At 40.6% G+C, this 69,713-nt stretch overlaps 1 protein-coding gene and 1 non-coding gene across 3 annotated transcripts in view; both read left to right on the plus strand.

Annotated features, from left to right (window-relative positions):
* Nucleotides 1–27,102, plus strand: part of MOSPD2 (motile sperm domain containing 2) — a 54,537-nt gene extending 27,435 nt beyond the window's left edge. Inside the window, exons 8-15 of one of the 2 annotated variants that reach the window (XM_049643467.1) lie at nt 7,192–7,316; nt 10,595–10,771; nt 11,405–11,517; nt 13,988–14,084; nt 14,947–15,043; nt 15,409–15,538; nt 23,294–23,396; nt 23,969–27,102. In XM_049643467.1, coding sequence (XP_049499424.1) covers nt 7,192–7,316; nt 10,595–10,771; nt 11,405–11,517; nt 13,988–14,084; nt 14,947–15,043; nt 15,409–15,538; nt 23,294–23,396; nt 23,969–24,106 — 980 coding nt within the window. In that variant the 3' untranslated portion in view covers nt 24,107–27,102. The remainder of the gene's footprint in view (nt 1–7,191; nt 7,317–10,594; nt 10,772–11,404; nt 11,518–13,987; nt 14,085–14,946; nt 15,044–15,408; nt 15,539–23,293; nt 23,397–23,968) is intronic. The other variant, XM_049643468.1, reaches the window with a different exon arrangement.
* Nucleotides 27,103–53,505: 26,403 nt separating this feature from the next.
* Nucleotides 53,506–53,612, plus strand: LOC125932510 (U6 spliceosomal RNA). Its single transcript, XR_007460654.1, has one exon. It is a non-coding gene; the product is annotated as a U6 spliceosomal RNA (small nuclear RNA).
* The last annotated feature ends 16,101 nt before the right edge of the window (nt 53,613–69,713 follow it).

Below are 69,713 nucleotides of genomic sequence, written 5' to 3' on the forward strand. Positions count from 1 at the left end.
ATGGAATTTCTTTCCATTTCTTTGTGTCATCTTTAATTTCTTTAATCAGTGTTTTATAGTTTTCAGAATACAGGTCTTTGACCTCTTTGGTTAAGTTTATTCCTAAGTATCTTAATATCTTTGATGCAGTTGTAAGTGGGATTGTTTTCTTAATTTCTCTTTCTGCTGCTTCTTTATTGGTGTATAGAAATGCAACAGAATTCTCTACATTGGTTTTGTATCCTGTGACTTTAATGAATTCGTTTATCAATTCTAGCAGTTTTTTCGTGGAGTCTTTTAGGTTTTCTATATATAGTATCATGTCATATGCAAATAGTGAGGGTTTTACTTCTCCCTTGCCAGTTTGGATGCCCTTTATTTCTTTTTGTGGTCTGATTGCTGTGGTTAGGACTTCCAGTACTATGTTGAATAAAAGTGGCTAGAGTGGACATCCTTATCTTGCTCCTAACCTTAAGGGAAAGGCTCTGAGTTTTTCACCGTTGAGTATGATGTTAGCTGTGGGTTTTTATATATGGTCTTCGTTATGTTAAGGTATGTTCGTTCCCTCTAAACTAACTTTGTTGAGGATTTTTAGCAATGAATGGATGTTGTACCTTGTCAAATGCTTTTTCTATCCTCTTGAAATGATCATATGGCTCTTTTATTGATATGATGTATCACGTTGATTGATTTGTGAATATAGAGCCATCCTTGCAACCCAGGAATGAATCCCACTTGATTGTGGTGAATGATTTTTTTTAAATGTATTGTTGAATTTGGTTTGCTAGTTTTTTATTGAGGATTTTTGCATCTGTGTTCATCAGTGATATTGGCCTGTAGCTCTTTTTTAGTGGTATCTTTATCTGGTTTTGGTATCAGGGTAATACTGGCCTCATTGGGTTAATTTGGAAATTTTCCTTCTTATGTTTTTTTGGAGAAGTTTAAGAATAATTATTAACTCTTCTTTAAATGTTTGGTAGAATTCACCAGTGAAGCCATCTGGTCCTGAACTTTTGTTTACTGGGAAGTTTTTGATTACTGATTCAATTTCTTTGGTGATAATCTGTCTATTCAAATTTTCTATTCCTGTTTCAGTTTTGGTAGGTTATATGTTTCTAGGAATGTTCTTCTAGGTCATCCAATTTGCTGGCATATAGTTTTTCCTAATGTTCTCTTATAATTGTTTGTATTTTTTTGGTGTTTATTGTTATTTATCCTCTTTTGTTTGTGATTTTTATGTATTTGGATGCTTTCTCTTTTTTTCTTGTTAAGTCTGGCTAGAGGTTTATCAGTTTCACTGGATTCTTCAAAGAACCAGCTTCTGGTTTCATTGATCTGTTATATTATTTTTTTGGTTTTGTTTTTTAGGTTCGTTTTCATTTCTATATCATTTGTTTCTGCTCTGATCTTTGTTCTTTCTTTCCTTCTATTGGTTTTAGGTTCTCTTTGTTATTTTTCCAGCTCCTTTAGGTGTAAGGTCAGGTTTTTTATTTGTAAATTTTCTTGCCTTGAGGTAGACTTGTATTGCTATAAACTTCCCTCTTAGAACCATTTTTGCTGTGTCCCAAAGGTTTTGAATCCTTGTGTTTTCATTTTCATTTGTTTCCATGTACTTTTGTATTTCTTTGATTTTCTGGTTGACCCATTCATTGTTGAGTAACATGTTATTTAACCTGAATGTATTTGTGGTCTTTCCAAATTTTTTCTTATGGTTGACTTATGATTTCATAGCACTGTGGTCAGAAAAGATGCATGATAGGACTTCAATCTTCTTGAATTTGTTGAGTCTTGTTTTCTGGCCTAATATGTGATCTCTTCTGAAGAATTTTACATATGCACTCGAAAAGAATGTGTATTCTGCTGTTGTAGTATGGAATGTTCTGAATATGTCTGTTAAATCCATTTGGTCCAGTGTATTACTCAAAGCCATTGTTTCTGTGTTCATTTTCTGTTTACATGATTTGCCCATTAATATAAGTGGGATGTTAAAATCCTCTACTATTATATTATTATGTTAGTTCCATTATGTTTCTTATTAACTGTTTTATGTACTTGGGAGCTTCATGCTGGGTGCATAAATATTTACAATTGTTATTTCTTCTTCTTGGGTTATCCTCTTTATGATTATATAATGCCCTTCTTCATCTCTTGTTACAGTCTTTGTTTTAAAGTCTAGTTTGTCCAATATAAGTATTGCTACTCCAGATTTCTTTTGACATCCACTTGCATGACAAATGTGTTTCTCCATCCCCTCACTTTGAATCTGCAGGGGTCTTTAGGTCTAAAACGAGTCTCTTGTAGGCAGCGTATAGATGGGTCTTGTTTATTCATTGTCACCCTGTGTCTTTTGATTGGAGCATTTAGTCCATTTACATTCAATGAAATTATTCATAGTCATGTATTTATTGCCGTTTTATTACTTGTTTCGTGGTTGTTCTTGCAGATTTTCTCTGATCCTTTCTTGTCTTTCTTTCATGATTTGCTGGTTTTCTTTAGTGGTATATATGGATTTCTTTCTCTTTATTGTTTCCATATTTATTAGTGGTTTTTGATTTGTAGTTCCCATTATGTTTATATATAACCTCTTCTGCATATAGCAGCCTTTATTCAGTTGATGGTCATTTAGGTTTGAACCCATTCTTTCCTCCTCTACTCCCCCTCTTTTGGGTATATGTTGCCATATTTTACATCCTTTTATTTTATGAGCTCATTGACTGATTTCCTACAGAAATACTCATTTTTACTGTTTTCGTGTTTCCTACCTTTATACTGTCACTTTCGATCTTTCCTTTCCACTTGGAGTCCCCTTAATATTTCTTGCAGGGCTCGCTCGGTTAGTGGTCATGAACTCCTTTAGATTTTGTTTGTGTGGGAAACTCTTTATTTCTCCTTCTATTCTGAATGATAACCTTGCTGGATAGATTATTCTTGGCTGCAGGTTTTTCTCATTCAGCACTTTGAATGTCTCATATCACCCGTTTCTGGCTTAGAAAGTTTCTGCCGAAAAAGCCACTGATACCTTTATGGGGTTTTCTTTGTATGTAACTATATTCTTTTGTCTTGCTGCTTTTAATATTCTTTCTTTATCAGCATATTTTGCCATTTTAATTACAATATGTCTTGGTGTGGGTCTGCTTTTGTTAATTTTTTTTGGGGGGGGTGGTTCTCTGTGCCACCTGGATCTGGGTATCTGTTTCCCTCCCCAGATTAGGGAAGTTTTCAGCTATTATTTCTTCACATAAATTCTCTGCCCCCTTTCCTCTTTTTTCTTCCGGGATTCCTATAATATAAGTATTATTATATTTGATGGAGTCACTGAGTTCCCTAAGTCTATTCTCATTTTGTGTAGTTCTTTTTTTTTCTCTTTTGTTCATCTTGATTATTTTCCATTACTCCATCTTCTAGGTCACGAATTGGTTCCTCTGCTTCCTCCAGCCTGCTGCTGTTCATTTCCATCAAGTGTGTTTCTCACTTCATTTATTGAGCCCTTTATCTCTGCTTTGTTATTCCTTATCTCTGTGTTAATGGTCTCACTGATGCCTTCCACTCTTTTCTCAAGTCCAGTGAGTATCCTTGCGATCAGTGCTTTAAATTCTCCATCAGGCACGTTACTTATATCTGTCTCACTTAGATCTCTGGCCATAGCCGTGGCCTTGTCCTGTTCTCTGTCTTCTTATTTTGGCCAAGTCTCGGTGCCTGTTTCTGTGTGTTAGGAAAGGCAGCTCCATCTCCTGTCCTTGAGGGTGATGGCTTTATGAAGAAGAGGCCCCGTGGTGCCCTGCTGTCTAAGTGTCCCGGGCCTGGTGCTCCTGGGACTGTCTCCAGTGTGTGCTCTGTGTGCTCTGCTGTTGTGTCCTGGCTGCTTTATCCTCGGGCCAGTCATTTGCAGAGACTCTCTTTGCCTGCTTTGGGCAGTTTTTGGTGTCTGGCCTGAATGTGGCACATTTAAACTAGGTATGCTCTGGTCTGCTTGTGAAATGAGACCTGTTGCTGCCACTACCAGATCCGAGGCCTCACAAAACTCCTGGGTCAGGAGACACCATGTTGGCAGGGCTTTGGGCCTGTCCTCTAGGGAAAGGGTCCTGCTGACCCGGGACTTAGGCAAGCGTGACCGGGAAGGATGGTTCTTCTAGAGCGCAGCGATGTGGAGGAGGTTGGTGTAAGCAAATTAAGTAGCAAGTGTCAGCACTGCACTGCTTCCTACAGGTGGCCCTGGGCTTCCGCTGGGGCGGGGCAATGAAATGATACTTGGCAGTTTCTTTGTTCCAGAAGGGATCTCTTCATGAATGCTGCCCCTCGGAAACCTGCTCCGAGATGAGCGAATAACCTTTGCACTCTGTGCCCCAGGCGCTCTTCAGATCACTTTTTCCTCGCTGTATGTCCACGGCCTGTTTGCCCTGCCTTCTCTCCACGAAGAGCCCCAGTGTCCTCCGAGCTCTCCCAGAGCCAAGCATGCTGACCTTTAAAACTCCAGGCTTTGAGCCCCACTTGTTGTGAGAACTCACAAAATTCAGGCCCTCTCACTTTCCAAGCCATTTGCTGTACATGTTTGTTTTCCCCATGTGCTCCCCTGTGTGCTGGTCTGTCTGCCTCTCTGTCGCGCACACGCACTCTCTCTCTCTAACCTGCCCTTCTCCGTGACTGAGGTTCTCTTCCCACTGAAGCAGCCGTGATCCATGTCTCTCCCAAGCCAGGTCTCCTTACATTCTACCTTCTTCGATGTGGCTTCTTCTCTACCTTTAGTTGCAGTTTGTTCTGCCAGTCTTCAGATCGACTGATGGGGCATTTAGGATGATTTGGTAGTTATCTAGTTGTGTTTGTGGGACGAGGCGAGCCTACGGTGCTCCTAGTCTGCCACTGTCTCCCAAGATCTCTCTCAAGAAAGAATAGTCTTTGTAATAAATGATACTGGGACAACTGACTATCCACATTCAGAAGAATGAAGTTGGACCTCTACCTCCCTTCACATACAAAAATTAGTTCAAAATGGATGATCAGAGACCTAAATATAAGAATTAGAACTGTAAACCTTGGAACCATAGGAATACATCTTTGTGGCCTTGCATTAGGCAGTGGTTGCTTAGATATGACACCAAAAAAAGCACAAGCAACAAAAGAAAAGAATAGATACATTGGACTTCATTAAAATTTCAAATTTTGTGCTTCAAACGACACCAGCCAGAACGTGAAAAGACAGCTCTCAGAATGGAAGAAAATATTTACAAATCGTGCATCTGATAAGGGACTTATGTCTAGAATATATAAATAGCTTTTACAACACCACAATAAAAAGACAAATGGCCCAATTAAAAAGGGCAAAAGATTTAAATAGACATTTCTCCAAAGATAGGCAAATGGGCAATAAACACATAAAAAGATGCTCAACATCATTAGTCATGAGAGAACTACAAGTCAAAACCAAATGAGATACTAATTCACACCAGCTCAGATGGCTGTGATCGAAAAGACGTGTTGAGGATGTGGAGACATTGGAACCCTCATACATTACTGGTGAGAATGTAAAATGATGGGGCCACTCTGGAAAGCAGTTTGGCGGCTCCTCAAAAAGTTAAACATAGAAGTACCATATAATTCAGCAGTTCCATCCCTAGGTACGTTCCCAAAAGAATTGAAAGCACGTGTCTACACAAAAGCTTGCACACAGGTCTTCATAGCACTATTCTTCATGATAGTCAAGTGGAAAGTACTCAAATGTTTATCTGTTGATGAATGGATAAACAAATGTTGTAGATCCATAAAACGGAAAATTACTCGGCCATAAAAAGGAATTACGTACTGATACATGCTACATCACAGAGGAACCTTGAACACATTCTGCGTGAACAAAGCCAGTTAGAAAAACCACGTGTTGTATGATTCCATTTATGTGCAATATCCACAACAGGCCAATCCAGGAAGTAGATCAGTGGTTGCCCAGGAATGGGAGAGGGAGGGTAAAGAGAGATTGTTTATAGATAGGGGTTTCTTTTTGGTGTTACAAACACATTCTAAAATTAGATAGTGGGGGGTGTGTGCCTGGCTGGCTCAGTCGTTTGAGCATCTTACTCTCTTTCGGGTCAGGTCATGATCCCAGGATCATGGGATCCAGCCCCACGGCGGGCTCTGCGCTGAGTGCAGAGCCTGCTTAAGACTCTCTCTCTCTGTCTCCCCCTCTGTTCCTCTCTCCCATTCATGTGCGTGCGCTCTCTCTCTCTCTCTCTCTGTCTAAAATAAATAAAATTAGGTAGTGGGGATGGTTATAAAACTATCTAAATACACCAAAAACCATCGATGTGCATACTTGAAAGGGGTGAATTTTATGGTATGCGAATTATTATCTCAATAAAGCTATTATAAAAAAATCAGATTTAGCATTTTAGTTAATTCAAGTAACCTAGCTTCAAATACGTCATCTCACAGACTTTTTAAATCGAAATTAAGGAAAATATAAATATTACATAAAATTTAAGCATAATTAGCCAAACTAAAAATGCAGTTTCCTGAACCTGGATTTAATTTTTATCATACTGTTTGATTTCCTGATGTTTTTTCATTGATGCTTTTGCAAACTTAATGCAGGATTCCTCTTTTAATTTGTTTAAAATGTGTTTAGAATGTCAGAATGGAAACAAGGTTTAAAAAAACTAACTAAATTAGAATGGCATGAAAGAACAAGATTGTAATTACTAAACAGTTGTGTTTGATAACGGTTTATTCTTGCAGATTCCATGAGTTCCTCACAATTAAATAAGCTGCAGGGCTTGGGAGAAAGGCAGAGATGTTTAGGGTTGGGATGGAAGTCTGAGTGTAGCTCAAACCCATAAATAAGGAGAGCCACTGCTTTCTCTTCTTGACTTCCCATTTGAGGAGGTCTTTCAGGTTGGGTGTTTATCAGAAGTGTAAGGAAAAATGACTCTTTCCATACTCTTGCATAGTTATCCCTCAAATCACAGTACTATTTGATTCCGTGTCTGGGAGTCTTAGCGGTTGGGATCATTGACAGATTTGTAGAGAGGCCAAAACTCTGTTAAGTTTCTTGGTGCACATCAAGGTGATTCAGTCTTCCTGACTCTTCCTGGAACATTTGGAACCCACAAAGATACCTGTTGACAGAGTTTAGCCCAAACTGATATCAGAAGACTTGCATTAGCACACACAATAAATTAATTGAGAAAGACAATGGATTTAATGAAGTGACTGTTTTTTCCTCAGCTGCTTTCAAAATTGTGAAATCCTGGCTTGGACCAGAAGCAGTGAGTTTGTTGAAGTTTGCAAGTAAAAATGAAGTCCAAGACTACGTCAGTGTAGAATACCTGCCTCCCCACATGGGTGGAACTGTAAGTATAGTGCTTGAAGTATGTTTCTAAAATAAGACTGGATCGGGGCACATGAAGCCGTGTTCTTGCCTTAAGGGACAAGAAGCAGCAGTATCTTAACGTGCAAAGAAAGATCATAGATACTCCAGAATAGCACCATGATAGACATGTTTATGTAAGTTTTTGAGTTGTTAAATTTTAATTCTGAGTAGGTTATATATTTACATGGTTCTAGACTGAAAAGTATTCAGTATTCAATACAAATATTCAGACACAGGTATTCAGTAAAAAGTCTTTCTACTGCTATCCCAATCACTCTCTTCTCCCCAGTTCCATCTCTTATATTTATTTCCAGGAACCCGTATTGCCTACATAAGCAATACAGTATATATGTAACACACACAAGCAAATAGAGATGTAATTCTTCCTCCCTCTCATCGCTTTTAAACAAGTAGTGTATTTTTACGCCCTTATGCCTCCTACTTTTTTCTCTACAACATGTTTTAGAGATCATTCCACATCAATATGAAAAGCTGTTTTACTCTTATTTATGGCTACATAGTATTCCTGTGTCTAGATATGAACCGTGAGTTACTGAATTTTTTTTTCACGTGTCTCAGTTTGCTTCCAGTTGTTTACTGTTTAACAGTCTTTTTAATTTCAAAGATAATATATATTATCACCTTTCTTTGAAATGGTATTAGTACTTAAAAATAAGAGACTGGGGATAACTAGGTATGTGTTAAATTTTTACCACTACACGATAATGAAACGTACTGTGTATTGTGTATTTATAAACTATGGAACCTATGGATTTGGTATGCTTTGGGTTAACCTGATTGATAAAATTTCTTTTGTTTGATTTTTCCAATCTACTTCAGATACTGCCTACTTGGCAAAACTGGATTCAACCAGAATCAAGTGACCGGGAAGATGAAAAGTTTTGCTGTGTCCTTTAGATTTCTTTGGTTAGAAAAACTTGAACCAGTATTTTTAATTTGAAATTTGCTGCTTTCCTATTTTGAAGCTTTATATTTTACATTTTAACCTAGAAAAACACAGTATGGTTCATTTCACATACTACCTTTAGTTAAACTAGATATTTGATTTGTTTTTAATAATCTGTCCCTAGAATTGTTATATCTTAAAATTAATAGCATCTAGGGGCGACTGGGTGGCTTAGTCGGTTAGGCGTCTGACTCTTGATTTCGGCTCAGGTCATGATCTCATGGGTTCGTGAGTTCGAGCCCCGCGTCGGGCTCTGGGCTGACAGTGAGGAGCCTGCTTGGGATTCATATTCCCTCCCTCCCTCTCTGTCTCTCTCTCTCTCAAAATAAATAAACTTTAAAATTTATAGCCTCTAGCAAAAATTACTTTTTTTTACATTTATTTATTTTTGATAGAGACAAAGCACAAGTGAGCGAGGGACAGAGAGAGAGGGAGACACAGAATCCGAAGCAGGCTCCAGGCTCTGAGCTGTCAGCACAGAGCCCGACGCGGGGCTCGAACCCACAAACCGCAAGATCATGACCTGAACCGAAGTCCAACGCTCAACCGACTGAGCCACCCAGGCGCCCCTACTAAAAATTATTTTTACTTTTAGGAGTAGAAAAGGTTATCTCCCTTCTCTGTTGTTAATGGTATATTTTTTTAGGACTGCTCAGAATTATAGTAGGACTAATATTCTTTCACATAATTTTTTCCCCAAAAGTAATACTTATACATGATTTTTTTAAAAGCAAACAATACTGAAGATTGAAAACTACAGCAGTATAGTGCCAAGCATGTGTCCCTCCCCCGGTGACTGCCCACTGCCACTCTCCAGAGGCCACCATTGTGTCCACATTTTCTCTCCTGGAAATATTCTGTCCATTTTATTTTTTTACGTAACAGTCACATACAGTATGTTGTTTCACTGGTTTTCCCACTTCATCTCTTGTTAGTTTATGCCATATTGATTCATAGAGGTCTACCTGATTTTTTCAACCATTGCAGAATATTCCATTGTGTAGATTTAACATAATGTAGTTAATCAGTTCTCTTTGGAAGGACTGTTAGTTGTTTTCTAATCTTGCCATTATTAGGAGTGCTACAGTGAATATCCTTGTAAATATCTTGGTACATGGATTCAACAGTGTAAGTAGAAGGTGAGCTCCAGTTTCCCTCTAAAGAGATTGTGCTCATCTCCCAGTAACATGTGGCAATGCTTGAACCACACCCTTGCCAGTAGCACAAACTCTCATTTTTGTAACCTTTGACAGTCTCAGGTGAAAAATATTCTAGTGTGGTTTGAATTTGCATTTCTATTATTGTAAGTGATGTCAAGCATTTTTTTATGATTTAAAAGGTAGTCTGTTCTTTATGAATTCTGTATCATTCCTTTTTTTAAAATTCTGTTATCACTCTTCTTGATTTGTATATATGAACAAAAGCTGTCTTGTTTCTGATACATGTGATACATATTTTTCTCGTTGTGGCTTTAAAAAAAACTTTTTTGCGGGTTTTTTTTTCGGGAGGGGGAGTTGAGTGTTGGGTTTTGTTTTCTGTCATTCAGAAATGTTTCATGTTAGTGTGCTCATTTTTTATCAGCATTTTTATGCCTGCTGGGTTCTGTGTTTTTGCTATGATTAGAAAGGTCTTCACTACTTAGGTTTTGTGTTTTGTTTCCTGTTGTTTTTTTTTAATGTATTTGTTTTAAGTAGGCTCCATACCCAATGTGGGGCTTGAACTCACAACCCTGAGATCAAGAGTTACAGGCTCTACTGACTGAGCGAGCCAGGTGCCCCTGTTTTTTGTTTTTTTTTTTAATCCTTCTTTGTGTTTTTCTGGAGCTTATGTTGTTGTTGTTGTTGTTGTTGTTGTTGTTGTTTTAAGCTTATATGGTTTTTTAAAATTACACTTCCAGAGCACCTGGCTGACTCCGTTGGAAGAGTAGGTGACTCTTGACCTCAACATCATGGTTTCGAGCCCCATGTTGGGTGTAGAGCTTACTAAAAAAATAATAAACATTAAAAAAATACATACTTTCAAGTTTTTATTCCTCTGAAATTCTTTTTGGTGCAAAGAATGAGCTCACGATCCAACTTGGTTTTTTTACAGATGGCTAATCAGTTGCCCACACCACGTGTTGCCCTTTCCCTTGTGTTTTGAAATGCTTCCTTTAAAAAAAAAAAATTCACTAATTAAGTCTGTTTTTTTGTGTTGGTTTGCTTGTTGGCCCGGAGAGTGGATTTTTAACTTGAGAGAATTATTTGTCTGCCCACCTCTCAGCAGGCTGTTATACAATTCCTTTCTCTTAGGATCCTTTCAAGTATAGCTACCCACCGCTAGTAGATGATGATTTCCAGACACCATTGTGTGAAAATGGACCTATTGCCAGTGAAGATGAAGCTTCAAGTAAAGAAGATCTAGAGAGTGATGGCAAAGAAACCTTGGAAACAATTTCCAGCGAAGAACAAACAGCTCTTCTAAAAAAGGTAATCTTAACAATAGAATGAATTTGAGTCAAAAGCTGTGGCCTGTCCGCCGTTCTGCAGCTAGCTAGCTATGTGATTTTGGGTAATTCATTTAACTTCCTGTCCTTCAACATTTTGTCTGTGGAAAGAAAGAGGAAGGAGGTCACTGGCTAACCAGAAGTGTCATTATGGTGTATGACAAGGCCGATTTCATGCATTGGTATAAAAATTGGCAAAATGCACTTAGGAATTGTGTTATCAAAACTATTTTTTATCGGATAAAAGTAGTCAGTTTAAAACCTTTTATCTACTTCCTCTATTTCAGTTTTGGAAGGAGCACTTAGTTATCTTTTTATGAGTCATCAGGGGCTTGATAGAGGGATAAATGTTATAATTTAGAACAGATTTAAAGACCCTAAGGGAAAGCCCATGTTACATTTTCTGTAGTGACTTACCTGTCGTAGGCATCCAAGTATATGTTAATGGTCATGTTAATATATGTCAAATACGTAATTTAGGTGTAATAAGCTTATGTTAAAGATTGTAATTTGGATTGAATCACTGTGTTTACTTTTTCACCTAATGAACTGCCCAGCTGTCAGTATGAAACTAAATTTCTTTATCTTTCTCTCTTCATATTTTTTTGGTCTTTAGATTAACGTTACCGAACATACTTCCAAAGCAGAGGAAAATGAAAAGGTTGATTCTAAAATGAAAGCTTTCAAAAAACCATTGAGTGTGTTTAAAGGGCCCTTACTACACATCAGGTAATCATAGTTGAGGATTTTATTAGCTATGCTTTTTTTAATAATCTGTCTTGATCATCTTGAGGGAAAATGTATTTATTTCCACATTTTGAAAAACAGTATACAAGTTTTCTAATTAAAGGTTATCCAAAGACTCACCTTGGTTTCCAGACAGAGTAGACATTGTTAGCTACCTTTTTGTTATTCCATTAAGTGTGTTTAAAGGGCCCTCATTTCACATCAGGTAATAAAAGTGAATATTCATATATTAACAGTTAATCTGAATGACATATATTTTCTCATTTTACTGATAGTGTTTGACTTGGACAACTTTGAGGATGCCAGAGATGACAGTGAACTAAGCACTTATCAGTTTGACCTTCTAAAAGCTAAAGCTGGACTAGAAAAATAGGGGGGGGGGTTGTTTTGTTTTTGTCTTTTACCAAAGCCTGATTTCAGCACATCTCTATTTTTGTTTCTAGGTTACTCAGCCTGAGATTCAGGATTGTTTGTAATTATCATTACGTAAAGATCTCTTTCTCACTAATGATGCTTTTAGTTGATAAATTTATATGGCCTTATGTTAATACTGCCATGCCAACTTTGGTGATGACCTGATGTATCATTTTCTGTCCCATAGTTGAAATTTTTCTGTGTAACTGTTTTAGGTATGACTCTTATGACCAGTATGGTCAGACTTTTAAAAAAGACTGATATTCTAATTGAGAAGACTGGTTTGTTTATATACATTGGGATTACTATTATATTTGGATTATCTCAACCATCTGTGTATTTCTGGGTGGGGGGGTCCCACATGTATATTCTGCTGGTCATGGGTTTTCTTTGCCATTTCCCCCCTGTGGAGTTTGTTTCTCCTCTTTCCCTATAATGGTTTAGAAGTTTCACACTTTTCACTGGAGGCTTGTGGACACCCTAGATCTTGGCTCATGAATGTCGAGGGTCAGCTTCAAGAGCTGGCCAGGGAAGGATAGGGCAGGGCAGCTTCCAAGGCTGTGGTCTGGGCTCAGCATCCCCTGCCTCTGCCCCCAGGAAAGTCACAGCACCTCTCTCTCCTCCAGGCACAGGTGCCCCAATAGCGGCTGTCTCCCATCAGTCTCGTGGTTATTGAGAGTACTTCTGAGATTCATAACCTTCTGGTCTTTTCTGTGTTATATTTCAGATGGGCTCTAAAAGTAAGCCAGCAGCTGTGCTAATCTGTCTTGTCCAAAGATGAGCAGAGCCCTCCTAGGAGAGCATGTCCTTAAAAATATGTGTTCTCCAAATGTATCTCTGATATGCCGACATTCCTGATATAAAATGAATCTACTTACGTATATGGTCAAGGACAGTCTGAACAATTCACCTTTTTATCTAAAACAAAAACACTCCTCTACCCAGTGTTTGGAGGCACCTGATACAGTTTGACTCATGTAACAAAACTACACAATTGGAGGGGCTGCTGGGTGGCTCCATTGGTTGACCGTCCGACTTTGGCTCAGGTCATGATCTCACGGTTCATGAGTTCGAGCCCTGCATCGGGTTCTGTGCTGAAAGATTGGAGCCTGCTTCAGATTCTGTGACTCCCTCTCTGTCTGCCCCTCCCCCGCTCGCACCCTCTCTCAAAAATAAAACATTAAAAAAATTTAACTACACAATGGGGCACCTGGGTGGCTCAGTCGGTTAAGCGTCCCAACTTCTCAGGTCAGGATCTCACAGCTCGTGAATTCGAGCCCCACTTGGGGCTCTGTGCTAACAGCTCAGAGCCTGGACCCTGCTTCCAATTCTGTGTCTCCCTCTCTCTCTGCCCCTCCCCCATTCACACTCTGTCTCTCTCAAAAATAAACATTAAAAAAATAAAAACTACATAAAACGTTGCTTTAGTCTTTTAGTTCACATGCTCTACAGTGACAATAGTAAAATTTGTATTTTGAGGCTCACTGCTTTTACTGTTTGACAAATATTTCCCACCCCAAATTTTGTTTTTTGTATTCCATATTACTTAGAAAAAGCCTTTACATAGTAAGACCTTAGTCTGTTACTTCAAGACATCCCTGATGATCATTCATTTTACGTTAGACTTTTCTCTGTTGGTGTATAAAATTATGCCCCATTCTATTCTGTTTGTAATTAAAGTTGAAGTGCCAGCTTCTTCTCTGTTTTTATTATGTGTAACCTTCCAAAGAGTTTAAATGCACCTTTAGATGGTGCTGATTATAGGCTAATCCAGAATCATCCTATTCTTTCTTCTGTCCTTTTCTATTTAGCTTTTGATCTTGGGGAAGCCAACCATAGGACTTTTAAGTAGCATGCAATCAATTAGTAAGATGAAAACACAAACTATATTAGGTAATTGTTTTGTAGGGTTTTTTTTTTTGATGAAATCTCTTTATACAAATGAGCATATAATATTAAATGCTTTTCTTCCAGCTAATGATTAGATTATCATTTATTCTGAATAACACAAACGCCTTATGTTTCTGTCACCACCTAGCCCAGCAGAAGAACTGTATTTTGGAAGTACAGAATCTGGAGAGAAGAAAACTTTAATAGTGTTGACAAATGTAACTAAAAACATCGTGGCGTTTAAGGTAAGTATCTGAAAGATCTAATAGATTATATGTGGAAATTGGATATGGGAAGTGATTTCAGACATTTTAATCGAAAGACTGAGGATTTGTAACTTGTGCAGTGTTTTTATATATGATATTTTTAGGCATGTTACGCTGCCTTCTAGTTTTAACCACATGGCATAGCTTATCTAAAATTTTCCCTGGGATCTGTATCTCAATCTTTAATGAGCCGTAATAGGCTAATGTCCAAATTAATCTCAGGCTTTAATGTCTGTTGTAAATAAAAACTCAAGGAAAATCACTCTTCATCATATAAATAATTCATAATAATAGCAAAAAAAATAAAACTATAAAATCAAGAGTGCATTTTCCCCCAAGTGTGATATAGTTTGGGATGTAGTTTATGCTGGATACTAACCTAATGACCGAGTCTGCCACTGCCCCATATTGTAGAAATTATTTCCTTAAATCATCTATTTAATTTAGATTGAACCACTAGGATATTTTCTTTGATTTTCTAGTGTTTTTAATTGGACAACGCTATTATAACAAGTCCTAATACGGTTTTTTAGAATTTGTGTTATTAAATTTAGGCAATTGCCAGATAGGATACTGCACAGATTGTTTTGTTGAAAAGGAAGGCTGAGTGACAGTTGGACTTCCAAGATTAGCAGAGATTTTAAAAAATAAAGATACTGTTTTCCTGTTGATGGGGAAAGATACATTCTATGCCTGACCACCGTGGGTGTTTTGTAGACTTTATTATTAACTGCTAGTTTTCTAAAAATCACTTTCAAGCTGTTTACCCCCCCCCCCGCCCCCAAGATCAGTTTTATCATTATGTTGTTAGTGATTACGTGATTACTCTATTCATAAATAGGTGAGAACGACTGCTCCAGAAAAATACAGAGTCAAGCCAAGCAACAGCAGTTGTGACCCTGGAGCTTCAGTTGACATAGTTGTGTCTCCCCACGGGGGTGAGTTGTCACGTGATGGCCTCAGAGGGTGTGCTGGGGTACCTGGGGCTGGTTGGTGAGTCCGTAGAGCTGGACTAGAAGCCGGAAATCCGAGTGTCAACACGTCACGTCGCTGCATTCTTAGGCATCCATTTTCTCGTGTGCAAAATGAAATGGGTAAATGGGTCTCACTAGAATGGTTTTTTAATGCATAAAATTGTTTAAACTGACGCCTGTTGAAATTGAATTTTTAGAAAACCGTTTTCCTTTTTAGGGTGGTTCCATATTGTCCTTTTTCCATTGTTTTCTAGAATAATGCCTTAAACCAACATGTCCAACTTTTGTAAAGGCTTGTTTATATAACAAGTTACTCTTTTGGAATGCAGGTTTAACAGTCTCTGCCCAAGACCGTTTTCTGATAATGGCTGCAGAAATGGAACAGTCATCTGGCACGGGCCCAGCAGAATTGACTCAGTTCTGGAAAGAGGTTCCCAGAAACAAAGTGATGGAGCATAGGTATGCTTCTTACAGATTCTCAAATGTGATGGGAAGAATCAGAGAGCTATGCCTGCATGGACTAGGCAGGTGTCTCTTCCTTCGAGCATTTGGCAGACACTTAGGCTTCTAGTGTGGGCCCTGAGCTGTGTGGGGCTCTGGGGTACCCAGGAATGAGATCTGGAGTTTCTCAAGGAGGTTGCAAGCAGGGACTTGCTTACAGGACTGTGCAAGAACCTGGATGTGTCCAAAATTACAAACCTAGATCTCTCTGTCCCGGCCGTTCCCTTTATAGGAGCACTCACTTTGTGTCCTAGAATGTGTGTGTTGCAGCATGATTTGTACTAGGAAAAAGTGGGAAAGAACAAACCTAAATGGTCACCAGTGAAGCAACGGTCAGACGCACTTGAATGTATGCAGGAGTACTCTGCAGCTATTCAAAAGAGTGTGGGAAGTCTCTTGTTCTGATACACAAAGGTACCTATGATGTATTAGGGGGAAAACCTGGGACTGCATGGGCATATACAAGTATGTATGTGCATGCAAAGATACACAGAAAAGGAGAACAGAGAGGAGTGTTGTGGTTTTCTTTTGGAGTGTGCCAGTTCTGCCTCCCAGGGACACTCGTCAGTGTCGGGAAACATTGTTCATTGTCACAAGTGGGCATTGGGGTACTGTGGCATCTAGCAGGTAGAGACCAGGGATGCTGCCGTACACCCCACAATGCAAAGGACAGCCCCCCAAAACAAAGACTGGTGGGTAAAGAATGGCCACTCCGATGGCACTTTTGTAGGCCCTGAAGGAAAAGAGTGCGTAAGCCATATAGATAGAACTAGAAAAAGTGCTTTCCAGGAAGAGGGAACCGCAAGTGAAAAAGGAGTGTGCTGGGCCTGTGTAAGGAACAGCGAGAAGGTTAAGGGCAGCTTGGTGGGAGATGAGGTCAGAGAGATAGTAGGAATGCAAATGATTGCCATAGCGAGGACTTCTGATATTAAGAGGAGAAACTACCCTTGGTGCTCAGCAGATCCAGGAAGCGATCTGGCTTATTTTTTTTTAAAGGATTATTCTGGGGGCTGTGTGGAAAACAGTGTAGACCAGACCCAAGTGAAAGACTGATACTGAGTTAACACTTAAAACAGGACTGGCTGGCAGCGGGCTCTTATTTAAGTGCTTTACTCTTATTTATTCACTTAGTCATTCAAATGACCCTAGGAGGTAAGTAGTTCTTTATCCCATTTGATAAATGAGAAGCTGGAAAACCTAGTAACGGTCATGGTTGAGTTAACTGTTCAAAAGCAATTGAAAGAACACACATGTGGCTGGACCGCATAGGTAAGAGTGACAGGACTCAGGGTGGGAAGAAGGCTGGACAGAGGCAGATAGGAGAGCAGTCCACCTGACCTGATCTACCTTTGTGAACAAGCCTGCAAAAAGTGATCTTGTCAGAGGGGAGGAGGACAGGAGAGGGCCTACGAAGACAAGCTTTATTTCAGCTGTCCCAGCAAGAGAGGGGTAAGACCCAGCCTAGAGAATTATTTCGTGGCCAGAGGAGGACAATCCAGCAGGGACTCAGGAGGGAAAGCAGTAGGTGAGCTGTGTCATCAAATGTCCAAGGAAGAGCATTTGACGAAAGAGGAAGGGACCAGTGCTAGAGGAAGTGTTTCCATGCCAATCAGGAAGGATGAGGTGTTGGCAGTGAAGTCATCACTGCCCACCCTGGTTGGGGGGGGGGGTAGTTTCAGTTGGCAGGAGCCAGGTGCCAAAGAAATGGAGGTAGTATGACTGTTCTAGAGAGTAGTCTTGCTGGAGGAAGGAATAATGTAGTGTTGATGAAGCAGTTGTCTGGCATGGGTTTTTCAATGGGAGAGGCCACCTGGACAGGGTAAATCACCAGTAGTGAAATTTCTGACAAGGCTGAAGGGACAAGACTTACATCCAAGGTAAGGGTCAGCTTTCTTCGGGAAGGAGGAAGGAACCCAGATACAGGTTAAGGCTCGGGATGGGGTTGACTTGTTTTGGTATGGAGTAAATTCCCAAGTTGTGACACCCTCCGCTTTGTGTTTTTAGCCAAGTTTATTTTTGTCAAAGGCATGGCTCTGAAAACAAATGGAAAGGTTATGTAACACTGCTATAAAAGATGGAGATTAATTTGAAGTTCTTTGCAAACAGGCCCTCAAAAGCAGGGTTTTTTCTTTTAATTAATTGCTCATAGTTTGGTTTTCTATAAGTCAAGAGAGGATCACTTACCTCCCAGAAAGAGGGAGACTTGGTGGTTTGGTACTGAAGGCCCGAGTAAAGCACTGACTCCCACCTAGAAAGGGTGGTTTCCTTCAAATAAGTAGGAAGATCGGGTAGGTTGAACTGATTACCCTATAAAATAAACTTCCCGTAGGTTATTGAGCAGTATCTGTAATTGCTTGTGTTATTACACATGTACTAAGAAGTAGGAAGTGGGGCGCCCGGGTGGCTCTGGTGGTAAAACGCCCAACGCTTGATTTCAACTCCAGTCATGATCTCACCGGGGTTCGAGGGCTCTGCGCAGAACCTGCTGGGGATTCTCTTTCTCTCCCGCTCTCTACCCCTCCCCCATTTGCTCTCATGCTCTCTCAACATAAACATGGAAAAATAAAGTAGGAAGAGGCAGGGAAGGAAAAATAATTTTCCCTCTCCCCACCTTCAATACCATCTCCAGTGAAAGAAGAAAGACTGGGGGGAGTGGGTGTGGGAGCAGAGGAGCCAGTAATGAGAGGTTATCAGGAAAAGCACAGTAAACAAGGGTAAGGTTATTATGCAGATTTAGATGAATTCTTCTCTTCTTGAAGCCCCTGAGCCTGCCAAGGTAAGGGACCTTCCTTACCTGGTAAGGCCATCCAGAAGCCTGTAAGCAAGGTTACAGGTCCATTTTTTGCAAGGGGCTTTATTGGGTCCCTAAAGTCAGTCTTAGGCCCTTAAAACTCTCTGTTCATACCTGATTTTTATGCATACCATTTTCAAATAAGACATTCAAGTCAGAGCCTTAGTAATATAACCATGCTTCCAATTGTGTCCTCTTCCAAGGAGAAGAGATTCTTACTGAATTGATGTAAAACAAAACAAAACAAAACAAAACAAAACAAAAAACCGTATTTCCATGAAAGAATACTTTGAGTTTCTGAATGCTGGAGGGACCACAGAGGGAGAAAACTTGTTTCAATTCTGCTTACAAAGGTATAGTTCTGTCAATCATAGCTTATGAGAAAAGAGTAGAGTATTTCCTTAAACCTCGGAAAACAAAACATTAAAGTCCTAAACAGTAGAATTATCAGTTCATTCACTCCCATGTTATTAATTCTTGGTCTGCTTGAAACCAGCTTTTTTATTCTGGAAATTCTTACCAGTTCAGTTTTATGATCTTAAAGTCATCAGAAACCTGTTTTCTGGAGTACCTGTCAGAGTCCTTGCCATGAATCTCTGAAGATGAAGCACATTTGCGAAAGGATCCGAGTAAAACAATAGCTTCTATAAATGACAGACTTAAAAATGGCCATGGTTGCAGACCTGATGAGAGTTCATTATAAGGCTTTTGACAAGGAAATTTGGTTATTTCTGTGGCATACAACATTGTAAGATAATAACTAGAATTAAAACAATAACGTTATACTAGAACATAGCCGATTTCTAGGAATTTTATACGATTTCTGGAACACTTATGTTAATAACATATCCATACAAATACAACCTGAAGAAGGTTTAGGATTACTTATTTGACAGTGCTTCCCATGTAACTTAACATAGTAAATAAGCCTAATTTGTTCTCTCTTATAAAAAGAGCTATAAAACTAATCTTTCCATACATTCCAGAGGCCCTCTGAAAAATTCCAGAGATAGTTCAAGGTCAAAAAGACTTCAGTTAGAATTTGAGTTGGAGTTTGTCAAAAATGTCAGAAGGTTTTAGACACTTGACTGAATAGAATCCTAGATCATCATGAAATAATACTTAATTATCCATTTAACCATAGTAACAATAAAATGTCAAAGGCAAATGCAGAAAGTTACATCATTGTGAGTAAAACTTAGCTCTTTTGATCTTTAGAAGACTATTTTCCTAAGCAATCAAATACCTGATGATAAAGATAACATGAAGCACAGGAAATTATTGATAAAACACACAATTTTTGCTTTCTAGGCACATTACTTAAAAGCTAAAGAAAAACCTTTCACCGTCTCTTATCAGTAGCTGACTGATAGTCCAAGAAAATGTTGTCCTTTTAGCAGATGTTAACTTTTAGTTTCACATAAGTACACTATTGGTATGAAAGCTTATTTTTATAACCCTCGTAACAAATTCCATCTTGGCCAGCTTGACTACACAAAGAGAAGTTTTCTTTGCTTTCTTCCCTACTCAGAAATAACCAGCTTTAATTCAGCATAAAATTACTTTTATTCCCCTTAAGAAAAATACGTGCCCATACCTTTCCTCAGCTAAAAACACATCCTACTTTCCTTGCACGTGGAGTTAGTCGTCTCCATTATTTCTAGTAAATTACATATATGAATCAGAATTCTTAGAAACAATAATTTTTAGTGAAAATTAAGTAGTAAACAATTGTGGTCATTTAACACCAGCATTCTGTAGATTGGCAAATTCAGGGATACATAATTTCTAGAAGCATATGCTTCCTCATGGTACAGTTTTTCAGTGTGGCACGAGATAGGTTTACTAACAGACTAAATATTTTTAGTTCATCTGTAATAAGAAGCCAAAAGTAGATAAACCTGTGCTCAGTAATGTTTCAATATTTTATCTTATTTGGAAATGATTTCCTATTTTACTTAGCAAAACTCAAGTTACCAGAGTTGAAAAGCTGTTTTTAAGTACACAAATTCACCTAAAAACTCTTACCCAACTTACCTAAAAACGTGAACCTATTTGAATAGTAAACTCAAGTAGAAAAAAGTTGCATATCTGCATTATATCTAATATCGATAACTTTGAAGACGTGCCTATTTTAATTAAACCAACACACTTGACCACCTTTTATTTTACCTAAGATTACTCCACATCACAGGAACTTTAAAGACACTTGGGTTAGTTTCTATATTTCTAAGAGTTTTAGGAATACTTAATTTGATAAGTGCTTATTTTTCTTTAAGCCAGTCAGATAGAGCTTTTACAAATTAATTTTGGCAATACCGTCCAGAAGTAGAAAAATATTATGCATCCATAACATATATAGACACACAGAAACATATAGACTCAGAGACTTTTGAGGTATCTAGCTCTAGAATTTTAGCCATGAATCAGGTACAATAACACAAAACTCACTAGTTTGTAAAAGAACATTTAGGTCCAAATTGCGTTTCTGGCAGTTGGAATAAGTTTACCCTAAAGTTGTATTTCGAAGAGCTAGCTGTCAGGTCCTAGAGGATAGAAAATTTTTACCCGAAAGGCACAAAGTATCAAGGTTTGTTATTTCTTTTTTTTAAGCCGTTTTGGGGTACATTTGCCTATTATCAGAGGTCTTCAGTAATTACTGTTTCTATTTTCCTTCTTTGTCTTGAGCCCAGGACATTTCTGTTTCCAATGTCCTGATCTTTCACAATACTGACATGTATTTGCAGATGAGCTTGGGGGGGGGGGGGGGTTGGGGGAGAGGGTGCGGGCAGGGTAGGTTTTAGGATGGTAAGTTTAGACAAACTTTGAACTGCTTCCAGTGTTGCACTAGTGGTTTTGTAAAGATTTGCAAATCAAAGATGGTTGCTTTTAATTCCTCAAATAATTGTGTTGCAGCCTGAATGGGATCAGGGGACTGACCCACCCATCCAGCTACATTTTCTTCAGTCTGCTCTGTATCAGGAAGATGATTTCCAACTAAGATGGAAAGAAAGTGATTTCTATGTTCTGGAGCTTTAGGGTTTAATGCGGCATGCCTTTAAAAAGTTTATAGAAAGTATTCAACAAAGGCCTTTGAATGCCGTCCTTTTTCTAAGTGTTTACTTCATCCTTGAACCAATTTAATTCAGGGGGAAAAACAACCTGTTCTATTGCTTCTATCAGCCCCCAGACATCAGCCTGCAGCTGATCCATTTCCTGAACGTTTGTAGGAGGGCCTGGGAGAAATTCTGGTCATGTTCCTGGTGAGGAGAGTTTTCCCCAGGAGACCATGTGGCTTATCTGATAACTACAGTATAATCATGGATAAGAAGAACAACCCTTAGCAGCCAGTCACAGTCCCTGTGAATGGGGACTGATCTTTTCACCTCTTCTCTAAATTTGGTAGGTGGTTATCTTCTGAAACTAGAGATTGAAAACTTCATAATCTCTTCTTTCTAAGGAAGTTCCTCAGGCCAGCTGCCATACTGGGTCATGTTCTCCTTTCAGTTTGGTCTTTCCAGAGCTACCAAGACCACCATTGTTTAGGATGAGAGCTCTCTAACAGTATTTTCAGCATAGAAGCTTTAAAAATGTAAAAGATCCACCATCTGGCATTGACAAGTTGGATCTTATATTAATCTCAATAGCGACTCAAGCCAACAGGCCTTTTGATGGCTTAACCATGGACCCAAGAGGCTTCCCAAAAGAGGGTGCCAACACTGAAGCCCTCAGAGAGGGAGCGTAAGAAAACAAAGACTTTCTTCGCCACAAGTGGGGAGAACGGTGTCGTGAAAATGGCAGCTCCGGTGTCCCCACAACAATGTGCGAGGCCTCCAGTCACAGACCCTGCGCTCTGTGACACCAGGGAAGTGCTCCTGGATTGGACTTTGACAGCACAAAGTCCCCTCACGGACTGGGGACCCAAATGACAACTGCCCTGCGAGCTGGCACGGCCGGCAGAGAGAATGCTGCCTGTCACCTTGTGTGTTGTGCATCCACCAGCCGGCAGAGACCAAAAAGAATATTCTTGCTGGTTACAAACCCAAGCTCTCAATACATAGAACGAGAGGAAAGGAAAACCCCATTTGACCGATTTTTCTTCTGCTAACCTAAATTTGGAAAGGTAGGGACAAGGTGAAATTTTTACCTCTCTCGACCTGGCACTAGTGTGAGATCTAGAAGAACTGACTTTGGTAGGTAAGAATTTTTACCCTTCACTGGCTTCTGCCAGTTTTCCAGGATCCCATCTGTAGGTGCCTAAGTGAGTACGGTGTCCCAGCAGGGCCCATCGTAGGTTGCCAAAACGTAGGACAGGAAAAGTAATTTTCCCTCTACCTTGCTAGGTTCTTGGCTGAGACCTCCACCCCCTGGAATAAAAGACAGATTAATAGGAGAAAACAGAAGTTGAATAACACGTATACCTCCTGTATACACGGGACATACCCAGGGAAACAGTAAAACTCCCCCAGATGGCCCAAGACAAGATGTTGGGGCATCAGCGAGTCAGTTAGGGAAGACGGTCAGGAAAATCACAGTAAACGAGGGTAAGGTCCTTAAGCAGATTTAGATGGGTCCCTTCTAGAGATTTTGTCACCCCCTCTGGTACACAGAGGAAAACACCCTTCCAAGTGTAGATTACCTTTAAAAATGTCAATGTCCCTGACAAAAGATTTTCAAAGCTTTTCTTATGTCTGCTGTTTCTCAAAAAATAGCGAGCCCAAGATAATCCTTCTGCCAGAGAGGCGTATCTTGGGGTGGCAAATTCTGCTCCCCTTCCAAGATGAATACATGCTGTGCTGCTACCTTACGTGTAACTGGGAGAAGAATGAGTGCTTTCATGTCTGTTATGTAGATTTCTGTGTTTAACTCTTTTTCATTTTATAGTTTACTTTTACGATCCTGTTTCCTTTGCATTTCCACAGGTTAAGATGCCATATTGTTGAGAGCAGTAAACCAACCACCCTTACATTAAAAGACAATGCTTTTAACATGTCAGATAAAACCAGTGAAGATCTTTATCTACAAGTAAGTGTTCTTTCTCCCTAAAACAAAGTTGTAAATGCTAACCAACATTAGAAATCCACTTTTTCCCCCACTGACGTAGAGAGAACCTTTGGCATAGACGCGACAGAAATGCTCTTTTCTTTGTGAAGGGCAGCCAAATCGGAAATGGTGAGCGGTGAGTTACTTTTGGAGATGTGTTAACTTTTTAAAAGCTCTGGCCATTCTAATTTGGACGAGGTGTGGCGCTTTGGAGAGTATCCAAGAATTTGATCTCATGGAAGAGGTACCATCTAAATTCGAAAAAGATTGGAGGGACTCTCTTTCTGACTCGCTGGCTTTGGTACCTGCAGAAAGTGACTGCTTTGCTCCTTTTCAACTGGAAAATTAGATCTTTCCAAAACTAGAGTGAGCAGGCGCACGTCTGTTCACCAAACAGATGTGATCCCTCATTGCATTTCCTGCTCCCAGCTGTTCAGAGTAGACGGACCCCATCCTGTAAATGTTTGGATTTCTAATATTCCTAGTTGTCGTTCACATGGTTAATGTACTGTTTTACTGATATGCATCTTTCATCCTTCTTTTTCCCTCTTTAGCTCAATCGTTTACTAGAAAGCAATAGGAAGCTTGAAGACCAAGTTCAGCGGTGTATCTGGTTCCAGCAGCTGCTGCTTTCCTTAACAATGCTCTTGCTTGCTTTTGTCGTGTCTTTCTTCTATTTGTTGTACACTTAAAGAAATGGAGTTCAGTGAGAAACATGGCTCTTTCGCTCATTAGTTGGAAAAGGACCCAGAACTTCATGTTACTAAAAGTTTTGCACATCTGTGCTTCCTGAAAGGAAACGTGCAACACTTAGAGGGGAACAAATACGCGTCTCGAAAATAAACTCTGTTAGAATGAGGAAACACTGGAGAAATTGAGTATAAGAGATCGTAGTTATAGTGAATCAAGTCAAGGCATAGCCATTGTGTAAATTAATACTTTAGATATAATTTATTTTTTCCTTTTGATTTGAATACTTCTAAAGTTTGTTTTATTATATGTATACATTAGCTGGACTGAAAAGTAGAAGTAACAAGCTTTGTCACAGCCAAAAAATGTAATCTTTTTTTTATGACAAAATCATTATAGCTGAGCCAACTTATTAGCTTTTCTATACTATGTATATAGAACATGTATATTGAAAAAAAAAAAAAAAACCCCGTACTTAATACAGATTAATTTCTGTGAACATGACTTTGTAATTTTGAGAATTCCTTCCAGATGCTAGTCAATATTCTTTGGGTATGTGAAACAATTTAATGCCAAACCACCTTTTAGCCTTTGTTTCTTATCTGTCTGCCTTTTATTAATCTCGGACTTTTTTATGAACACTCATATTTAGACCATTTGGGAAACTAAGTTTGCTTGGGTTTTCTTGGTCCTCTCTTCCAGTCTTTTTTATGCAGTTTCCCATCGCTCACTGGGGCGGGACACTGACCCCCATGCTGCATTTCTTATAAGGGTCTAATCCTCCTTTTTCTAAATGACAGGAGTTAAAATTTCTTTGAAACCTTGGTTTTGAGATGCAGAGCAGAATTCATTCACATTTCAGTTTCGCGTGAAAATCGTCCACAAGAAGGAAACTTGACACAACACTGGAGTACCTATAAGCTTGGGGGGAAAAAATCAAAACTCAAGTGTCGGTTCTCCATTTAGGAATGAAAACTAGAATTCCTGATCCTCTCGTACAAACCTTCAGACCAGGGCTGTTGCACTTGCTGGATACTCTGCCTTCATCACAGTAATCCTGAGGGTGGTCCCTAAATCCTAAAATGATACAACTTGCAGGGGCAGAGGCGGATGAAATCAGTTTGTTTTCTCACTCATACAGCCATTTTCAGTTCTCGTCGGTTCACATGTAACTCTATCTGAAAGAAAACATAGTCTGCCTGTTAAATAAATGTTGAGTTTTGATTGAGCCACGTTTGGAGAACTTTTTATTCTGAAGTGTAGGGTTGGCGGCTTTCATTTTGAGAAGCTGAGGATTCCAAAGTCGAGTTGTAGAGAGTGGTGATTTCATAGAGTCCCTTCAAAATTGGCCTAGCAATAAAACCTTAAAAGGACACTGGTCTGATACTTGGTCTTAATTTGGGTTTTTCTGTTGCAGTTTGCCAACTCCAGCCGTGAAAGTGACTTCAGTACACCCTAAGTACTCCCCGTAGTATCTCCCTGTGTGTGTGCACAGCGGTTCCCTTTCCATGTTAGATCCCCGGCCTAATCTCAAAGCATTTGTGTATGTTCTTTGTTCCTCAGCAAATGAATGAGGAAATCATTGGTCAGAATTGGAAGTGTATTGTCCTAACAGTGTCCCTTTAATGTTTCCTACGAAAATGACGTGGACTCACTACAATGTTCTTCCCTGATGTCTGGCCAGTTGAATTTAATAACATATCTTGTTAACGTTTGTGTGTCTACTAAATGTGACTATGCAAGATTACTGAAAATTACAAGATCAAAGGCATCTAAACTTCTTGTCTTAACTAATCACTTATTTACATCAGATTTTATTCTGTCTTCATTTGATTTTATCACATTTTGTGCGACTATTACTTTGAGTACTCTGATAATAATTTTATTTTTTATCTTGTCGTTACCTATTCATGACCAAATTACCAAGGATCAACATTAAGATCGAGATTTTCGCTTGAGAATGGAAATCAATAGATTTTCCATGAAAACATTAATATTATTAGCTTGGTCTCAAAGTAGCCTAAAAATGCAACTGCGGTTAAACCTAGCCTCAAATTTCATAATAATACCATAACTGTTTTTATATCTTTCCACTAATTTTGACTGGATTTAATAGCACTTTATTGTACAATTGCAAAAAAAAATATATTCCTAGAATTGTTGCCAGTGTAATTTCTCTAATATTCTGGTGCTTTTCATATATTTTCAGTATTTTTATTACTATATTGGTATTTTCTTTGTATAATTGATCAAAAGAACATGTTTTCTATTTTAATATGTTTTAGAAAAATAATTACATTTATGAAATAAATATCATCAGGAAAAACCTCTGGTCTCTAATTGATAAAGCATCTTAAAATCAATGTTCAGGCTCGCTCTGACCTTTTAAAGATGACATTAATTTCTTTTGTACCTGCTTTGCATTTTTATAAGGACAGTGCTGTAAGCTTCCAAAGATACAATTGTGTTATCGGGTAAACCTGTCCTTCGTATGTCCTGTTTCTCCTCAACCCAGGCCAGAGCCTGGCTACTCTTCAGTGCAGCTCTCCGTTTCCCCCAGACTCAACACTGGGCTCATTGACATGACTTGGGGCTCCATCATGGAGCCTTCACTAGAGCTGCCCCACATGAGTCAGAATTGCCCTACATCCCCTCAATCCTAGTACACCTTCCTGCCTGACAGAAACCAGCAGGAAGCAGGCTGTAGAGAGACCATCCTACCTGGCTCATTCGTATATGGAAGGCAGTCCCTGTGACGAGGCACCCACGGAGTGAGGGTGTGCTGGGGGAGGGGCCCTGGGATTGTTGGTGTGGTCCCCTCACCACTGGATGATAACTCCCAAATGGCAGCTCCCACGCCATAAGGATGGAATGAATAGGACAGATCTATCTTCTAGATTGAAAAAGAAGTGGAAATACAAAACGCTAAGGAGAAATTCAGAATAGAACTACAAAAACAAAATGGTGACCTACCAAGAAGCACCACGTCTCCAGAGGACTGTGAGGCCATGCCCTCCTTACCTAAAAGATAGAATTCTCTAGGAAACAAGAGCTCCTGTGGGGAAAATTCCAGCTAGGAAAAGACTGGTTACTTTACACCCATCTTCGGCCTCCTCCCTTAAGTTTTCACCAACCACTCAAGGTTTCCTGATGTCAGAACAACATCGGCCCCCAGAAGCATAGGGCTCCCCTTCTCCCCCTGCCCCAGGGAGACCATGCAAATTGTCTCATTTATTCCATTTGAGGCAAAGGTGGTTAGGAGTGAGGGCTCTGTAGTAAGACTGTCTGGGCTCAGTTTCCCTCTCTGCCACGTGAAGATGTTACTCGGGGATGTTACTTGACCTCTTTCAGCCTGTTTTCCTGATCTCTGAGTCTGATCATCCAGGTACTCTGCCACGGGATGAGTATGAGTGGGAGGAAATAATATGGGTACAGCAGCCCTGGAGAGTCAGGCCTTGGCTTTGCTGATGTTGCCCCCACCACCTTCCATCCCAGCTTCCTAGAACTTTCCACATTTGGGACCATCTTACTGAATATCCCACCTCATTCGAAGCCAATCATCAGTTCTCTGAACTTTCCCCTGCTTTGAATTCCCACCCTTGCCTCCTTGGTACCCTACTCTTAATTCTAGTGCCCAGGTCAAGGGATATACTTTAGAAGGCCAGTGATGTTTGGCTGTCTTGAATCCTATGGAGGAATATCCCTTCCAGTCTGATGAAGACTTGGTCAGATGCTTCTTTCCACCGTTGTTTCCACACCCCTTCAAAGCACCACACACACATGCACACAAAGAATTGATGTTGCAGTATTACACCCATAAGTTTCCCTTAAATTTGTAATAATTCAACAAAAATACCACATAGGATCTTTCACATCTTTATAATGTTGTCATTAATTACATCTGCAAAATCCCTTCTGCTGTATAAACTAACCTAATTTATGCGAGTGCTATCCCACCTTATTCACTAGCTCTGGCCCCCTCTTGAGGGGAGAGGGTTACACAGGATGTGTTTGGTAGAATCTGCAAGCTCATCCAATCTGGTCCCCCCATTTTGCAGATCAGAAGACAGGGTCAGGAAGCTAAACCAACCTTACCCAGTCTAATTGACTGGTTTGAATTCACAGATGTCCCACATGTGAAAGAAAATAGGTGACAAACACAATGACAATTGTGTTAGGCACCGAATGACAGGCATTGGGACAGTATGTCTCTATCCCAGTTGGCTTTCTTTTTCAGTGCACATGTGTATTCAAACGCTTATAAACCAACTTAAGGGAAAGTATATAACCAGTATCTTCAACATTTGTTCAACCAGGAACACTCAAGATATATTCTTATGACACATTAATGCACAAGGGCAATGGTCCAGTAATTGTGTACTTTTGGAAGCAAAGCTGTAGTGAAAAACAATTCACTTTTTAAACTTTCTCTTTTCTTTCAGAATAATCCATTCATTTCAGTTAGTTTAATTAAATAAGCTTTCTTGGACATAAATATACTCTCTCAAGGTAGCTACATCAAAAAGGTTAAAACTGTAAGAAAGGGGGAAAATCCTTTTCTTACAGAAACTTACATCACAATTCCCAGCATTTGTATTGTCCAATTTGCTTTGTATCAAACTCCAGTACATTGAATTTTATCATTCCAGAAAGTCCTCTGCACATTTTCAGGTCATTCTACAGTGTGTGTGTGTGTGTGTGTGTGTAGAAAAATCTAATTTTTGGAAGTCATCTAAAACTGTCTTGCACAGACTTGCTATTGCCTCAGAAATTCAGACTTGAATTCACTCTATATATGTCTTCTTCGCAAGAAACCTCCAAAGTCCTAATAGCATACCTGTCCCCTTTTGCTGGATCTGGGATAATCAAAGAAGTGAATCGTTTATTGTTTCCACTCTAATACATCCTCTATCTTTTCTATACCAAGCCCTCACTCTAATACTAGCCTACAGATTCATTCAGTACAATTACTATTTGCCATTAAATTTGCCCAGAATTGCCTACTAATAAGGCAAATGTGCTTGAGCAACTTTGAGCCAAACACCAAATCACTGTTCTCTGTCATAAACTAAATGTCAAAAATGTGTTTTGGGTACTTTGCCAATATCCTAACTCTATGACTCAAGCTATTTCCTTCTAAGGGACTGGAGAGGGATGCGGTTATTATTAGGAGCAATAACAATAGTATTAAAAATAGTCTAACAAAATTTAACTGTTTTTTAATGTGACTGAAGTAAAAAGTTGCTAAAAAGGGAAGGTAAAAGGAAACTGATATAAAAAGCAAAGCTTCCTTTCAAATTCAGAATTCACTACTCTGGGATCACTTGAACCCCTTAAGATCTTTGTCATTAAAGGTGGAGGTTCGGGGCGCCTGGGTGGCTCAGTCAGTTAAGCATCCGACTTCAGCTCGGGTCACGATCTCGCAATTTGTGAGTTCGAGCCCCGCGTCGGGCTCTGTGCTGACAGCTCAGAGCCTGGAGCCTGTTTCGGATTCTGTGTCTCCCTCTCTCTTTGCCCCTCCCCTGCCCATACTTTCTCTCTCTCTGTCTCAAAAATAAATAAAAACATTACAAAAATATTTAAAGGTGGAGGTTCATCTTATAGAGGAGTTCTATCCAAAGTCAGTGCTTAGAGTAAAATTGACTATACTCAGAATTTCCCCTGAAAATTGATTAGAAAGTTGCCACGATAGAGATGGACATAGTAACTCCTACCTTGGTGAGTCCAGACCTTCATTTTAATACCAGATAATGTATTTAGGACAGTAAATATATGTATCGTGTCTTCAAAACTAGAATCACCATCAACAAGATTCTCTTAAGAGGCACAAGAGAATTGAGAAAGAATGAGAAAAAAAAGCATTCTCATCTCCCATTCTACATACATTAAGTCAAATAGACCCTCTCGATTCTAAAACTTGAGGACGCAATATACATGAGGTGGTTCATATAGTTGAGGCCAAAATCCAAACTCAAATCTGTTCAGGAAGGGTCCTCACCACATCTCCGCTTCCATCTCGTTCCTGTTATCTCACTCCATTTTAATGTCTATTCCCATCACTCCAGAAAAACAGTACTTGGCTCAAACTCCAACGATGACCTCCTGCCACTTCATCCAATGGACCTGCTTCAGTTTGACTCTGAAGTGAATTCTTACAGCAGCATTTGGCTACACCAACTGTCAGGTTTTTCTTCTCCCACTGACACTCTAATGTCCTTTACTGACTTACCTTCCTCCACAAAGTCTATAAGATGTTAATATTAGAACGGGGCTCCCTTGGGGCACCTGGGTGGCTCAGTCGGTTAAGCCTCTGACTCTTGCTTTCGGCTCAGGTCATGAGCTCATGGTTTGTGAGTTCGAGCCCTACACTGGGCTTTACACTGACAGTGCAGAGCCTGCTTGGAATTCTCTCTCTCTCCCTCTCCCTCTGCCCCTCCCCTGCTTGATCTCTCTCTCTCTCTCTCTCTCTCTCAAGAAATAAAATTTTTTTAAATAAAGAACTGGGCTCCCTTTTCTTTCTCCCCATAAGTGGTCTCCTCAATACCCAGAGCTGTAATTAGTATTGGTAAGCCGTTAACCCTTGGACATTCTAGCTAGACCTCCTGTTCGAAGTCTAGAACAGGATATGTATCTACCATCAACTTGGCAGTTCCAAATGTCCATCACAAAATGTCAAAAACAACTCATGATCTTCCCCCGAGACCTGCTCCTCAGTCTGGATCTCAATGAATGGCACTACCCTCCATTCAGTTTTACCAGCTAAAAACCTGACCTTCACCCTTGAACCCACAGGGGCCATCCACTCTCCACTTCTCTCCCTCTCCACTGCAACATCCATCCTATCATACAACTCTCCAGATGAAAATCCTTAAGTGGTTTCTATGGCTCTTAGCCCATAATTACATTTCCTAACTTGGCTTACCAAATCCTGGAAGATCTGGCTCTTGGCCTGCCTTCTCAGCCTCACTTTCCCCACTCTTTTTCCCTCTTTATGGTCTGATCCTGTATGAACCAGACTAATGCCATTTTGGACAAATCCACCATGATGACCACCCTGACCTGAAGCCTTCTAGAGCACAACCCCAGTTCCACATTCTTTCCTTTACTTAACCACATCCTTAAGTACACCCTCGGGATAATGTCCTCGCTCTGTCTTGGAGCTATGACTATGACACATACATATTCTCAAACATTCTCCTCCTGTGTGGTCTCCTAGCACCTACTTCCCAGCCTCTAGGGCTACAAAAGGAGGTCTTATGGGAGGTGATGTTGTGGGATCTACTAGTCTTGCTGCCACCCAAGACATGCTTCTATCTGTAAATCCTCTTAGTAAACCATTTCTGTCAAGCTGGACTTAGCCTTTTTCTTCAGTGTTATGGCTCTTTCAGCCTTTGGAGGTGTTTGGTATATACCTCCCTTTCGTGGAACGGGTCCCATCTCTGCCTGGAATTCTCTATCCCAACCTCCCCCTCCTTCCCCTGCTTACCTCCTCACTGTGACTCTCACTCAGTTCATCGTTTGCTGAGAAAAAGTATCTCTTTGCCCAGTCTTGTCACTTTTATTCAATATAGCATTGGAAGTCCTAGCCAGAAGAAGAAAGAAATAAAAGCAAAAAAAAAAAAAAAAAAAAAAAAAAGTAAAAGGTATCCAAATTGGAAACGAAGAAGTACAACCATTGCTATTTGTAGACATGACATTATGTCTATATATCATATGACATGATATTATATATAGAAAACCCGAGAGACTTCACCAAAAAACTGTTAGAACTAATCAACAAATTCAGTAAAGTTGCAGGATGCAAAATCAACATACAAAATCTGTTGCATTTTTATACACTAATAGTGAACTATCAGAAAGAGAAATGAGAACAATTACATTGACAAGCGCATCAAAAAAATACCTAGGAATAAACATAACCAAGGAAGAGAAAAACCTGCACACTGATAAGACATTAATAAAAAAAATTGAAGACACAAATAAGTGGAAAGTATGCTGTGCTCATCATTTGGAAGAATTAATTTTGCTGAGATGCTGCTACTACCCAAAGCAATCTACAGAATCAGTGCGATCCCTATCAAAATTCCAATGGAATTTTTCATAGAACAAACAATCCTAAAATTTGTATGGAACAACAAAACACCCCTAATAGCCAAACCAGTCTTGAGAAAGAAGAACAGAGCTGGAGGCACCATGCTTCCTGATTTCAAACTATATTAACAAAGCTAATCAAGTCAGTATGGTATTGGTATAAAAACAGACACATAGATCAATTAAACGGAACAGATAGCCCAGAAATAAATACACACATATATCAATTAATTTACAACAAAACAGCCAAGATTTAAAAAATGGGAAAGAACAGTCTCTTCAGTTAATGGTGCTGGGAATGCTAGACAGCCACATGCAGAAGAACGAAACTAAATAACTCTCTTAGGCCATATACACAAATTAACTAAAAATGGATTAATGACTTGAATATAAGACTTGAAACCATAAAACTCCTACAAGAAAACATAGGCAGTAAGCTCCTTGACATTGGTCTTGGCAATGATTTTTCTTTTGGATTTGACACCAAAGGTAAAAATAAGCACATGGGACTACCTCAAACTAAAAAGCTTCTGCACAGCAAAGGAGCCCATCAACAAAAGAAAAGGCAACCTACAGAAAGGAAGAAACATTTGCAAATCACTTATCTGATAAGGGGCTAGTATCTGAAATATGTGAAGAACTCATACAACTCAAGAGCAAAGAAAAAAAACCCATGAGATTAAAAAATGGACAGAAGATCTGCATAGACATTTTTTCAAAGAAGATATACAGATATCCAACAGGTACGTAAAAAGATGTTCAACAGCACTGATCATCAGGTAAATGCAAATCAAAACCACAAGGAGATATCACCTCACACCTGTCAGAATGGCGATTATCAAAAAGACAAGAAGACATAAGAAGTGTTGGTGAGGACATGGAAATAAGGCAACCCTTGTCCACTGCTGGTAGAAATGTAAATTAGTGCAGTCACTATGGAAGACAGTATGGAGGTTCCTCAAAAAAATTAAAAATAGAATTACCAACTGGTCCAGCAATTCCACCTCTGTGTATTTATCTGAAGAAAACAAAACACTAATTTGGGAAGATACATGCACCCCTTTGTTCACTGCAGCATTATTTACAATAGGCAAGACATGGAAACCTAAATGTCCATCAACAGATGAATGGATCAAGAAGATATGGTGTGTATAGAATGGAGTATTATTCAGCTGTAACAAAAAGAAAGAAATCTTGCCATTTATGACAACATGGAGGGACCTTAAGACCGTTACGCTAAACGAAATAAATCAGACAGAGAAAGACAAATACCGTGTGATCTCACTTATGTGTGGAATCTAAAAACAGAAGAATCAAAAACAACAAAAGAAAAAGTGATCTCATAGATACAGAGCACAAATTGGTGGTTGCCAGGGTTGGAGGGTAAGGGGGTAGGCAGAATGAATAAAGGGGTTTAGAAGGTACAAATTTCCAGTTATAAAATAAATGTCATGGGGAAATAATATACAGCATAGTAACTACAGTTAATAACACTGTACTGCATATTGGAAAGTTGCTAAGAGAGGAAATTTAAAAGTTCTTATCATAAGAAAAAAATTGTAACTGTGTGATAATAAACATTTACTAGACTTACTGTAGTGATCGTTTTGCTATATACACAAATATCAAATCACTATGTTGTACACCTAAAACTTACATAACGTTTTATGTCAGTTGCACCTCCATAAGAAGGAAAAGGGATCTTCTCATTCCAAGGATGTGATCAGGTTCCATTAGAAATTCCCAGGACACCACCACATTTTCTTCATGGCACTTATTACAGCTTATATTTAGATACTCGTGTGATGCTTATTAATCCATTTCTCCCCATTACACTATAAACTTCACAAGGGAAGCTATGGTAGTCACCATTGATTCTCCAGCACATAACTGCCACATGGGTGCAGCCTACCTGGTGAAGGAATGAATTACTTCCTGGGATTTAAAAAATAGACTATTCTGAAGTTCTAGGGTAGCCTTTCCCTCCCTCGTTTTTAGATACCCCCCCCCCCCCCGGCCCCCCGCCATGTACATCAATGAATTAACACTGACCAAACACAGCTTTAGGGTAAAGCATATAACCCGATACTATAGGGAAAATGTGAAGTAAAATAGACAGTGACCGTTTTCAAAGAACCTAGAATAGCTGGTCTACAGCTCTGGCGGAAATTCTAAGTCAGTAGGCCATTTTCTCTTCAAGCCTCGCAAAGACATTCCTTCTGTCATCAGTCATGGACAGAAGAGCCGGATAGTGTTTGGGCTCACCCAAATGTTGAATAAGCACGGAGCTTGCCTCAGCTTTTCTTACCCTATTCACATCACAGCTCCATCAATACTGCGCCACAACAGTTCTAAAGTACTGTCTCCTATGCCTGCAAGCCTGCATTTCCCCAAGGAGATACCCTAGAACACTAATTCCATCATTTACTCTGGGCCAAACGGTTTCCATTGTCATATAATTTTGAGAAACACAGTGTTAAGCGAAATTAAAGTGTTCCCCCATAGAATCTCTCAGAATCATTAGTGTACTAATGCGCATGACCAATCTCTGAGAATATTATGTTTTTCCCAAATGTTTAAAACCATGGAATCCTCTTTTCAAGCGATATAATTTGGGACTAAGTGTCCTGAAAACACACTTGGAAACCCGGTGTTGAGAGTTTGAACATACACTGAAGGGATCCTGTATGCCTGTAAGCCCAGCCTGCAGTAGAAATTTAAGCTGGAACCAAAGGTGAGGTTTCAAAGTTAAAATGTCAGGGCACCTGGGGAGCTCAGTCAGTTAAGCGTCTGACTCTTGATTTCAGCCCAGGTCATGATCTCACGGTTCATGAGATCGAGCCTTGTGGCGGGCTTCATCTCAAGGGTCATGATCCAGCCCACTTGGGTTTCTCTCTCTCCCTTTCTCTCTGCCCCTCCCCTGCACACACACACACACACACACACACACACACTCTGTCTCTCTCTCAAAATAATTTTTAAAAAGTTAAAAAGCCATGACACTTGCAAATAAAGGAGGGGATATTTACTGATTCAGCTCAGTATAGCTCTTCATACCCTCACTTTCTAACTTCCATTTGTAAAATTAATTTAATTCAATATGGCAGAGTGTATAAGTAAAAGCTACCTTCAATCTCAGAGACCTTTCTTTGGGGTTGCATTTCCACACTCTTTTTTAGTTCTTTCAGCTAAGTTTTTATTTTACTCATGGCCAGATTGCATAGGTCAGACTCTCCCTTCCCTCTTATCCCTGTCTGGACCAATATTTGTCTGTTATCTTTCTGTAGACCAGTTACATATGTGAAACGTGTTTGCAACTCAGAGGGCAGCTCATGAGAGCCTGCCAACTCTCTGTTCAGCTGGATTTTAGCCAACCCACACACAGCTTTGGGCCTAGCTCATGACCCATAGGCAGTCATCACCTCCAGGAAACACATCGGCCTTTGTGGGCTTTCCTTCACTAAGAGTAAATCCAAGAAGATCTCAAGGGCATTAGGAGAATCCTAATTTAGGGGGCTCCATTATAGACATTGCATGTAAGTATGTTTAAAATTAATGGCATTTCCTAAGTCTTGGCAGACTTGGACATAACTGCATATAATCCTTTTCGTCTCTGCCTGCTTCCCTCTCTGTGTTAATGGCATTGCCTTTTTGAGTGTTCTTTTCCATCTTAATGTTTCTTGGAAGACAGAAATTCCGCTGAGGATCTCACTTCGTGCCAGTAGTATTTTCTTCTTCACTTACATCTTTGAATTTCAATGGTGCTGGTAATGGTCTTTGGCTACTTGTACCTATTAACCCTTCCATTTCTTGGCTTAAAATCAATATATATTTTTGTTAAAGATTCCCAAGGGAGAGAGAGAGAGAGAGGTGACTCTGTGAGCTACCTCCATATAAATGCATTTTGTTTACCCCCAGCACATCTTGCTATACCTACTGAATCTAATGTTTGGACTCGATTATAGGTGAAATTTCCACATTCTTGTTCTTGCCCACAGGCTTCATTATTCAGCAGTGTGTTTTCCTGCCCTCCAGTAAACAGCATGCATCGTAGTATTAGACTATTTACTAGGCAGTCTCTAAACAAACATGGCTTGAATCAAATGGACTGAAAGCTCAAAGTTTTATGGTTTCAGAAAGGTACGAGGGACAGAAATCTGCTTTGTTGCCCCATAGCACTAAGCTTAGAAAAGCCAAATGATTATGATGGAGATACAGAGACGCCAAAAAAAAAAAATCACTTCCGAAGTAGAGCCTGGTAACCTTAGAGAGAAATCAATAAGGAGTCCTTGGACCTGTTCAAAGAGTATGTTCAAAGGAATCAGGAATCTGATGAAAAAGGAGCCAAAATCTGGTTAGGAAAGGCTGGGGCAGGGCCAAAGATTCTGCATTTCAAACAACCTAGGCCATGCTGCTGCTGCAATGCCCAGACCACACTTTGGCCAACAAGGCTTTCTAGAAGTGTTAGAAAAGACCATCCCAAGTCCCACCCCAGATCTGCCTCACCAGAAGTTGCATGTGGACAAGATCCCAGGTCTCCAGGTGGTTCACATGCACATTCAAGTTTGAAAAGCACTCCTATCTTTTATTCCGAAGTCCTTTTTCCTAAGGGCCCTCCCATTTTGTTTGACTACTCATCAACCCCTTGGCTCCAACAGTTGTGACCAGAAGCTATATGCTCTGTTTATTTTGTTAGCTAAATATTTTGTGGGCATTTATGTTATGTATGGATATCCTTTAAAGTGAACTAAACATTTATTGAGTGTTCTCTAGATGCTCAGGGAATCACAGCTTTCAGGTGGGGTAGCCCCGGCCCAGATTCAACATATGAGGAATCACTTACAGAAGTGGAGATATTTTTGTCATGAAACTTCATCTTCTACTTTGATAACTTAAAAGATGACATGGGGGTGCCTGGGTGGCTCAGTCGGTTGAGCGTCCGACTTCGGCTCAGGTCATCATCTCACGATTTGTGAGTTCAAGCCCCATGTCAGGCTCTGTGCTGACAGCTCAGAGCCTGGAGCCTGCTTCGGATTCTGTGTCTGTCTCTCTCTCTCTCTCTCTCTCTCTCTCAAAAATAAATAAAACATAAAAAAAAAATTTTTTAAAAGATAACACGGACATTTCCCCAGCTGGTCGTGTCCCGGAAATCCATAAACTCCAGGTGCATTTACCGTGAGTAATCCTACATGAAACTGGTATATCCTGACAAAAACATTCCACAGGTAAGGACTCCCCATTAGCAAGTACCATCAAGGATTCCAACTAGCCAATCTCTAAGATTTGTTCAGGTCATTTCTCCTTCATGTGTCCCCAGGGTGGGCAAAGCTGGATTGCAGATCAGCTGCTGAGTCTTTTCTTCCCACTTGCATAGACGTTGTCATGCTGGGAGCTGGCTGATGAAGTGTTCTATTAGCATGTGGGCTTCTCAGAGTTGAAATGACAGAGGAGACAAATTTCTAAACGGCCTATGTGGAAAATAACTGACCCTATTCTAACAAAACTCATCCTGGAAATGTGGCATCTGAAGCAGGGGAGGCACTCAATAAATATTTGTTACATAAATGAAAAAGCAAATATGCCTCAGGGCAAACAGCTTCAAGCACTAACCATAATACATCCCTGCATGGGGCTTGAGGACAGTAGTGGTTAACCCACTTCCATACTGGCGGGAGCATACCCCTGTGGAGGGTTCATCTTGCACAGTCAAAAATGCAGGGTGTGCCCTAACCTCTATTTGGCAGAGTTCAGTTGTTAGAACTTCTGGTGTGATCGCTAGTAATAAATGGCTCTATGTTTATTCTCATTTCAAAAATCACTTTGATATTTAGCTTTGCAAAACTAATTCAGATGTTTAATGCTCCACTGAGAATTAATGGATTCACTTAATGTTCAAAACCCATTAGCACAAGAGAGCTTATTCTGGGGACCAATTATTCAACATCCTGAGGCTCTCCAGAGCACATATAAAAGATACTTCAACAGGTGCCGTTTGCAACTTTCTACCACAGTAGGATGGTCCTTGGAAGCAGAAACTACTACCCAGACTCTCTCCTGGTAATCATTCCTATTAAGCGAGTATGTTTCATTTAGGTGGTAAGTAAATGGATTTTGCTTTGCTGGATCTGCGACATCACTCTGTTTGTTTATCTCCTTTAAATAAACCATAACTCTACTAACTGGTTTTCTTGTATTTTCTTTTTTTTATGTTTATTTTTGAGAGAGAGAGACAGAGACAGAGTGTGAGCGAGGGAGGGGCAGAGAGAGAGAGAGAGAGAGAGAGAGAGAGGGAGACACAGAATCTGAAGCAGGCTCCAGGCTCTGAGCTGTCAGCACAGAGCCCGACGTGGGGCTCGAACTCACGAATTGCAAGATCATGACCTGAGCTGAAGTCGGATGCTTAACCGACTGAGCCACCCAGGTGCCCCTGTTTTCTTCTATTTTCTAATAAAAAAAGGATTCCTGAAACTAAGGCTAACTACCAAGTATTCCCAGCATGGGAAAAAAGGGCAGGGCTTATAGATTATGATAGGCCCAAAGAAATGTCATCAGAAAGCAGATGGGAAAGTAGAGTTGTTGTGTATAGTGTAACAACTTTGCCTGCCACTCATACAGTGAGAATAGAAGGGCAAGTTTACATCTACAAACAGGCTCTACAAATAGCCACTGGACAAAAGCAGCAACTCTCAGTCTTTGCTGCCAACACAAAGATTAGATTTCCTCTTCTCAAATGACAAAAGTGCTGGGTTGGACGGGAAAGGGCTTTTGGCTCAAAAAGCCCTTTGAGTAGACAGTGGGATGTGGAGAATATTATGTCAGAGATTCAGCTCTTCAGCTTAGGAAATATGGGACCTGTGAAATTCACACTTGGCTGCAAATCCAGGCACCTCCCACAAATACTCAGAATGGTTTTGAACTGTTAAAAAGAAGACAACAGAACCAAAATGGAGTTGCTTATGCTAAGTCCCACATCACCAAACTAAGACTGAATTACAATTCTGGCTCTTGCAGAAATGGAATCTTAAACCAGGCATTCAGGAATCACCTGATCAGCACTAGTTAGGTAATCTTCCTGATAGACACCTCTGTCATCCCCCATCCCCTGAAGGAAAGTAAACTTGCAAGAACCAACTCACTTTTTTGTCTAGTCTAACTTTCTCGTTCCTACTCCTGTCACCTGACCTTTACTGCCCACCTGCTTATACTCACCGATCTTTGTCCTACATTTTTCCTTAAGCTTCTCTTCATAGGTTATCTCTTAACTCAGGCAAATGGAAATCAAAACCACCCATCAAACCAATAGTGACTGCCCTGACAAGATCTCCAGCTGGCCCAGACAACCCAGACCAGTTTGAGCATGACCCCCAACTCGTAACCACACAGATGGACCATGGAGTGACCTCTAGAGTAACTGACAATTACCTCTACCCCATTATAATATTAAAATCTCCATCCAAGGAGGAGTACAACCCTCATTTACATAACAACCTCATGCCCCCCTCTACATCTGATGAAAAGAATCTTCTGTTTAAATATTCATCCTAACCCTAAATAAAAGGAACCCAGCCGTCATTGCTCAGGGAGTTATGGCTTTGGAAGTTATCCCCCACGATCTCCTTATTTGTTACAAATAAAGCTGACTTTTTGCCACAACTCTACCTGGTCCATCTGTGACTCACCAAGGAGCCTGCTCACGTTGGTCCGGTTAGAAATTTGGTGACCCAGATAGGACTACTGTCCTTCTGAAGTTTTGCTCCCTGGTTCCCTGGTTTTCAGAGGATAGAGCAGTGGGCAGCAACAACTCACCTAGGCTAACCTGTTCAAGCTACTGGGGGCAGGGGCAGATTCCTTGTAGGGACTCTCCCTTCTTGATGCTTGTGACTGCCAGCCTGGTGTTCTGTCCTCACCTGAAATCCAGTGGCCACTCTGATTCCTTTCATTAAGAAGGATTTCTGTTGGGATAAGTCATGCCAGGTCTGTGACATGGCTTTTAGAGATAAAACTACGGTGGTCTCATAAAGTCTAGGCAAGCCAGAATAACAGTCAGAATACTCTGGGGGATTGAACAATTGATTAGAGACAAAGCAGTCATCCCCAGGTGACAGAAGATCATAGGATCCAGCTCTTTCAGAGGCTTGGATGCTCCAACCTAGCGAAATGGAAATGGGAGTGGTCTAACAGAGATTAGTCTAGGGTCTAGGTGATTGAAGGAAATCTCAGTCCCACCTGGTTGTTTGGTCTGTTTATTGTTGTTCCCTGTTTAAATCTCCACCCTGGCTGCTTGGCCCTTGTGTACCTCCTCCTTCCCTCACAACCCTGGACAATGGACGCAGCAGCCATTTGGGTCACTGGAAGCATGCAGTGGGAACAGGCAAGAGTTCTATGTAATTGGTTAAAAGACAAGTGGTTGTAAAAAATTGGGTATTCTAAAACTGAGAAAGATAAAAACTAACCCAAATGTTTTTCAAGTTCACAGGATCTGGGATAATCTTTGGTAAATTAAAACAGACATGTCTTTGGGAGTCATCAACATCAAATGTAATAGTAAACTTTCATTCTACCTGAATTTACTCTATTTTTCTATTTATTAGTTACATTCACAGTGTAAACTTTTAAATAGCTTTCAGAATCTTTGGTAATCTAAAACTTTGAAGGTTTGCTAAGTTAAATGACAAATTGGGTTGAATTCATTGGATATTTAAATCTTTTCCAAATAAGATTACTGAATGTAGGTTTGTCTGCTTTTGGCTTCTTATTACAGAGAAACTGAGGATACTTGGGTCTGTTAGTGAACATATTTTATGCTTTCTTGAAAGTTGTACCATGAAAAAAGCATGTTTCTAGAAATTGTGAAATATATTCATAATTTTGGCAATCTAAAGAATTCTGGTGCAATAGGCATTTCACAACTGGTTACTACTTAGTTTTCACTGTAATTGAGACTGCTAGAAATAAGGGAAGTGACTCTGTATGTAAAAAAAAAAAAAAAAAAAGATGTGTTTTTGATAAGATATAAGGAATGGGAATACTTTTTTGTTGAGAAAAAAGAAAGTAACTTTGTCCTAAAATGAAACTGATTACTTAGAGGAGGCTTAGGACAAAATCTAAATGTAAAAAGAAAGTTGTAGAAGGTTTGTGAATGAAAGGCTTTAGAAAAGAATTTTATGTGTAGTCATGACTAAGATTGAAATGAATGGATTTTAAAAGTACACTGGTGTAAGATTGGAATTCTGTTTTTCTATTAAAAAGGCAAAGTTTTCTTGGATTATTAGTCTGCTCTTGATAAGAAATTGTAAACAAAGGGTTTTTTCCCCCGCCTATTCTTTATCTGCCCAGAAAGTCTGTTTCTGTTTTGTCTTTAACAGGTCTTCGATTACGTAAGAGCACTGAAACTTCTTAATATTAAAGCAGTTAAGCTTTGCTAACTATATTACCTTCTGTAATATCTCTTATTGTCATCTTGGGTAAATACAAGTTTATAATAATCTGTAATCCTATTTAGGCATGCACTTTAAAACCTTCTGAGGTTTTTAACAAACTTTTCAAGATTTGAACTCCAAATGAAGTCTTTTGACAGTTCTAAGAGGGAAGTTTATAGCAATACAGGTCTACCTCAAAAAGCAAGAAAAATCTCAAATCAACAACCTAACCTTACACCTAAAAGAGCTAGAAAAAGAACAACAAACAAAACCCCCAAAGAGCAGAAGGAAGAAAATAATAAAGATTAGAGCAGAAATAAATGATATAGAAACTAAAAACAAAAACAAAAACAAACAAAAAAACAACAGAACATATCAATGAAGCCAGGAGCCGATTCTTTGAAAAGATCAATAAAATTGATAAATCTCTAGCCAGACTTATCAAGAGAGAGGGGAGAGAGAGAGAGGGAGAGAGAGAGAAAAAAAAACCCCACATAAATAAAACCACAAATAAAAGAGGAAAAATACCAACATCACAAAAATACAAACAATTGTAAGAGACTATTATGAAAAATTATATGCCAACAAATTGGACAACCTAGAAGAAATGGACAAATTCCTAGAAACATATTACCTACCAAAACTGAAAACAGGAATAAATAGAAAATTTGAACAGACCAATTACCAACAAGAACATTGCTGGTACAGGAAATCAAAAAAACTTCCAACAAACTAAACTCCAGGACCAGATGGCTTCACAGGTGAATTCTACCAAACATTTAAAGGGTTAATACCTATTCTTTTCAAACTTTTCCAAAAAATAGAAAAAGAAGGAAAAGTTCCAAATTCATTCTGACAGTTACCCTGATACCAAAACAGATTTAATAAAGCACCACAAAAAAAAGAGAGAGAACTAAAGGCCATCTCTGATGAATACAGATGCGAAAGTCCTCAACAAAATACTAGCAAACCAAATCATCAATACATTAAGTAAATCATTCACCACAATCAAGTGGGATTTATTCCTAGGATGCAAGGGTAGTTCAATATCCGCAAATCAATCAACATGACACATCACATCAATAAAAGAAAGGGTAAAAAACCATAGGATCATGAGAATAGATGCAGAAAAAGCATTTGACAAAGTACAAAATTCATTCATGATTAAAAAAAAAAAAACCCTCAACAAAGTAGGTCTAGGGGGAACATACCGCAACAGAATAAAGGCCTTGTATGAAAAACCGACAGAAAACATCATACTCAATGGGGAAAAACTGAGAGCTCTTTCCCTAAGGGCAGGAACAAGACAAGGATGTCCACTGTCACCACTTTCATTCAATATAGTACTTGAAGTCCTAGCCACAGCAATCAAACAACAAAAAGAAATAAAAGGGATCCAAACTGGTAAGGAAGAAATAAAGCTTTCACTATTTGCAGATGACATGATACTATATATAGAAATCCCTAGAGACTCCACCAAAAAAGTAGTAGAACTGATAAATTAACTAAGTCAAGTCGCAGGATACCAAATCAATGTACACAAATCTGTGGCATTCCTACACACGGATAATGAGGCAGCACAAAGGGAAATTAAGAAAACAATCCCATTTACAATTGCACCCAAAATAGTAAACTATCTAGGTATAAACTTAACCAAAGAGGTGAAATACCTGTACTCTGAAAACTATAAAACATTGATGAAACAAATTCAAGACAACACAAAGAAATGGAAAGACATCCCATGCTTATGGATTGGAAGAACAAATATTGTTAAAATGTCTACACTACCCAAAGCAATGCACAGATTTAATGCAATCCCTATCAAAATACCAACAACATTTTTTTATACAACTAGAACAAGCATTCCTAGAATTTGTATGGAACCACAAAAGACCCTGAATAGCTAAAGCAATCTTGAAAAAGAAATACAAAATTGGAGGTAGCACAATTCCAGACTTCAAATTCTATTACAAAGCTGTAGCAATCAAAACAGTATGGTACTGGCATAAAAATAGACACATACAATAGAGCATGTGACTCTTGATTTGGGGGTCATGAGTTTGAGCCCCATGTTGGGTGTAGAGATTACTTTAGAAAAAATTAATTTAAAAATAGACACATATCAACGGAACAGAAAGGAAAACCCAGAAATAAAGCAACAATTATATGGTCAATTAATTTCCAACAAAGAGGAAAGAATATAGAACATACAATGGGAAAAAGTCTCTTCAACAAATGGTGCCGGGAAAACTGGACAACTGCATGCAAAAGTATGAAGCTGGACCACTTTCTTACACCATACACAAAAATAAACTCAAAATGAATCAAAGACCTAAATATGAGACCAGAAACCATAAAAATCCTGGAAGAGAGCACAGGCAGTGATTTTTTTGACATCAGCTGTAGCAACATTTTTCTAGATAGGTCTCCTGAAGCAAGGGAAATAGAAGCAAGATAAACTATTGGGACTACACCAAAACAAAAAGTTTCTATGCAGCAAAGGAAACAGTCAACAAAACTAAAAGGCAAGCAATCTACCGAATGGGAGAAGATGTCTGCAAATGACATACCTGATAAAGGGTTAGTGTACAAAATATATAAAGAACTGATACAGCTCAACACCCCAAAAACAAATAATCCAATTAAAAAATGGGCAGAAGAAATGAATAGCCATTTCTCCAAAGAGACATCCAGATGGCCAACAGACACATGAAAAGATGCTCAACATCACTCATCACCAGGGAGATGCAAATAAAAACTACAACGAGATGTCCTCTCACACCTGTTAGAATGGCTAAAATAAAAAACACAAGAAAGAGCAAGTGTTGATGGCAATGTGGAGAAAAAGGAAACCTTGTGCACTGTTGGTAGGAATGCAAACTGGTGCAGCCACTGTGGAAAATGGTATGGAGTTTCCTCGAAAGGTTAAAAATAGAACTACTCTACAATCCAATAATCGCACTAATGGGTATTTGCCAAAAAATACAAAAACACTCATTCAAAGGGATACATACACCTCTATGTTTATAGCAGCATTATTTACAATTGCCAAACCTTGGAAGCAGCCCAAGTGTCCATCAATAAATTAATAAAGAAGATGTGGTATATATACAAAATGGAATATTATTCAACCAATAGAATGAAATCTTGCCCTTTGCAACAATATGGATGGAGCTAGAGAATATAATGGTAAGTGAAATAAGTCAGAGAAAGACAAATACTGTACGATTTCACTCCTATGTGGAATTTAAGAGACAAAACAAACAAGCAAAGTAAAAAAGAAAAGAGAGAGAGAGAGAGAGAAACCAAGAAATAAACTCTTAACTACAGAGAACTGATGGTTACCAGAGGGGAGATGGGTGGGGGGGGGATGGGTGAAACAGGTGATGGGGATTAAGGAGTGAGCTTGTCATGATGAGCAAAGGTTGATATATGGAATTGTTGAATCACTATATTGTATACCTGAAACTAATATAACACTGTATGTTAACTAAATTGGAATTAAAAATTTAAAGTTAATTAGGGGTGCCTGGGTGCTTTGTGGGTTGAGTGTCCAACGTCAGCTCAGGTCATGATCTTACAGCTCATGAGTTCAAGCTCCACATCAGACTCTTTAATGACAGCTCAGAGCCTGGAGCCTGCTTCAGATTCTGTGTCTCCCTCTCTGCCCCTCCCCTGCACATGCTCTGTTTCTCGCTCTCAAAAATAATAAACATTAAAAAAATTTTTAAGTTAATTAAAAATGGAAAAAAATAAATGAAGCCCTTTAACTAATTAGGCTTGTTTATTTGGTATGTTATGTTACATGGGAAACATGGTCAAACAAATGATGATACACCTTAGGTTCTATTACATGGGTAAATGCTATAACTGTTCTAGAAATTATATGAAAGCCTTAAAGTTTTAATATGTTCTTATATAAAGTCATCACTTGACATTCTAATTAATGAAGTATTGTGTGTCACAGAAATAACTAGATTTCCTTGTCAATTGCATTATAACAAACTCTTCAGATTTTTAACCATGCCCATTTTTGAGTTTTTCTTTGTCATTTATAATTATTGTTCTGATGCTTTTGCCAAATGTATCTTGTCTTCCAGGAGATTCATGAAAAGAACTCTGTGACAAACACATGTTTTTGATACCTTTTAAGATCATAAAACCGAGTAAGAATTTCCAGAACTAATGGAAAAGCTGCATTCAAATAGAACAAGAATTAGCAACACGGGACTGCATGAATTGAGGAGGATGATTATAGTTTTGATGACTCTTGTTTGAAACATTGCTGGTTCTCTAATGATTGCTCATCCAGATTTAAGGAGGCTTTTTCTTAAGATATCTATGATTTATAGAAATATGATACAATATTCCTTTGTGAACAAATGGCAACATTTAACTTTTCTCCCTACCTGAACCCTCCAGAATTCTGAAACTCTCAATGACTATTCTTTCTTTGATAGCTTAAGTTCAATGAAAATCTGGCTCTCCTTGTAACAGGACACCATCGGAAATATTGATTGTATTACCAAGGCTTTGAATGGACTATCATATTTGAGAGAGACATGGAAATACTCAGATATGACCAGACAGCTTTAAGGAACTAAGACTGACTTTATGGAGCCGATAAAGCCCCTTGGAAATGTTGGCCTGATACCTTGCTTACAGAGTTCCCAGCAGCCTTACTGGGTGAGTAAAGAATAGCACTTCGTGGCAAGTGCAGGAACCTCATGATATTTTGGGGACCCCAAGAAGAGGAATTCACCCAAATCTAGAGGTATTGTAGGCAAACCTGATGGCGAGTATTTGGTTTGGCTTCTGGCCTTGAGACTATTAAAGATTCAATTCGAAATTCCTTATACAAGTTCTAGCAAAGCAGGTTCGGAAAACTTACATGATCGGTCGCTATTCTTGCTGAATGCAAATAATTAGGCCAAGTTTGCTAAAACCGGAATTGTTTTACAAACCGATTAGTCTCGATCTGGCTGTCTGATGGAAATGAAAGTGATTTTAGAGAAAAATTATGTTTCAATAACACGTCTTTGTGGATACTGGATTCTAGTTCTGATGGTCTTTAGTGTTTGTTGTTTGCCTATATAACTGGGCTAGATCCCAAATTAGGCTTGGACATGGTGGCCAGGGGTTGGCTCCCTTATCTAAGAGCTGTAGCAGTCATGTGCCTCTGGACAAAAACTATGTGTCAACCTATGATTGTTTGGACCCCACACCAGGTTTCTAGTTTTCTGGAAACCTAGGCACATCCGTGGCTGTCCCAAAAGAAAATGTTACAACATCAGGCCATGCTGATAGATAACTCCCAGATATAGCTGCCACCCTACTCCGCAATCATGAAGTACTTGATCAGATTTACTCTTGCTCCAAAGATCTCCGGAGTGAACCTCTGTCCATTGCAGAAGATACCTGGTTTACAGATGGCAGCAGTTTTATGGAAAATGGACTAAAAATGGGGGCACCTTGGTGTTCAATCGGTTGGACATCCAACTTTGGCTCAAGTCATGATCTCACAGTCCATGGGTTCGAGCCCCATGTCAGGCTCGCTCTGTGCTGACAGCTCAGAACCTGGAGCCTGCTTTGGATTCTGTGTCTCCCTCTCTCTACCCCTCCCCTGCTCATTCTCTCTCTCTCTCTCTCTCTCTCTCTCTCTCTCTAAAATAAACAAAAGAAGAAAATGGACTAAAAAGGGCAAGATATGCAGTAATGTCCCTAAATGCTCTGTAAAGCTAAAAGACTGGCCCCAGGCAGCCCAGCCAAAAAGGCAGAAATAACCACACTAACGAGAACATTAGAATTGGGTAAAGACAAGGTGGTAACCATTTACATGGATTCTAAATATGCCTTCTCTGTAATTCATGCCATGGAGCCACATGGAGGGAAAGAGGACTACAGCAAGAATAGAGAAATTCAATATGGCAAGAAGAGAGAAATTCAATATGCTAGAAGCTATACAGAAGCCTAAAGAAATGCCAGTGGTTCACTGTAGAGGCCATTAAAAAGCAAATTCAGAAGTAACAAAGGGAAATAATCTGGCTGATGCAGCCACAAAAAAGGGCTGTCAACTCTAAGGAGATTTTGAACTCCCTCTCTACCACTATAGAAGTTTACTCCATCCTGCTCCCAGGAGGAGACAGAAGAGGTTGTAAAATTGGGCTATCTGTGGGCTCTGCTAATCAGAGAAAGGATGATAAACAACAATGGGAGAATCTGGGTACCTAAGCAGAATGTTGGGGGTCTCCCTAAGAGTGCACATGACTCAACCCATTGTAGCAAAGAAGCTTTATACCTACGGTTAATAATGATCATGAGCACCCAAGGGATAAAACAAACTATTGAGAAAATAACAAACCAATGTGCCTATTGCCAGACAAATGTTGTACAAATCAGACCTCCATTACCCCCTCTAGTTAGAGGAGCTCAAATCCAGGGGACAATGCCAGGGAAAGATCGGAAAACAGCATTTACTGTAATGCCAGTGGTCCCTGGAGGGTTTCGATACTTTTTAGTGTTTGTAGGTAGATTTACTGGATGGGTTGAGGCCTTACCTGTAGGACGGAAAGAGCTAATAATGTAACAAAGACCTTCAAAAAGGATGGAGCTCCTCAATTTGGATTGCCAAGATCAATCCAAAATGATAATGGGCCAACCTTCATATCAAAAATTATTTCTGAGGTGGCCAAGGCCTTTAATATCAAGGTGAGATTTTACCCTGTCTGGAAGCCTCAATATTCTGGGAAAGCAAAATGCGCTAACATAACCCTGAAAAAAGCCCCCGGCAAAGTTGTTCCAGGAAACACAGGAAAATTGGTTCAAGTTACTACCAACAGCTCTCACTAGAATGAGAGCTACCCAGAAGGGCAAAACCTAAAAGCTCAGCCCATTTGAAAAGACTTATGTGAGGCCCTTTCCAAAAACCTCTGACTCCTCACCTCCAGAGATCTGTCAAGCATATAATTAATTTCCAATAGGTTGTGGATACACTCAACAAATATAAAAGTTTTCACCTCCTGAAATTAAGCTTCACCCATATGGACGTGGGGACTGGGTGTACATAAAAGCATAGGAACATGGGTCACCCCAGGATCAACTATACCCTATCTGGACAGGGCCCTGCCTAGTACTAGGAACCATACACTCTTCCTTAAAAATTAGAGAGTCATACCTTGGATCCACCAGAGGAGAGTAAAAAGGCATCTGCACTAGAGGCCCAGGAAGAAATTCTAAACAGTAGCAGATGACAACAGATACTCCTGTGAGCCACTCACTGACCTGAAACTCCTGTTCCAGAGACACTTACAAGGTAAGGAGAGCCTCATTCAGTAAGGGCTCTCACATTCCAACTATAGTAATCTCCATCTGTATAATACTAGTTCCACTGTTCTGGTTTCTTCGGCCTTATTGTTTGCTACCAGGCCCATCGAATAGATTAAATCATTCTCTCTGTGACTGGTTGGTGATAAACGCCACAGCTTATTGTTAGTACATGGCAGAATAGATTATGTTCTAATCTCTCCTACCTTGGTCTGATTTTGAAATGAACACTATCCTGGGGCACCTGGGTGGCTCCGTCGGTTAAGTGTCTGACTTCAGTTCAGGTCGTGATCTCGCAGTTCATGAGTTCGAGCCCTGCATCGGGCTCGGTGCTGACAGCTCAGAGCCTGGAGCCTGCTTCAGATTCTGTGTCTCCCTCTCCCTCTGCCCCTCTCCGGCTCGCACTCTGCGTCTCTCTCTCTCAAAAATAAACAAACATTAAAAAAATAATAAAAATAAAATGAACGCATTCATGTTAGTCCCAGTTGCTATTATCATAGCGATACGAGGAGCTATAAACACACTAAAGCACCCCTGGGAGCTAACTCCCTCATAGATGTCAGAAGGATCACAGCCAAGAGAAACGAACTGAGTAACTGTTGGATACGTCACCAGCACCCACAAATCAGAACTGGATGGCCTGTATTCTATCTGATACAAAATGACCATAACATTAACTTCATCATGAGTTCCCCTAAGTCCATTGAAAGCTCCCCTTCCATAACTATACAACTAAGCCATTCCCACAGAGAAAAGCGTCCATCTTACTCTAGTTATTAATGATACAGAGAAGGAAAGAACAGGATACGGAAAGCACACCTCAAAGCAAAAGCTGTGCTATCCATGCACTCCTAAGATAGGTAATGGTAACCAGGACCCAACTCCTATAGTTCCTCTTACTTTTAATGTTAATGACAATTGCTCTCCAAATGAAACTCATCGGTATCCAGAAGAGAAATAGCACAGTACTTCCGGGACAGTGGAGAAAATCAGTGCGGAGCGTGAACAAGCCTGATCAAAAACCCAGGGGTTACTGGGGAGCTGCTTTACTTACCACTCAAGGCATTTGGAATGATGGCCTAGGATAAAGTAAATTGTGCAGTCACATCGATTGGACCCTTGTCTCCTGCATGCAAAGGCTCTCCAAGCTGGGGTCCTACACTGTTTCACTAGTTTAACTCAAAAGAGGCCCTCGTCACCTGTGCATCTACAGGGTGTGTCCATTCGTGGATCACCCCATCATAAACCCCCAAGGGGCGCCTCCCCAGCTAGAACTTTTATTTTCCCACTCCTTGCTGTAGCTCATGTATTCCTTGATAACATCCAGTTTGTTGGACGGTGAACGTTGGGTTTAATTAGCTCCAGAGGAATTACCATCCGTAATCATACTCAGTCTTCCCATTGGGGAACAAGAGCACTAGGACTGATTCTGGCTGGTGTTGGATTGGCTGTTGGACTAGCTGCCCCGTGGGGAGGTTTTATCTATCATGAAGTCACTCTAAGGAACCTAACTGATGCCATCGAAGCTCCAGCTAAAAATACAGGAAATGCGCTCACTTAGCACTTTCCCTAAACTCTAGCCAATGTAGCACTCGACAACCGATTAGCTCTTGACGCCTTATTAGCAAAAGAAGGAGGGGTATGTGCAGTAATGAATACCCCATGCTGTACCTGGATTAACACTTGAAGTGAAGTGGAAATAGCTATTAAAAAAATCTTCCATCAGGGGCGCCTGGGGGACTCAGTCGGTTAAGCCTCTGACTTTGGCTCAGGTCATGATCTCACGGTTCGTAAGTTTGAGCCCTGCATTGGGCGCAGAGCCCACTTCAGATCCTCTGTCTCCCTCTCTCTCTCTCTCTCTCTCTCTCTCTCTCTGCCCCTCCCTCATTTGTGCTCTCTCAAAAATAAAATCGACATTTAAAAAAAAATATCTGATCAGACAGCCTGGCTACATACTCTCAACCAAAAAGGAAGATCCCCTGATGAGGTCGGCAGTCTATTAAAACAGCCTTACCCAGAATTGTATGATTTCTCCCCTTCCTGGGGCCACGAATAATCCTACTGCTCTTACTGCTGTTTGGACCTTGCATATTTCACTGTCTGGTCTGATTTGTATGTATCATGTATCCAAATGCAGGGAGGCTATCAAACTACAGATGGCAGTAACACAAGGATATGAGCAGCTTGGGGTTAAGGCTGGCGAGACACAGACATACCTAAGACTAGCTGAGGAAAACCTCTGCACCTCCATCAATTCCTTTGACCATGCCCACGTCCAGCACGAAGTAGGTGTAGAATGTAGACCTTCACCCCGTGCCCCTAAAGAATGAGCACAATAAAACTAGAGGGACGGATTTGTCACCAGCTAGACCCCAAGACCTGACCTTTACTGCCCACCTGTTTATACTCAGCAACCTTTGTCCCGCATTTGTCCTTAAGTTCCTCTTTACAGCTTATCCCTTAACTCGGGCAAATGAAAATCAAAACCACCCATCAAGCCACAGTGACGGCCCTGGCAAGACCTCCAACGGGCCCAGACCACCCAGACCAGTTTGAGCGTAACGCCTGACACAGAACCAAACAGATGGACCATGGACTGACCTCTAGAATGATTGACAATTACCTCTACCCCATTATAATATTAAAATCTCCACCCAAGGAGGAGCACAAGCCTCATTTACGTAACATACGGAGTGTGTATGGGCATGTTTCCTTAAGGTTCGCATTCAGTCTTATGCCTGCCTCTGCATTTGATGACATGGCTTCCCTATCTAAATATTCATCCTTGGGGCGTCTGACTTCAGTCTAGGTCATGATCTTGCGATTCATGAGTTCGAGCCCCGCGTCGGGCTCGGTGTTGACAGCTCGGAGCCCGGAGCCTGCTTCGGATTCTGTGTCTCCCTCTCTCTCTGCCCCTCGGCCGGCTCATGCTCTGTCTCTGTCTCTGTCTCTGTCTCTCAAAAATAAATAAATGTTAAAAAATTTAAAGATTCATCCTAACCCTAAATAAAAGGAACCCATCCACTCTTGTTCAGTGAGTCATGGCTTTGGAAGTTATTCCCCGTGATCACCCCACCACACACACACTTTTTTTTTTTTTTTAAGAGAGAGAGCACAAGCAGGGGAGAAAGGCAGAGGGAGAGAGAGAGAGAACCTTAAGCAGGCTCCGCTCTCACTGCAGAGCCCGATGTGGGCCTCAATCTCACAACCCTGGGATCATGACCTAAGCTGAAATCAAGAGTCAGATGCTCAACTGAGTCACCCAGGCGCCCCTCCCCATGATCCTTTTACTTGCTACAGATAACGTTTACTTTGGGCCACAGCTCCACTTGGCGTATCAGTGACTCCCCGAGGAGCGAACTCACACTGGCTCAGTTATACTCCCTCCTACTGGTCAAAGTCCTTCTTTTTGTACAGATCTTCAAGAGTTTCTTTCTATCTGCTAGACTGGATGCTGCCATTCATGAATCACTGAAAACAGCCAGTAAGATCTTCAAAATGTAGTCAGTTGAATTTTGTTTTTTTTTTTTAACCCAAAATGATACAAAGCAGATAATGACAAAAAAAAAATTGTGATATGAGTGAAAAAGCAGTATATGGAACTGTATGAAAAACACAATTTAAAAGTTAATATTTAATCTTTTGGAGGAAAGGAGAAGGAGGAGGATAAAAAGAGAAGACACTGAATTAATAGCAATTGTATCTAATGGTAAAGTATGGCTTTTTTCCCATTGTTTTCTCTTTTCCAATTTTTATTTTTTATTTTTATTATTTTCTTAACGTTTATTTACTTTTGACAGAGAGAGTGTGCAAGCAGGGAGGGGCAGAGGGAAAGGGAGACAGAGAATCTGAACAAGCTCCACGCTGTCAGCACAAAGCCTGACGTGGGGCTGGAACCCACGAACTGTGAGATCATGACCTGAGCCGAAGTTGGACACTCGACTAAGCCACCCTCTTTTCCAACTTTTAAAAACGAGTTTATGACATTACTAAATTTTTTTAATTACAAACTTTAATACAGATACAAAACAAGAACAAACCATAACTTACGTTAGATAATTTATTTGATACCTAAAAAATGTGTTTAACCATCAAACATCAAAAACCAAAATTAAAAAGAATTGTCACTGGCTATTAACAAGTAGCATAAATACACTTCTAGCACCATGTCTGACATGTTGCAGATACTCCACACCTCCATGTCCATCCTCTTCCCTTTTCAAATGGACACTGGTCCCCTTTCACTTTATTCATCAAAGCCAAGAGCTCAAAACCTAAATTAGTCTTTCTGGTTCTTTAGTTCATGGACTATACATAATGATAAACCATAAGTCTCACGAGAACCTTCCCATATAAACTTGCATTTACTAAAAGTAAACAGTTGGGACTACATCAAACTAAAAATCTTGTGCATAGTGAAGAAAACCATCCATCAACAAAACAAAAAAGCAACCTACTGAATGGGAGAAGATATCTGCTAAGGATAAGGGGTTAATATCCAAAATATGTAAAGAACTCATATAACTCAACACCAAAAAAATATGAATCCCATTAAAAAATGGACAGAAGTGCTCGCTTCGGCAGCACATATACTAAAATTGGAATGATACAGAGAAGATTAGCATGGCCCCTGCGCAAGGATGACATGCAAATTCGTGAAGCGTTCCATATTTTTCAAATCAGGAGACTATAGATGCTGGAGAGGATGTGGAGAAACGGGAACCCTCTTGCACTGTTTGTGGGAATGCAAATTGGTGCAGCCGCTCTGGAAAGCAGTGTGGAGGTTACTCAAAAAATTAAAAATAGACCTACCCTATGACCCAGCAATAGCACTGCTAGGAATTTATCCAAGGGATACAGGAGTACTGATGCATAGGGGCACTTGTACCCCAATGTTTACAGCAGCACTCTCAACAATAGCCAAATTATGGAAAGAGCCTAAATGTCCATCAACTGATGAATGGATAAAGAAATTGTGGTTTATATACACAATAGAATACTACGTGGCAATGAGAAAGAATGAAATATGGCCTTTTGTAGCAATGTGGATGGAACTAGAGAGTGTGATGCTAAGTGAAATAAGCCATACAGAGAAAGACAGATACCATATGGTTTCACTCTTATGTGGATCCTGAGAAACTTAACAGAAACCCATGGGGGAGGGGAAGGAAAAAAAAAAAAGAGGTTAGAGTGGAAGAGAGCCAAAGCATAAGAGACTGTTAAAAACTGAGAACAAACTGAGGGTTGATGGGGGGTGGGAGGGAGGGGAGGGTGGGTGATGGGTATTGAGGAGGGCACCTTTTGGGATGAGCACTGGGTGTTGTATGGAAACCAATTTGACAATAAATTTCATATATTAAAAAAAATAAAGATAAATTAGAGAAGCTTGAAAAAAAATAAATAATCTTATTCAAAAGTTCAAAAAAAAAATGGACAGAAGATCTAAATACACATTTTTCCAAAGAAGACATATGGATGGCCAATAGACACATAAAAAGATACTAAACAACATTGATCACCAAATGCAAATCAAAACCAGAAGGATGTATCACCTCACACTTGTCAGAATGGCTAATATCAAAAAGACAAGACATAACAAGTGTTGGTGAGGACGTGGGAACAAGGGAACCATTGTGCACTACTCGTGCTAATGTCAACCAGGGCAGCCACTATGGAAAACAGTAGGAAGTTCCTCAAAAAATTAAAAATACAACTACCATGTGATACAGCAATTTTTTTAAGTTCATTGGTTCACCTTGAGAGCAGAGACAACATGAATGGAGAGGGGCAGAGAGAGAATCCCAAGCAGGCTCCAAGCTGCCAGCACAGAGCCCGACACGGGGCTCAAACCCACAAAGCCATGAGATGGTGACCTGAGCGGAAACCAAGAGTTGGACGCTCAACTGACTGAGCCACCAAGGCGCCCCATGATCCAGCAATTCTATCTCTAGGTATTTATCTGAAGAAAACAAAAATACCAATTCAAAAAGATACGTGTATTCCTATGTTCATTGTAGCATTATTTACAATAGTCAAGACATGGAAGAAGCTAAATGTCCACTGACAGATGAATGGATAAAGACGATGTAGTATACGTACACAATGGAATGTCATTCAGCCATGAAAAGTGAAATCTTGCCATTTACAACAACATGGATGGACCCTGAGAGCATTATGCTAAGTGAAATTATTCAAAGACAAATACCATATGACTCACATGGAATCCAAAAAAAAAAAAAAAAAACCACATAAATAAACCAAACAGAAGACAGACTCACAGAGATAGTCACAGAGAAGTCAGCATAGGGAATATAGTCAATAATAGTGTAATAATGTCGTATGGTGACAGATGGTAACTACACTTACTGTGGTGTCTATAAATGTTGACTATGTTGTACGACTGAAACTGATAGGATTTTGTACGTTCAACTGTACTTCAGTGAAAATAAATGTGTATCTGCGAGGCAGTGATCTGGGCCTGGTTTAGGATTTCAAGACTTTTTGCCTACTCAAGACAGAGTTCTACTCTGCCTCCAGTCCCCTACACTGAACAATCACCTGCCCTTTCTACCTCCTTGATGTCTTCTGGAAGTGTTCATTTTCTCCATCCCTCCTCTAGAGCAGAAGTCTGCATGTTTTTGCTGTCAAGGCCCAGAAAGTAAATACTTGGGAGTTTATAAGTTCCAGACGGTCTCTGTCAAAACTGCTCAACTCTGCTGTCATAGAATGCAGCTGAAGGAGAGCAGAATTTGTCACCCCCAAATGTGCCTCTTTGGTGGAAGGATTATTTTGAGCTGATTATTTTTGAGCAAGAGTAGACACAGGAGAATCTCTGGAAATACAGAAGTTAACCTTTTTCTAAAGGACATTCACACTTATAAAGGAAATTGCCATTGGTAAGGTCTCCCTCTCTGTACTAGGAAAAGATGAGGACTCTAAATCTCTAGAAACTCCTTTATAAATGGAGAAGGCACCAATTTAAGTCTGCCTAACCAATGTAACTGTTGTTTACTGTGCTTTTCCTGGTAATCTCCCATAACTGGCTTCTTCCCAAACTCTAACATCATTTTTTCATCTTTAGCTGAAGATGGTATTTAAAGTAGTGACTTGGGCCATTTCAAGGAGTTTTACTCAGTTTTCCTGGGTCTCTCCCATTATACAGAAAGTATACATGTTATCGAACTTCTGTTTGTTTTCTCCTGTTGATCTGTACTTGATTATAGGTTTTGTAGCCAAGAACTCAGAAGGGTAGAGAGAAGGGGATTTTCTTCCTCTACACAGACATAAATAATATCTAAGTTTATGGCCTTCCTATGTTGTCATATAACTTCAATTACAAAAATAATCAGTGGGCCAGAATTGGCCATCTTACGGTCTGTAGTTTGTTACCTCTAGAGTATTCTACTGCCTCATCAGTGGCCTACCTCCAGTCTTCCTTCCCTACAACCTGTTCTCCACACTACTATCAGAATGACCTTCCTGAAACGCAAACTTGCTTGTGGTAGAATCTTCCAGATATATATGGGGCACCTGGGTGGCTCAGTCGGTTAAGCAACTGAGTTCAGCTCAGGTCATGATCTCACGGTTCGTGGGTTCGAGCCCCGCGTCGGGCTCTGTGCTGACGGCTCAGAGCCTGGAGCCTGCTTCAGATTCCGTGTCTCCCTCTCTGTTTCTCCCCTGCTCATTCTCTCTCTGTCTCTCAAAAATAAATAAATGTTAAAAATATTTTTTAAGAAAAGAATCTTCAAGAAATATATAGATATCAAGCATCTATTCTCTCCCACTTACTTTGTCATAGAGTTCTGGTTTTTAGTTTAGTACTGGTAAACCAGAAAACAACACAACAGTACAGCCTCCTTTGCAGCCTGGTCAACGCGGCATGTTGAAGTGTGGTGTGGGACTTCAAGGAAGGCTTCTTACCAATGAGGAAGTGGCCTATTGACCTGGAGGGCAGATGTGCTGAGTGGAATTTCACAACTATCATGAGGATGGAAGTCCCACAGTAAGAAAGGCAGACTGCAAACAGAGTTCCTGGTGTTTTGTGGTAAGTGCCATTGTCGCCTAGGTTGCGGATCGCTGAGTTTTTCTGTAGGGGAGAAGGCAGCAAATGTAGCTCTTGTGTAAGCAAATATTGTTTTGAATTTTGTATATGTACTAACAGAATACTAACATATATGTTAATGATTTGTCATTCTGGGCTAGTCCCCGGATTGCGTTCGGTTGCAAGTAACAAAAAACCCAACAGATAGTTTCCGGAGGAACTATCTCCTGGCTTAGGTTCTGCCGTCCGACAAGTCAGGGCTAGCACTAGCCTTTCTCCTATGATCAAGAAGGCTGGGGGCACCCGGGTGGCTCTGTCAGGTGAGCGTCTGACTTCAGCTCAGGTCGTGATCTCGCCTTTCGTGAGTTCGAGCCCCACGTTGGGCTCACTGCTGTCGGCACAGAGCTGGCTTCAGAACCTCTGTTCCCCTCTCTGTCTGCCCCTCCCCCATGCATGCTCATTCTCAAAAATAAATAAGAAATTAAAAAAATAAACAGAAGTCCGCCACAGCTCAAGGAACCACATCCCCATTAAAGGCAGAAAGAAATGGCAAAAGGGTCTGCTGGACATACCCGTTATTTTAATCAGGAAAGCAGTAGCTTTCTCAAAAATCACCCTAGTAGATTGCCAGCAAGCTGCTCTGCCCTTTCTCCAGCTGCAAGGGGTCTACAAAAGACTACATTGAGCTACATGCTCATCTGCCTGTTACCTATAGCAAAGGCAGGCAAGGATGCCAGGGGATATTGGTTTAGCCAACACTCAGCACCCAAAAACCTTAGACTAGTTAGCCATATCTTTCAGGATAAAGGTGCCAGTAAAAAAAAATTAGCCTGCATATATCTCAAAGCAGTGCTTCTCAGGCTCTACTGAGCTTAAGGATGTCCTGGGGCTCTTGTGAAAATGCAGATTATGATTCGGCAGATCTGGGATAGGGCCCAGGAATCTGCATTTCCGAAAACTCGAAGGTGATATTGTTACCGGTCCTTGGTACCATGCCTGGCCTAGCAGGAGTGGACGGGGCTTCACGATTTGATCCCTGTGTTGTTTTTACAACACCACCTTGGCCTCTTTCTCTCCACTCAGCTCCAGCCAGATTTTACTTTCAGTTCCCTGGAAGGGTCATGACTAACTGCTGACTGTCCCCCACAAACTACCCTCTGCTCAGCCTCCCCTGCTTCACGCTGGGGATGGTTATTCATGCATTCGTGCCTTGGGTCCCACTGGGTATCACTTCCTCCAGGAAGATTTTCTGGGAGCCACTACCTTCCCTCCTTGGTGGAATATCTCGCTCGCACCTCTTTGGATCCCCAGGACCCAGTCCAACGTCTGGTACGCTGTGGTTTGTTGAACAAATATGTGTTAAATCAATCAACGAAGGAATCCAAGAAATGATGCGCTATTTACAAGCCAAATGCTGCACCTCAAGCCAGCTTTTCCATGGATAACAGCTATGAACTATCATGCTTTCCAAAAGGCACTGACTCCTTTTAAAAATTAAACAGAAGTCTCCAAATTATAGCATTGAAAGCTAACATAAATCTAACCTAAATCATATAATTTAGAGCTAACAAGAGTTGAACATAAGAAGTATAAAGACCTAAGGGCTAGTTCTTACTCTGCTGCAAGGATTACTTGATTTAATGCATTTTCTCTTTCTCTGGTCTAATGTCCTCCAAATCAATGTTACTGAGGACTGGGCCCATCTACTGCTCTTTACTGGTCCGCATGAGGGAAGTCCAGAAATGGGAGTAAGCATTTGGAGACTTTTTTGCTAACTTTCAAGAATAATTTTATTTCATTTGATTCTACCCATAAAAATGGTGGCATTTTTAAAAAAATATTTATTTTTGAGAGAGAAACAGAACACGAGCCGGGGAGGAACAGAGAGAGAGGGAGACACAGAATCCGAAGCAGGCTCCAGGTTCTGAGCTGTTAGCACGGAGCCCGACACGGGGCTCGAACTCATGAACCGAGAGATCATGACCTGAGCCAAATTCAGTTGCCCAATGGACTGAGCCACCCAGGCGCCCCTGGTTGTTTGTATTTTATGCCCTTTTATTACTTTACTTTTTAAAAATAATTTATCGTTAGGGTGCCTGGGTGGCTCAGTCAGTTAAGCGTCAGACTTCTGCTCAGGTCATGATCTCATAGTTCGCGAGTTCTAGCCCGGTGCTGGGCTCCGAGCTGTCAGCACGGAGCCCGGGGCCTGCTTCAGGTTCTGTGTCTCCCTCTCTCTCTGCCCCTGCCCCACTCGTGCTCTCTCTCAAAAAATAAACATTAAAAAAAAATAAAAATAATTCATTGTTATTGTGCTTTAAAATGTATTGATTGACAACAGATTAGAAATTCTTTCAAAACTGTTTTGTCCTACAGATAATTTGAGAAGCACTGCTCTATATCTTTTGACCTGGGTCAGACCATCTAAAGCAGTGGTTCTCAACTGGGAGGGATTTTGCCTCCCAGGGGACATTTGTCAACGTCTGAGACAGTTTCGATCCTCACAACTGCAGAGAGTTGGGGCAGGTGCTACTGACATTCAGCGGGTCAAGACTAGAGACGCTACTTAACATCCCACGATGCAGAGGACAGCCCCCATGACACAGAATGATCTGGCCCCAAATGGCAATAGTGCCGAGGTTGAGAAATGCTGATCTCAAGATCTAAACTCAGCATCTCAAGCCAGTTTATGGCCAAAGACCTTTTTCTTTTGCCTCTTTTCAGCTGTTGAGTTACTGCTTCTCATCAGAACCACAAACAGAAAAGTCACATGCTCACATGCTTACTTAGTTAGATTTGATAAGAACCTTCGCTCTTCTTGGGGTCAAAGGTTCTTCCCTCTTCCTCCTGACACCCTTGATCCCTTAATGTCAGGACAAAAGGAGAAGCACAGTATGATTATTCTGCCCCAAGGGATCTCAGGCCTCTTTTCCCCTATCATCAGTTTTTTCTGAAAGCTCTTTGGTGTCTCAATCACGCATTCAGAATGTGTGTTAGTACTAATTTGAAAGCAGTGCTGAGATGTTCACATGACAAAAAACTCCCCTACTGACCCTTCTGGCCACCATCTCTAATAGAATTAAAGTAAAACTCTTCTTCTTGGAGTTGAAGTTGCTGTTCAAGCTTCTTGGAAAATAACTTTTCCGACAGGCTCTCACAAGTTTTGCAGAAGAAATATATTAAGTGATGCATGTACTGTTTTTTATGCTTATTTGCTTTGCTACTAGAAATCATTTAATTTCAGTCTTCATTCAATGACTTGATCTGTTTTCTTCACTTTGGCAAGGTCAACTGGCTATTTATAGATAAATATGGTCATTGGCAACCAGGCTCCTATCTGTATGTGAACAATTAACTTGACCCCAACATACTTCCTGAAGTTCTTGTATGTAAAGGAGGTCTTTGTAATCTTTACTGAAGCCATTCTTAAAAATAATCTTTCTTCTCCTGCTGCTGCCTGGCATTATCTTTTTTTATAAAGATGATGACTGTTTTTATTTTGGTGGCTGACTAAAATGGTTATAAAGCTTATATTCCACAATAAAAATTCTAATTGGTATGATCTAACAGACCTAATACTTCGAGTGCTTTCTATGTGCCAGCTACTGTTCCAAGCACTTTGACTATATTAGTAATATAAGAATGATACATTAATAAACCACCTAATCACAGTAACAAACCTACACAATAGGCATTGTCATTGTTGCTTCTTTACACGTGAGGAAACGGAGGCACATAGAGGTGACAGAACATGGTCAAGGTTACAAAAGCAGTGAGCAGCAGAGCAAAGATTGAAACCCAAGCACACTGGATCCAGAAGCTGTGATCCCACCCATCCTTCCTCTCTTGCAAATTAAAAGTCATGTACATGAGAAACTCAAGCAGAGTAGGAAATCAAAAGCTATCATATGTGGCCTCTCAGGGTTCTCACGAGAAGCACCACGGGGAAACTAAGGCCATGAAGCTCCAGATATTCAGGAACCTCAGCTTCCCTATCCTTGGTTCTCCCAAAGGGCCTCTCGCAGTGTGAGTGGTCAGCTGGTATTTGTAGATTTGCCCTACAGCTGAAGCGGATCACCCACATATTTGTTCTTTTCCACTCACCCCATATTCACCCCTTTGTGATTTCCAAGTTTGGTCTGAAACCAGTAACTGCAAATCCGTGCATTCTCTCCCTGGGAAGCCCCTGAGGACCTCCCATGAGTCAGTCACACACCTGTGCTGTGGCCTCTCTCATTATTGCTAGTTGTCTGTTTGTCCTTAGTGGGGAGAACGACTACTGAAGTTCAAGGTAGACTTCAAGATAAAATCTGGAGCAGCTTAGCTGTTCAGCCCTGGATGGGAAGTCTTAGGCTCCCCCATCCCCCTTCCCTCTGCTTCCTCCTCCTTCCCTCCCTCCTCTCCCTTTCCTCCCCCTCCCCCACCCCCTCTTCCTCCTCCCCTTCCTCCTCCTTCCCCCCCCCTTCTATCTCCTCCTCTTTCTCTTCTTTTTGCTCCTCCTCATTAGTGTCTGAAACTCTTAAGTGCCTTAAAATCGGGGAACCAGTGAATTGAATGTTTCTTCTTAAAGGTACATTGAATGTGTCTCTGGTACTTAGGCAAAATTTGGCTTGTTTAGGATCTTGTTCTTTATCACAGGTAGAAGTGAATTGATATATGGTTCTTCCAAAGACTCCAATTCAGCCAAGCAGACCCACTTGGAGAATTTAGACCTCTCCCCAATGTGCAGTGCGGAAAAGTAAAACCGTCAAATTTCCATCTAGTAACAGTAGTGTCATGTTTTGTGTAAATGAATAGTTCAGCATCAATACAGTAACTTTTTATTCACAGATCTTTGACTCCAAACGACACTCACCATGAACGTCAATTCATACATCTTGTAAGTCACCGATCACATGAGTTTACAACATTGAGTCCAGTTTACTTAAGGGTACAAGCAGCACTGATGACCGTGTTTCGTAACTACTTTGGTCTTTGGAGTTCCCTTTACGAGGTCATTAAGCCTCTTTATTAATCTTTAAAGATTTTTTTGTAGAGCTTCTTGGCAATGTACCCAGCATGCATCCACTCACTACTTTTGGTCTGTCCACGTCTGTGTGTACATGAAACATGCTTCTTGGGTTAATCAGGCTTGCCTCTGGCTCAACTTGCAGCTTCTACCTGCTATGTCGCCTGCCTGCAACCATTTTTTTTTTTCCCACTCACTATGCAGGGATGACCGTAATCCTGAATAGATGCCTTTAGCAGAACTTTGCCAGAAAGCAAGAAGACCGATAAAGGTGTCATTTTTCTGCCTTGGGACATTAGTGAAGGGAACAGATTTTGCCACCCCAAAATAGGTTTCTTTGGCATAAAGATTGTTTGGAGCTAAAGGCGATCAAAACCCAAGAGATTCAGGAAGAGCTCTTTGCACCTCCCTTTCAACTGCTTCAATTTGTATCAGTAAGGGAGCTATTCTAAGAGACCACCTTTTACCTAAGAAACACATCTGCGTAACAGGGCAGGCTTACTTTCCAAACATCACCCCTCTACTCCTGTGAATGGCCCTTCTTCCCCTTTTCATCCCCAGTCCCCTACCCCTTTCTTTAGCTCAGGAGGTTACAGAAGCTTCAATTACTCAACTGCCTACGGGGCTCTAATTTTTTTTTTTTATTTTTTTTTTAACATTCATTTATTTTTGAGACAGAGAGAGACAGAGCATGAACAGGGGAGGGGCAGAGAGAGAGGGAGACACAGAATCTGAAACAGGCTCCAGGCTCTGAGCTGTCAGCACAGAGCCCGATGCGGGGCTCGAACTCACAGACCGTGAGATCATGACCTGAGCCGAAGTCGGACGCTTAACCGACCAAGCCACCCAGGCGCCCCGGGGCTCTAATTTTTAATGGGGCTCTCCTACACATAAAGTTTGTTTCTCCCCTGTTAATCTGCCTTGGGTCAATTGTTAGATCAGCCCAAGAACCTAAAAGGGAAAAAACAAATTTTTTCCTCCCCTACATTAGCGAAGTCTTGACAAATGAGGAGGCAATTGATCTGGCCTCACAGGTTGAATAGGAATTCATCAAGCAGAAAATAGAAGTCTATTTCGATGATAAATCTACTATCAAAGATTAGATGAGAATCCGTCCCATTTCCGTGTCTCAAGGAGTCCATGGTACCATGGCCTGAAATTAAGAGTGCCATTTTCTTGATGATTAAAGAGATGTCCTGTCCCTACTGTCACATGCACTTTCAGAAACATACTTTCCCCCTCAAAGAGGAAAACACATTGGAGTAGACTATCTCATACTATTCAAGTATTAAAAAAACAGGACAATGAGCCCCCAATGGAGTCACTTACGCTAAGCCCTACATCACCAAACGGAGATTTAATTACAGTTTTGGCTCTCCCAGAAACACAATCTTCAAATCTGTCAGTAAGCCCTCTTGCTCAACTATAGAACCCAACAATTAAAACCAGAAAAAGACCACTTAACTCATGCTGTACCTAAACCACTTGTTCTTATCTGTCATTGCACGTTCTTGAGGGATTGACAAAGATGTTTTACGATGACCGAAACATTCCCAATGGTAGGCCAGAAAAGCCCTACTAGCAACAGAAAGCCCAGAAGACCACATTCCATCCCCTTCCCTGCCTGAGATCACATGGTGAGCACACACAGACCCCCACCTGTGATCACACGCTCCCTGCCTGTTCTCTTGCATGTGCCCCCCTGAACGTCCTTCTAGAAAACTCTACGTGCCCACCTTGCCAACAGAGAGGTCAGTTGTTAAGGCTTGAGCCTGCCATCTCCCCTGGCTGCCGGCACCTGAAATAAAACTCTCCCTTTCTCTTTTCCAAACCCTTGTCTCTTGAGTTATGAGCTTCTCTAATGGCAAATTCACCTCAGAATTACCCAGGACAGAGCAGTTGGCCGAGGCAGGGCCAGGGCTCACCCCTTTGTTTCCTGAGCTAACAGCTATGATAGATGATTCTGTAACAAATCAGTCGGGAATCATCTGGTCAGCACATTAGGTAATATGCCTGACTGCCCCCTGCCACCCCTAAGGGAAAGTAACCTTGCAGTAACTAACCTGCTTTTTGGCCAGTGTAATTTTCTTGTTCCCGCTCCTTTCTGCCGCTAAAAGTCTTTCTTTTGTACAGCTCCTAGGAGCTCCTTTCTAACTGCCAAATTGTATACTGCCTGGTTCAGTGATTTTTGCTCAAATAAACTCTTAACATTTTTAATATGCCTCAGTTTCTCTTTTAACCCCTTGAATGCAGTTAGTCATGCAAAACTTCAAATTAGGCCAAAGATAAACAAACAAACAAACCAAAAAGCCAATAGATGAATTAGAAATTTCTTTCATTCTGACACAGTAATTCAACCGGGAATGATTTTTACCCCCAGGGGCCATTTGGGTTTGTCGCACCTGTGGAATATGTGGCTCCTGGAGACCATAGAGGACACCAAGCATCTTACAGGGTGCGGGACTGGGCTCCACAATAAAATCCAATCCAAAATGTCAACAGTGCTGAGGATGAGAACTTCCATTCCAGTCTATGCCATATGGCTAAGGGCACACGAATTGAAACTGGGCTGCTTCCATTTGTGGAATGGAAATCAGTCCTGCTCAGCTCTTTGTTCCTTAGACACTTGAAATGAGAACACGTAAAACTGACCTTGTCCGACCCTCACTGCTGCAGGGCTCCATCCAGAAACAAAACCCTCATGAATTTAGAACATCCTCCAAACTCCTGCGAATTTAATAACTTTAGTTGTGGGAAAATAAGATTAAGAGTCAAAGTACAGCAGGACATCATGGCTCCAAGGCTCTGGGCCCATCTATGTCAGTCCAATGTAAACATTTATGACAGCACATTCCACTAGGCGTGAATCTGTCTAGAAGAGAATGGTTTCATCCCTCCAGAAGCAGAAGCAAAGTTCTCTCAATCAGCCTGTGTTGTTTGAAATGAGCAGTCCTACATTTGTGCCAGGTAGAAATTGTACGGGAACATTCAGTCAGCAACATGGAAAGAACAGGGGTGGGGAAAAAGACCGTTTTTGTGTAAAACTGTATTTTTTAAAACATCTTTTAAGTTTATTTATTTATTTTGAGAGAGAGAGAGAGAGAGATAATGAGCAGGGGAGGGGCAGAGAGAGAGAGAGAGAGAGAGATAATGAGCAGGGGAGGGGCAGAGAGAGAGGGGGAGGGAGAGAGGGAGAGAGAGATAGAGAAAGAGAGAAAGAGAGAGAATCCCAAGCAGGCTCAGCACAGTCAGTGCAGAGCCCAATACGGGGGCTGAGCTCATGAACCATGAGATCATGACCTGAGCCAAAACCAAGAGCCAGACACTTAATGAACTGAGCCACCCAGGGGCCCCTAAAACTGTATTTTTGAATTGGGTAGCCATTTCTCACATGTGGCTCTTGAGTACCTGAAATGCGGGGAATCCCACTGAGATGTGCTATAAATGTAAAGCACACAAAAGATTTCAAGGATGTATTCCAGAAAAGAAGCAAAATGTCTCATTATTTGTTTACAAGAATAATTTGTTTTGATTTACACGTTGAGATGATGGTTTTTTGGCTATATTGAGTTAAATATATTCTTACAGCTAAAAATAGGTGAAATGAATGTGGCTATGAAAGAATTTAACATTATATACTATGTTCTAAAAGCACGCACTTCTGTCATTCTTTTTTAATCTTACTGTGACGCTCAACACCTTAGAGTTCAGATTTCTAACACATTGAGATCATCTTGGAGTGCTGCTAAAAACCACTGATGCTTGGGGCACCTGGATGGCTCAGTCGGTTGTGCATCCAACTTCAACTAAGGTCATGATCTCGAGGTTCATGAGTTCAAGGCCGGCATTGGGCTCACTGCCATCAGTATGGACCTCACTTAGGATCCTCTGTCCTCTCTCTCTGCCCCTCCCCTTCTCACGCTCGCTCTCTCTCAAAAATAAACATTAAAAAATACTGATATTTGGACATCTGTAGGCCAAAACAAAACAAACAAACCAAAACACAACAGGAACCTAGATCTACATCCCACATATTACATGCAAATTAACTAAACATGGAGTGTAGATTTGTTGAAATAAATTTCTAGGCTCAAGATGGAGTCGCTCCTGCCCGGGTTGCCACATCAGCAAGCGGAAACTTAGAGAACTTTCAGGTCCTTGTAAATACTCCGCTTCACTAGAAATGCGATATATCCAGTCAGCCAATCCCCAAGTGCCAAGCCAACTCTGGGCCTTCTCACCCCAAACAACACCGACCATGTGGCCCCAGCCAAACATAATTTGTCTTTCCCTTGTTATTTATCCTAGAAAAGCTTTCTGCCTTTTGCCGTTCTCCAAAACTCTGTTCTGACATAATGAGGCAGCCCGCTTTATGAAGTATTAAAGTTTGGATCATCTAAGTTATTTTCTTTAGTTATGTTTTAACACATTTGAACGTAAAACTGTAAGACTTCTGGAAGAAGATATAAGGCAAGGTCTTCAGGGTCTAGAGCTCAACAGCACATTTTTAGACTTTATCCTGAAAATGCAACCCATGAAAGCAAAACCTGACAGATCGGACTTCCTCGAAATTATAAGCTTTTGCTCTGTGGCTGCTCCTGTGAAGACGGCCGGATAAGCTATGGTGGAGAAAATACTGGCAAATGCCTTAACTAATGAAGTATCTAGACAACCCGAGGATGCTAAAACTCAAAAGCAAAAATACAAACCATCTAGTCAGAGTATGGGTAAAAATATGAACAGATAATTTCACCAAGAAGGGTATATAAATGGCAAATTAGCACATACGAAGATATTCAGGATCATTAGCCATCAGGGAAACGTAAGTTAAAACCACTGCATGCGGACCTAGAATTACCCAGGTATAAGATTCAATTTAACAAAGTATTAACACCGTCTCCTCCCATTCCCACACTCCTCTAGTCTGGAGTGGGGCCTGGGCATTCGGAATTTAGAATCTCTCCTCTTCCCTCCCCACCATGGTTTTAATGCGCGGCCAAGGTTAAGAACAATTCTTTCAGGACAAAGGATATAGCTTAATGGGAATTCATAAAATAGAGCCTGAAGGCAGGTGAGGAAAGGTGCTGACTTTGGGCTGATGGAGGGTTATCGTCACACTCAATCCCCAACTAACAGAATGCAGCTTGTTCTCAGGATGTTTTATATTCCGGCATAATGTCCAGCCAGAGATTCAGCTATTTCTACTCACGGGAAACAACAGGATTTGAGCAAATTGAGCAGGTAGATGAAATTGCGAGGCCTTCATATATCCTCCTTCCTTCCCCCATTAAGCTCCTTTTCAATCTTCTAGGAGGTGTTGAAAGGAAAACTACAGGTCTAAAATGGCCTCACCCAGGGCTTAATACCTAATTTAAACGTGGCTCCAACCTCCCCCAGAAATTCAGTCTTAACTGGGGAGTCAGGAATTTTATTATCAGTACCAATGAACCTGCCACCGGGGCCCTCTCCACACCCGAAAGGAAGATGAGGTTATCTACATGGTAAGATCCCCCGTGTTGCCCCCTAAAGGAAAGTGACCTTGCCTGAAACAAGCTTTTTCTTGTATTAATAAAACTCTTTTCCCACCATCCTTCCTATAAAAACCTTCCATTTTGGGGGCGCCTGGGTGGCTCGGTCAGTTCAGCATCTGACTCTTGATTTCAGCCCAGGACATGATCTCACGGTTCATGGGTTCAAACCCTGTGTCGGGCCGTGCGCTGACAGCAAAGAGCCTGCTTGGGATTCTCTCTGCCCCACCCCTGCGCGCACTCTTGCGCTCGCGTGCCCTCTCTCTTGCTCTCTTTCCTAAATAAACTTAAAAATTTTTAAACCCCTATCTTGTGCAACTCCTCAGAGACTCCTTCTACTTGCTAGATGGGATGCCACCTGATTAATGAATCATTTGATAAAAGCAGTTTGATCTTCAGATTTGCTCATTTGGATAGTGTTTTATAACAGCTAGTTTTCAAATGTGTCTGCATAGTGGTCCTGCCTGGGGAGCTTATAAAATGTTGGTACCGAAGTCCCACCCCCAGACATCCTTATTTTCTCAGGGTGCAGTGTGGCCTGGGCATCAGGATTTTGAGAACCCTTCCCACGGGATTTTAATATACAGTGAAGGGGAACAGAATATGCCACCCCCAAATGTGCCTCTTTGGCATAAAGATTGTTTTGAACTGATTATTTTGAGAAATAGCAGACACAGTAGAAACTCTGAAAATGAAGTAGAAGTTACCCTTTTGTAAAAGAAATCTCCGTTTGTAAGGGAGATCTCCTCCTCTGTGCCAAGAAGAGAAGGAGGGCTCTCAATTACCAGAAACTCTTATCAATGGAGAAGGCACGAACTTAAGTCTGCATCACAAGTCGGGGAGGGGCAGAAATGGGGGGGGGAGAAAGAAAGAGAGAAAGAGAGAAAGAGAGAAAGAGAGAGAGAGAATATGAATGAATGAATGAATGAATGAATATGAATGAATGAATCCCAAGCAGGCTTCAGGCTTCAAGCTGAGCCTGACATGGGGCTCAATCTCACAACCAAGAATCAGGACCTGAGCCAAAATCAAGAATCAGAAGCTTAACCAACTGAGCCACCCAGGTGCCCCTACCTTGTTTTTCTTGATAATCTCCCATGACCCATTACTGGCCTCCCTGCCTCCTGCCTCACCACTCCCTCTCCCCACTGCCTTTTCTTTATCTTTAGCTGAAGAAGGCATTTAAGGTGTTGGCTGAAGCCATCTTGAGGAGTTACTCATTTTCCTTGAGTATCTGCCATACATACATGAGGTATACATGTTAATAAACTTCTGTGTATTTCTCTTTTTAATCTTTTATTACAGGGATTTCTGCTACGAACTAAGAAGGATAGGGGGGTTATTTTTCCTCCCGTACGGCAACAACAATTCAGGATCACTGTTTTAGGCCACTGGCTCTCAACCGTACCTTCCAGTTGGAATTATCTGGGAGAGGTTTTAAATATCCTGATGCCTAACATCCAAAGATCCTGACTTGATTATCCTCGACTGTTCTGGGGTGTGCCCAGCTCACAGGGATTTTGCAAGTTTTCCAAGTACTTCTAACACGTAGTCAAGACTGAAGACCACTAGTTTAGGTATTCATCTTACTTGATCTTTCACAGAGATATCAGCTATGTTTTGGCACACAAATATTTAGGATTCAAGACTGAATTCTTTAATAGGAGAAAACTTTACAAGTAGGAGAATGGGGAGAGTCTCATGTAGTTTCTCCAAAAATCGCTGGTTACTTCATCTGCTTTTAAGGCTGGGAAACTTTTCCACTTAGCACAATTACCGGTACACAGCACAAGTTCCCCTTTATCTTACAAAATGGATTTGTCTACCCTGAGCCCACACAACCTTTCCCAACCACCCATCCAATTGCCATGTAAATGGCCTAAGTCAGGGGTTCTCAAAATTTGCTGCATATTAGAATCTCTTGGAGACTTTTAAAAAATACCGATGCCTACCAATGCCTGGACCTCACACCCCAAACAGTCTGACGTGATTGGTCTGAGGTGCAACCTGGGCTTTGTGATTTTTTTCAAGTTTATTTATTTATTTATTTAGAGAGAGTGTGTGCACACAAGGAGGGGAGGGGCAGAGGGAGAGAGAGAAGGAGGGATAGAGAGAGGGAGGGAGGGAGGGAGGGGGAAAGAGGGAGGGAGGGAGGGAGGGAGGGGAAAGAGAGGGAGGGAGGGGAAAGAGAGGGAGGGAGGG

Source organism: Panthera uncia, chromosome X (assembly GCF_023721935.1).
Source record: "Panthera uncia isolate 11264 chromosome X, Puncia_PCG_1.0, whole genome shotgun sequence".
Lineage (NCBI taxonomy): Eukaryota > Metazoa > Chordata > Mammalia > Carnivora > Felidae > Panthera > Panthera uncia.